The 72089-nt window shown below is 43.1% G+C and overlaps 1 pseudogene across 1 annotated transcript; it reads left to right on the top strand.

The window, feature by feature from the left end:
* Positions 1-24216: 24216 nt before the first annotated feature.
* Positions 24217-68792, top strand: LOC143804045 (serine/threonine-protein kinase SBK1-like; annotated as a pseudogene). Its single transcript, XR_013220968.1, has 7 exons — positions 24217-24230; positions 25630-25799; positions 27412-27614; positions 27885-28719; positions 59432-59530; positions 60168-60319; positions 68679-68792. The product of XR_013220968.1 is annotated as a serine/threonine-protein kinase SBK1-like (transcript).
* The last annotated feature ends 3297 nt before the right edge of the window (positions 68793-72089 follow it).

The raw sequence follows: 72089 nt of genomic DNA, 5'->3' as shown, positions 1-72089 counted from the left end.
TTCATCCTGGGTAGGTGCTTGTAGACATCTATGGGCTATGGGGGTTTGAGGATTGAAGAATTCCTATGCGCGCTTGAGCAGTTATATTAGTTTATATGATATTTCCCCCCATTTACTCCAACATATACTGAAATCATGATACTATATCTATACAGATTATTTGATTGTTGCGGACACTGCTGCCACATGTCTACCTGATTCTAAAGCTTGGTGTTATTTATGAATATTACCGATTGATGTAATTTTGTTTTATGTCATATCTAATAAATTTATACTTTTTACTGATTTACGTGTTTTGGACATTGTACTCCATTTTTTCTGTGTTATTCCTCTGCGGCTGGGGAAGAATGGGAGACCGCAGAGGACATGGTTTGACATTCCCCCTGTGCAGCGGCGGGAACTCAACACCTAACCCCAAAAGACAAAAATAGAAATCAATATATAATATGGTACAATATTTATTGAAGAGAAAATGGGGAAGCAAAGGATAATAACACGGTGTTAACACAACATGTGCACCTGCCCATTATACAAATGACCATAAAGAAAACCGTGAAAAACTGACATCAATTAAAACATGACCCAACTGTAAAGATGATAGGTGCACTCAAAAGATGTATACAGGTAGATGTATACACGTACACTTGTGTACTTGCAGATTATAATAGCATATATAAATAAATATAATCATGAAATCGCTCTCATAATAATGTATGTATGTATGTATGTATGTATGTATGTATGTATGTATGTATATATATCATGCAAAGAATAAAGAGAGAGCACCAGACAAATTACAAAAAGATACATGTGGGTTTAAAGGTAAATATAATAGAACGCCAGCATGACATATACTGTACCTGGTTATAATGAACAGGCAAAAAAAAAAAAAATCAATAAGACTCCAAAAGTGCAGTGGCATCAGGTACAAAATAGCAATAAAGCGCATGTGCAATGGACATGTCAACTTATAAGACCGCGATGGGTAATTTAATCATAGTAACAGTTATTAAGGTTGAAGGAAGACTGTAAGTCCATCTAGTTCAACCCATAGCCTAACCTAACATGCCCTAACATGTTGATCCAGAGGAAGGCAAAAAAAAACCATGTGGCAAAGAGTAAGCTCCATCATGGGGAAAAAAATTCCTCCCCGACCCCACATACGGCAATCAGACTAGTTCCCTGGATCAACGCCTTATCAAGGAATCTAGTGTATATACCCTGTAACATTATACTTTTCCAGAAAGGTATCCAGTCCCCTCTTAAATTTAAGTAATGAATCACTCATTACACATCATACGGCAGAGAGTTCCATAGTCTCACTGCTCTTACAGTAAAGAATCCGCGTCTGTTATTATGCTTAAGCCTTCTTTCCTCCAGACGTAGAGGATGCCCCCTTGTCCCTGTCAGCGGTCTATGATTAAAAAGATCATCAGAAAGGTCTTTGTACTGTCCCCTCATATATTTATACATTAACATAAGATCACCCCTTAGTCTTCGTTTTCCAAACTAAACAGCCCAAATTGTAATAACCTATCTTGGTATTGCAGACCCCCCAGTCCTCTAATAACCTTGGTCGCTCTTCTCTGCACCCGCTCTAGTTCAGCTATGTCTTTCTTATACACCGGAGACCAGAACTGTGCACAGTATTCTAAGTGTGGTCGCACTAGTGACTTGTATAGAGGTAAAATTATGTTCTCCTCATGAGCATCTATGCCTCTTTTAATGCATCCCATTATTTTATTTGCCTTTGTAGCAGCAGCCTGACACTGGCCACTGAATATGAGTTTGTCATCCACCTATACTCCCAGGTCTTTTTCATTGATGGTTTTGCCCAGAGTTTTAGAATTAAGCACATAGTTATACATCTTATTACTTCTACCCAAGTGCATGACCTTACATTTATCCCCTTTAAAGCTCATTTGCCATTTATCAGCCCAAGCTTCTAGTTAACATAAATCTTCCTCTAATATAAAATTGTCCAACCATGTATTGATTACCCTGCAGAGTTTAGTGTCATCTGCAAATATTGAAATTCTACTCTGAATGCCCCCTACAAGGTCATTAATAAATATGTTAAAAAGAAGAGGGCCAAATACTGACCCCTGTGGACCCCACTGCTAAATGTGACCCAGTCCGAGTGTGCTCCATTAATAACCACCCTTTGTTTCCTATCCCTGAGCCAGCTCTTAACCCACTTACACATATTTTCCCCTATCCCCATTATTCTCATTTTATATATTAACCTTTTGTGTGGCACCGTATCAAAAGCTTTTGAAAAGTCAATATACACTATGTCCATCATGATGAAAAAGATACATATGTCCTTTTTCATTCAATATAGGGTAGATATTTCTATATAATCATCGTGATCTATTGATACTTCAGACTGTACTGTGTAGAGAATGTAAAGGAAGATTTAGGATTTTTATTTTTAGAATGATGAGATAATAGACTGTGTCGGTATTGTGCACTATTTTATTAACGCTATTAACCCCTTAGTGCCAGAGCCAATTTTTACAATTCTGACCACTGTCACTTTATCAGGTTATAGCTTTGGAATGCTTCAATGTATCCCACTGATTCCGAGTCTGTTTTTTCAAGACATACTGTATTGTACTTCATGTTAGTGGTAAAATTTCTTCGTTATGACTTGCGTTTATTTATGAAAAAAATGGAAATTTGGCTAAAATTTTGTAAATTTAGCAATTTTCAAACTTAATTTTTGTACCCTTAAATCAGAGAGTGGTGTCACACAATAGTTAATAAATAACATTTCCCACATGTCAACTTTACGCCAGTACAATTTTGGAAAAGTTGACCAGCGATTTCTCATTTTTCCAACAAAAATTTACAAAACCACTTTTTTTAGGGACCGCCTCACATTGGAAGTGAGTTTGGGGGGTCAATATAACAGAAATTACCCAAAAGTGACATGATTCTAAACTGCACCCCTCAAGGTGCTCAAAACCACATTCAAGAAGTTTATTAACCCTTAAGGTGCTTTATGAGAACTAAAGCAATGTGGAAGGAAAAAAATGAACATTTTACTTTTTCATAAAAAATTTACTTTTTTTTATTTTCACAAGAGTATCAGGAGAAAATGGACCACAAAATTTGATCTGGAATTTCTCCTAAGTATGCCAATACCCCGTAAGAGGGGGAAATCCACTGTTTGGGTGCATGGCAGGGCTCAGAAGGGAGGGAGCACTGTGTGACTTTTTGAATGCAAAATTGGCTGGAATAAATGGTGGCACAATGTCGCATTTGGAGACTCCCTGATATACCTAAACAGTGGAACCCCCAATTCTAACTCCAACCCTAACCCCAACACACCCCTAACCCGAACCCTAACCATAACCCTAACCACAAACCAAATCCTAACACACCCCTAACCCTAATCCCAACCCTAGCCATAGTCCCAACCAAAGCCACGACTCTAAACCTAGCCCAACCCTAACTTTAGCCCAACCCTAATGGAAATAAATATATTTAAATTTTAATATTGTTCACATTTTCAAAAATTAGTCGCAGACACCACAAAAGTGTCAATTTCATCACCGTATAGACAGTATAATAGGGACCGACAGGTCTTCCACTACACCCAATCCAACAAATGGACACCCAACCAGGAGTGTTCACATTTCCAAAAATTACTGGCAGACACCACAAAACTGGCATCAATTTCACCACAGTAGAAATAGTATAATAGGGACCGATAGGTCTTCCACTACACCCAATCCAGCAGATGGACACCCTACCAGGAGTGTTCACATTTAAACAAATGAGGGCCTTAAACCACAGAAGTATCATCAATTTCATGAGCATAGAAATAGTGTAATAGGGACCGGTAGGTCTTCCACTAAACCCAATCCAATAGATGGACACCCAACCAAGGTACTTGCTCTATTTGTGAAAAACAGACTTGTGATTGATGTCTATGGGGCTGTTCACATGAGTTTTTCATGTAGAACAACTTGAAAAAAATGTGACGTCTCCATTTTTAATCTGTTTTGCAGATCAAGATTTGCCCATGAAAGAGAAGGGTCTAGAAAAAAAAAAACAGTGTTCAGATGGCATCCATGTGTTATCCAAATGTTGTCCATTTTTACCATTTTATAATTAGGAAAAGCTTTGATTTTTTTTTCCTTTTTGCATAAAAGAAAACCAGAGAAGGATTAAAAATTAGATCAAGCGCTCGGATCAAAAATAGCCTGCTTGATTTTTATTTAAAAAAACATTAACCCCTTAACCCCCAAGGGTGGTTTGCACGTTAATCACCGGGCCAATTTTTACAATTCTGACCACTGTTCCTTTATGAGGTTTTAACTCTGAAACGGATCCTGATGATTCTGAGATTTTCTCGTGACATATTGTACTTCATCATAGTGGTAAAACTTCTTTGATATTATCTATGTTTACTCGTGAAAATAAATGGAAATTTAGGTGAAAATTTTGAAAATTTGGCAATTTTTCCAACTTTGAATTTTTATGCCCTTAAATAACATATATGTCACACAAAACACTTAATAAGTAACATTTCCCACATGTTTACTTTACATCAGCACAATTTTGGAACCCAAATTTTGTTTTGTTAGGAGTTATAAGGGTTGAAATTTGACCAGCAATTTCTCATTTTTACAACACCATTTTTTTTTTTTAGGGACTACATCACATTTGAAGTCACTTTGAGGGGTCTATATGATAGAAAATACCCAAGTGTGACACCATTATAAAAACTGCACCCCTCAAGGTGCTCAAAACCACATTCAAGAAGTTTATTAACCCTTCAGGTGTTTCACAGGAATTTTTGGAATGTTTAAAAAAATGAACATTAACTTATTCACAAAAAATTTACCTCAGCTCCAATTTGTTTTATTTTTACCAAGGGTAACAGAAGAAAATGGACCCCAAAATTTGTTGTACAATTTGTTCTGAGTACGCTGATACCCCATATGTGAGGGTAAACCACTGTTTAGGCACATGGCAGAGCTCAGAAGGGAAGGAGCGCCATTTCACTTTTCAATGCAAAATTGACTGGAATTGAGATAGGACGCCATGTCGCGTTTGGAGAGCTCCTGATGTGCCTAAACATTGAACACCCCACAACTGACACCATTTTGGAAAGTAGACCCCCTACGGAACTTATCTAGATGTGTTGTGAGAACTTTGAACCCCCTAAGTGTTTCACTACAGTTTATAACACTGAGCAGTGAAAATAAAAATTATTTTTCCCCCCACAAAAATGATTTTTTTAGCCCCCCAATTTTTATTTTCTCAAGGGTAACAGAAGAAATTAGACCCAAATAGTTGCTGTCGAATTTTTGAGTACGATGATACCCCATATGTTGGGGTAAACCCCTGTATTGGCGCATGGGAGAGCTCTGAAGGAAAGGAGCACTGTTTTACTTTTTCAACGCAGAATTGGCTGGAATTGAGATTGGACGCCATGTCGCGTTTGGAGAGCCCCTGATGTGCCTTAACAGTGGAAACCCCCAATTAACTGAAACCCTAACCCAAACACACCCCTAACCCTAATCCAACCCCTAACCATAACCTTAACCACACCCCTAACCCGAATATGCCCCTAACCCTAATCCCAACACCCCTAAACCCAACACACCCTTAACCCTAATCCCAACCATAACCCTAACCACATCCCTAACCCTGACACACCCCTAACCCTATTCCCAACCCTAATCCCAAACGTAAATGTAATCCAAACCCTAACCCTAACTTTAGCCCCAACCCTAACCCTAACTGTAGCCCCAACCCTAACCCTAACTGTAGCCCCAACCCTAACCCTAACTGTAGCCCCAACCCTAACTCTAGCCCCAACCCTAACTGTAGCCCCAACCCTAACTGTAGCCCCAACCCCTACTGTAGCCCCAACCCCTACTGTAGCCCCAACCCCTAACTGTAGCCCCAACCCCTAACTGTAGCCCCAACCCCTACTGTAGCCCCAACCCCTAACTGTAGCCCCAACCCCTAACTGTAGCCCCAACCCCTAATGGGAAAATGGAAATAAATACATTTTTTTAAATTTTATTATTTTTCCCTAACTAAGGGGGTGATGAAGGGGGGCTTGATTTACTTTTATAGCAGGTTTTTTCACAGATTTTTATCATTGGCAGCTGTCACACACTAAAAGACGCTTTTTATTGCAAAAAATAGTTTTTGCGTCTCCACATTTTGAGAGCTATAATTTTCCATATTTTGGTCCACAGAGTCATGTGAGGCCTGATTTTTTGCGGGACGAGTTGACATTTTTATTAGTACCATTTTTGGGCACATGACATTTTTTGATTGCTTTTTATTCTGATTTTTGTGAGGTAGAATGATCAAAAACCAGCTATTCATGAATTTCTTTTTTGGGGCGGGCGTTTATACCCTTCCACATTTCATAAAATTGATAAAGCAGTTTTATTCTTCGGGTCAGTACAGTTACAGCGATACATCATTTTCTTAATGTTTTGGCGCTTTTATGCGATAAACTATTTTAAATAAAAAATTATTATTTTTGCATCACTTTATTCTGAGGCCTATCACTTATTTTTTCACTGATGATGCTGTATGGCAGCTCATTTTTTGCAGGACAAGATGACGTTTTTAGCGGTACCATGGTTATTTATTTCCGTCTTTTTGATCGCGTGTTATTCCACTTTTTGTTCGGTGGTATGATAAAGCGTTGTTTTTTGCCTCGTGGTTTTTTTTTTTACGGTGTTCACTGAAGGGGTTAACTAATGGGACAGTTTTATAGGTCAGGTCATTACGGACGCGGCGATACTAAGTATGTGTACTTTTATTTTATTTTTTTATTTAGATAAAGAAATGTATTTATTGGAACAATATATATATTTTTTTTTTTAAACACATTTTTTTTAAACTTTTTTTCTTTGTCCCAGTGTGGGACATCACAGTATAGTGTCAGATCGCTGATCTGACACTTTGCAAAGCACTGTGTCAGATCGGTGATCTGACAGGCAGTGCTCCAGGCTTGCCGGCGTCTGCTCTGAGCAGGTGCTTGCAAGCCACTTCTGTGCAGGACCCAGAAGGCCATTTTGGATCTGGGGCCTGAAGGGAGGAGGACGTAGGAGACCCTCTGAACAATGCGATCACATCGCGTTGTTCCGAGGGTCTCAGGGAGGCACGCAGGGAACCCCCTCCCTGCACGATGCTTCCCTATGCCGCCGGAACGCTGCGATCATGTTTGATCGCAGTGTTCTGGGGGTTAATGTGCCAGGAGTGGTCCATGACTGCTCCTGGCACATAGTGCAGGATGTCAGCTGTAATAATCAGCTGACACCCGGCGGCGATCGGCCAGGCTCCCCCCTTGAGCGCTGCAGATCGCCTATGATGTATTATCCCGTCTCTGGGAATTAAGTTAAAGGTCACCTAGACAGGATAGTACGTCATATGGGATTTAGGGGTTAAAAACCTTGCCTATCTGAACGAGACTTTCCTGGAAATATTTTGTTTCTGCAGGTAATGTCCTCAATGTATTACTGTAGCAGATAATAGGGAGACATTTTACAAATCTCAAACAGATGCCCCCTAAATACTCAGTGCAGAATCTGAGATGGAGTCTGGATTTTTAGATCAATTCTAACACATTAATTTGTTGAAATAAGCAAGAAATAATCTCAAATCAAATTTGAAAAAAATATTTTCCTTGCAAAATTTTGCATGGTTTTTAAGTGAAGTATTTCTTTGGCTCCTTCATTATCCGCACAATTTGGCACAGATTTAATTTACCAATTTCCCAGCAGAATGTTCTTAGATTTGCAGAAAAATTTACAAATCTGCCAATTCTGAGCTGTGTGGACTTCTGAAGCCCCTACACATTAGATTTGTCTAGAATGAAATGTCTGATCTCAGCCATAATGAGAATCCGTTGTGTGTGGTGGAAACGAGCGATTGTTCATATCGACCAATGAACGTTTATAATTGTTCAAAACACAGGTCCAGCGAGTTGGATTTTCTAGGCAGATAATTAGATCTAATGTCAGGAAAAAAAAACATTGGCGGATATATTCTGTGTTGTGTTTTGGGCAATCTCTGAACGATCGTTCGTTGCCCCATTTTCATCTAATGTGTGTGGGGCCTTTCCCCTTAGTTGTATTAGCAGCTTCACAATAGGACAAATAGACAATTCTGTTATTTTCATGTAATAATAATGTCAGTTGGGACAAGACAATCCTACAAGATATGTTGGGGCAGTTTATGGCCATAAACACTGGATACAAGAACCTGTATGACAAATGTATATTTATATAAAAACATGGGACCAGTTTCTCTTTTGGTGAAAGCAGCAGGCGGTCAGGAAGGTGAGATGTGACTGTGGGGGGCAGAATAAATTCAGAACTGATTACATTGGCATTTATCAATAACACAAACAATACTAAGGTGGGGCCTCCCTGGTACCAATGTGGCACAACCAGCTCCTTTGTCTATTGACTACTTAAATATCAATGAGATCTACTTGAATGTCCATCTTCTAGAAGACGCCTTAGTCAGTAATTCAATGGAGATTTTTTCAATAAAAAAATACAAACGCGAAATAGGGTCTTATCTGAATAGTAAAGAGGAATCAAAGGTAAATGATGCATAAATCCCAGCTGCCACAGCTTCCAAAGGACACCTATGCGGAATATGTCAAGGAAGATGGAAGTATCCTGCGCTGCTGATTGAATGACAAGCCAAGATGGAAGGAAGGAATGCTGGTTTAATGTCCACGAGTTTCAGAGTCACTCGCCTCCTTCAGGACAAACAAATAAAAACAACATATAGCATGTGGATGAAAAAATGAAAAATTCAAAAAGGGCGCCAAGGAAAAAAGGAAAGGTTACACAATAATATGTGGTAGAGGATAAAGTTCATATATCAAAAGCGAATATTACAAAAAACACAAGTATCATTTCATCATTAAATAAAGTCGGTAAAAAAATAAGTATTCATAAAGAAAAAGAAAATTGTGTCCGGGTGAATTTCTTTAAACTGTATCGTATTAGGTTCGGTCTCAATAAATTGTTTGGACGAGATCTCAGATGGATCTGTGTAGAGCGTGAGATTATCACTCAATATTGATTACATCTGTGGCAAGTTTCTGATTGACAGAAAAAAAAATGTGCAAAAAAACCAGAAATGTGACAAAAAAAAACAAACATGTAAGCATTGTTCACGTAATGTATATATATATATATATATATTATATATATATATATATATATATATATATATATATATATATATATATATATATATATATATATATATATATATATATATATCTGAATGTGTGTGTCTGTCCGGGATTGGCATCTGCACCGTCGCAGCTACAGCCACAAAATTTTGCACAGTCACATGTCTGGACCCTGAGAGCGTCATAGGCTATGTTGTGAGGTGATATTTTAACCCCGCAAGTTCCAATTCACCAAACAATTTTGCCCCTATCTACATAATGGGGGAAAAGTGAAAGGAAAAGTGTTGGAGGCAAATTGACGGCTGCCAGATGTGAACAAGGGGGACTTAAAGAGTGAGAGCGATGGCGCCAAAGAGTATATACTGTACAGTTACTAAGGTGGGGCCCCGACATGGGATACTCACCACACACAGGGATATGAACACACACACACAAAATGTGCCACACACTACCACGTGCTTGAACACATATCACCCTCAGCACACATTTCACCACACATACACCAACCTCGCCACATAAAAGTCGCCGCTCAAAACTCGCCATGCGCAAAATTCGCCACATGCAAAACTAGGCTCACGCAAAACTCGCCACACGTGCAAAACTCACCTCATGGAAAACTCGCCATACACAAAACTTGAACACGCGGAAAAATTGCCACATGCACAAAAGTTGCAACACATGCAAAAGTTGCCTCACACAAAACTTGCACATACTCAAAACGCACCACACATAAAACTTGCCATGCGCAAAACTTGCCATGCGCAAAACTTGCTGCACACAACTTGCTACACTAAGCGGTCACATGCTACTCGACACACAAAAAGTTGCTACAAGTATGTCGCCACACAAAGCTCATCTCACAAAAGTCGCTACATGCATGTCGCCACACGCAACTCAACACACAAAACTTGACACATGAAACTCACCCTAAGACACGCAAGTCTGGTATCCTTCAAAAATAAAAATCTGATTAATAAGCGGACAAGCTACAAGTGCAACAAATGTACCATATAGGAAACATGGCAGCTGTCAGTCACATGACCAGTCTATTATGTGTATGTGTGAGCTAATATATACTGCCAGGGGGAGGACTTCCTGTTGGTTGGGGATTTATCAGGCTGCCAATAGCAACCAATCACAGCTGAGCTTCTATTTTGCTATAGTTAATTAATCTTAGCTCTGATTGGTTAATATAGGCAACAAAGGACATTCTCAGTATAACAAAGCTTGTGTGAAGTAATAGCATGTCAGTTAGGGTGTGTTGGTGGAAAGGCTAATGTCAGTCACATTACCTCTACGTGAGATGATATAGAAACTGCCAGTTACAGACTATTTTTACCACAATAATGCCTCATAAGAAAAGGAATTCCATGGCACGAATGTCAGCTGATGCGAAAAGAAACGCTGCATTACGGGCCAATGAAAAATGTGAAGACCGAGAAACAAGGCTGATAGATGAGAACAGCAGCTGCTTCCTCAAGAGCCAATGAACTTAGTTTTTCCTCTTAAAAATTACATTTCTTTCTATTTGTTTTGTGGTTTTTGTGTGTAGAATAAATTTTTGTTTGTTTATTTTTGTTAATATATTCTATTTTGCTAACAGCAGTTATTAACCCGGGTAGTACATATATGTATGTATGTATGTATGTATGTATGTATGTATGTATGTATGTATGTATGTATGTATGTATATATATATATACACAGTTAGGTCCATATATATTTGGACAGAGACAACAATTTTCTAGTTTTGGTTATAGACAATACCACAATGAATTTTAAACAAAACAATTCAGATGCAGTTGAAGTTCAGACTTTCAGCTTTCATTTGAGGGTATCCACATTAAAATCGGATGAAGGGTTTAAGAGTTTCAGCTCCTTAACATGTGCCACCCTGTTTTTAAAAGGACCAAAAGTAATTGGACAGATTCAATAATTTTAAATAAAATGTTCATTTTTAGTACTTGGTTGAAAACCCTTGGCTGGCAATGACTGCCTGAAGTCTTGAACTCATGGACATCACCAGACGCTGTGTTTCCTCCTTTTTGATGCTCTGTCAGGCCTTCACTGTGGTGCTTTTCAGTTGCTGTTTGTTTGTGGGCCTTTCTGTCTGAAGTTTAGTCTTTAACAAGTGAAATGCATGCTCAGTTTGGTTGAGATCAGGTGACTGACTTGGCCATTCAAGAATATTCCACTTCTTTGATTTAATTAACTCCTGGGTTGCTTTGGCTTCATGTTTTGGGTCATTGTCTATCTGTAGGATGAAACGACGACCAATCAGTTTGGCTGCATTTGGCTGGATCTGAGCACACAGTATGTCTCTGAATACCTCAGAATTCATTCGGCTGCTTCTGTCCTGTGTCACATCATCAATAAACACTAGTGACCCAGTGCCACTGGCAGCCATGCATGCCCAAGCCATCACACTGCCTCCGCCGTGTTCTACAGATGATGCGGTATGCTTTGGATCATTAGCTGTACCACGCCTTCGCCATACATTTCTCTTTCCATCATTCTGGTAGAGGTTGATCATGGTTTCATCTGTCCAAAGAATGTTCTTCCAGAACTGTGCTGGCTTTTTTTGATGTTTTATAGCAAAGTCAAGTCTAGCCTTTTTATTCTTGATTCTTATGAGTGGCTTGCACCGTGCAGTGAACCCTCTGTATTTACTTTCATGCAGTCTTCTCTTTATGGTAGATTTGGATATTGATACGCCGACCTCCTGGAGAGTGTTGTTCACTTGGTTGGCTGTTGTGAAGGGGTTTCTCTTCACCATGGAGATTATTCTTCTATCCTCCACCACTGTTGTCTTCCGTGGGCGCCCAGGTCTTTTTGCATTGATGAGTTCACCAGTGCTTTCTTTCTTTCTCAGGATGTACCAAACTGTAGATTTTGCCACTCCAAATATTGTAGCAATTTCTCGGATGGTTTTTTTCTGTTTTCGCAGCTTAAGGATGGCTTGTTTCACCTGCATGGAGAGCTCCTTTGACCGCATGTTTACTTCACAGCAAAACCTTCCAAATGCCAAATTACCACACCTCAAATCAACTCCAGGCCTTTTATCTGCTTAATTGAGAATGACATAACGAAGGGATTGCCCACACCTGTTCATGAAATAGCCTTGGAGTCAATTGTCCAATTACTTTTGGTCCCTTTAAAAACAGGGTCGCACATGTTAAGGAGCTGAAACTCCTAAACCCTTCATCCAATTTTATTGTGGATACCCTCAAATGAAAGCTGAAAGTCTGAACTTCAACTGCATCTGAATTGTTTTGTTCAAAATTCATTGTGGTAATGTCTATAACCAAAATTAGAAAAATGTTGTCTCTGTCCAAATATATATGGACCTAACACTATATATGTATGTGTGTATATATATATATATATATATATATATATATATATATATATATATATGTGTATATATATATATATATATATATATATATATATATATATATATATATATATATATATATATATATATATATATATATATACACACACACACACACACCAAATAGAGGAGACATCTGTAGTAGGGGGCGAGGTCAAATACCATGAAGCCCCCACGCACACATTAGATTGTAGTCAGCTGAACGATCCGAGATACATGTGAGATAACACAGGGATAAAGAGGAGAAAAGTGAAATGTAGGTGTTTGTGGCTGTATTCTGTCAGCAATCTGAAAACCAAATGACTTGTAGTATCAGGGTAATGCTGACATGAGCATCTTAAGAAAACGTCCAAGCATTACAGCTGTGGATGGAGCTTGTGTGGATTTTATGTTGTAAATCTGCAACAATTTACAGATGAAAATACATAAAGAATTCATAAACATCATCCCCATATGGCTGAAAATTCAGAGCTGGCAGCAGGGTTTCCCTCTATACATTAATTGATGAACCCCCAAAGTTACTGCCTTATTCATAATGATCATATTAATATTGGCCGGACTCTTCACTGTTCCCCAACAGCAGATTTATGTAAAATGGAGGTTAAACAGGTGGTCGGAAGAGAAGGCTGCTGGTCCAGAGAGACATGCAGGGGGAGAGGAGTGTGTTATGGTCTGGTGATTAAGGAGCGACATGCGACTAGCTCTGAGCAGGTGGTAACTATACCGACCGCGTTCCTGATCTTAACACAGACACTAGCAGTAGCCGTGGGATGTTCCTGTCACTCCCTAGACACCTCGTCACAGCCGGAGATCTAGCTACCCCTAAAGGTAGAAACAGGAAAGCTATCTTGCCTCAGAGAAAATCCCCAAAGGATAGGACAGCCCCCCACAAATAATGACTGTGAGAGAAGGAAATGACATACGTAGTATGAAACAAGATTTAGCAAAGGAGGCCACTACTAGCTAGACAGAATTAGTACAGAACAGAAAACTGTGTGGTCAGTAACACTAGAAAAAGTCCACCGCAGAGAAATGCAAAAATCTCCACACCTGACTAAAGGTGTGGAGGGCAAAATCTGCTGCCCAGAGCCTCCAGCTTAGCTGACTAGATACATACTGATAAGCTGGACAAATGAGCAAAACATAGAAAGTGCTAAACAACAAAGTCCACAACAAATTGAACTGCAAAAAGACAAGCAAGGACTTAGCTTTGCTGAAATGGTCAGAGTGACAGGGAAATCCTCAGAGAGCCATGACTCCAAGCTCAACAATTGACAACTGGCATTGAATTAGGAATAAGGCCAGACTAATATAGCCGAGCCAGAAAGACGATCAGTGAGAACAGCTGCTGATGCTAAATCCAAGAAGCAGCCATACCACTCAAAACCACAGGAGGGAGCCCAAGAGCAGAATTCACAAAAATGCTACTTATAACCACCGGAGGGAGCCCAAGAGCGGAATTCACAACAGGAGTGCATAGGAGAGAGAGCGACCCATGGGGAGAGAGACATGCAAGGGGGAGAAGAGAGCATAGGAGGGAGAGCAACCCATGTAGAGAGAAACATGCAAGGGGGAGAGGAGTGCATAGGAGAGAGACCCATGGGGGGAGAGACATGCAGGGGGAGAAGAGTGTATAGGAGAGGATTAGATACAAAGCTCAGCATACAGTATCACAAAGATACATGGCTCAGCAGACAGTTTCACACAGGAGAGGATTAGATACAAGGCTCAACAGTACAGTATCCAGCTGAGCAGCCAGGGATTGTACATAGAGCGCTGTCTTTTATACACATGGATGGACAGTCTGCTTGTCTGCTCCACAGAAATCCAGGAAACATTTCTGCTGATTGATGGCCTGTTCTGATCCAGACTTTGCATGCAAAGACCCCATTCCCCTCCTCAGATCCGGTCTTCTCCATCCTGTCCTGGCGAGGTGTGAGAGCGAGGCGACAGGCATAGTCCAGGGTGACGGTGGGAAGCAGGCTGGGGGAATGTAGCCATATAGTGATGATACAAATAAGTCCCCTCTCTTCAGCTGCTCACCATCCCTCCCCTGACTGCACCTAACTGGAGGTTATGCTGACCCCTTTATTACCCCAGACCTGTGTGCAGGTGCTCAGCGAGAATCACCCTAGAATGGGTCCCCTTTCTAAAGATAATACTGCCATATTGTTCTCACATAATACCGCCATATAGATCACACATACTGTCATATAGATCATATAGATCACACATAATTCTGTCATAATTCTCACATTATACCGCCATATAGATCACACACAATGCCACCATATAGATCTCACAAAATACCGTCATAGTTCTCACATAATATAGCCATATAGGTAAAACAATGCTGCCATATAGTTCTCACATAATACCGTCATATAGATCACACATAATAACGCCATAGAGTTCTCACATAATGCCACCATAGTGTTCACATAATACTGCCATATACTTTTCACATAATGATACCATGTAGATCACACATAATAGCGCCATATAGCTCACACATAATAAATCGCCATATACTTAATACATAATACCACCATATAATTCTCACATACTACTGCCACTGAGATCACAAAATCTCACAATACAGTTCTCATATAATACCGTCATATCGTTTTTATATTATTCCATACTGTTCAAACATAATACCACCATACAGATCACATATAATACTGTCATACAGATCACACATAATGCCATAATACTTATCACACATAATACTTGGCAGCATCAAGTGTGGTCTGTATGGCAGTGCTATGCAATAAATATATATGGCTGTATGATGTGTGATCCATATGGCAGTGTGCTGGTCTATGGGGGTTCACAGAGATATATGGTGGAATAAGCAGGGTGACAGCAGCACAGAGTATTTCAGGAGAGTAGTGTATTGGTCTATGGGGGGAATGTGCTGACGCTCACACACTGATACTCACATGCTGACACAACTGTATACTTAGCCTTTACTGGCTATTAAAATGGGGGACCCCCCAAAAAAATGATGTGAGGTCCCCCTATACTTAATAACTAGCAAAGGCTATGCAGACAGCTGCAGGCTGATATTAGCAGCCTAGGAAGGGGCCATGGATATTGCCCCCCCAGGCTAAAAACATCAGCTCTCAGCCACCCCAGAAATGGAGCCTCTATTAGATGTGCCTTTTCTGGCGCTTTTCCCGGCGATTCCCATTGTATTGTCCGGTGACATTAAGCCCACGGCTTAGTAATGGAGAGACATCTATTAAGGTACCGTCACACTCAGCGATGCTGCGGCGATATAGACAACGAGCCGACCTAAACTAGATCGCTGGAGTGTCGCTATTTAGGTCGCTGTAGAGACGTCAAACACAGCAGCTCCAGAACGATGCAGGAGCGATCCAGTGACGTAACGGCGACTCACTTCTCGTTCTCGCTGGTTGTTAGCGCCATGTCAAACAGCCGGAGTGTACCGACTGGCTAGAAGGAGACGCTGTGATGCCCCCTATGCTCGTTGCTGGCGTGGTTGCTTTTGATGTCAAACATGACGATACACGCCGAACTGGCGACGAAATAAAGTTCTGGACTTCTAGCTCCGACCAGCGATGGCACAGCGGGATCCAGATCGCTGCTGCGTGTCAAACACAACGAGATCGCTATCCAGGACGCTGCAACGTCACGGATCGTTGTCGTTCTCTTTGCAAAGTTGCTGAGTGTGACGGCACCTTAAGACGCTTGTCCGTTACTAATCCTATAGTTGTAGTGTAAATAAAGTCACAGCCAGAATAAAGTCCTTTCTTAATCTTAATTAAAACATAACCCCCAACTCTCTTGTCTCCTGCAACAAAAATAAAATAAACCACAAATATTCCTCAGAATATTATAGAAGATAATCCATAATGTCCCATGACGATCCTGATCACTTTGAGAGCAGTCACACCAGTGATATGACTGCTCTCAAAGACAGCCGGCGATACACTGCAGGGGGCGATCACCTCCTGTCAGTGTATCACTGCCCCGCCATGAGAATTTTTTATTTTTATGGGAATGTGTATATAATGTATTTTTTTAATACTGTGAGCACAGGGTCCGCAGATGATACTACTCTACCATCAAACATAGCCCAAAGGGAGCAATAGTCTCATCCGTCCTCGCCTGTTTTTTTAATGCAGGTCACAGTCAGATGCGGAATCACGTTGACATCTGCCAGCATGATCCCACAGCACTGTGACCGACAGTACCGGTGGCAGCGTTACTGCAGATGACAGTCACAGCTGTGTGGTGACTGACATGTGACAGAATGACCCCCGCAGCTCCTGTTATCACACGCACTGAGCTGTGTGTGCAGGAAGGAAATGAGTGCATAGGAGGGAGAGCAACCCAGGGGGAGAAAGACATGCAGGGGGGAGAGGAGGGTATAGGAGGGAGAGTGACCCATGGGGGGGGGGGGGAGACATGTAGGGGGCAGAGGAGGGTATAGGAGGGAGAGCGACCCATGGGGAGAGAGACATGCAGGGGAGAGGGTATAGGAGGGAGAGCGACCCATGGGGAGAGAGACATGCAGGGGAGAGAGGAGGGTATAGGAGGTAGAGCGACCCATGGGGGGGGGGGGGGAGACATGCAGGGGGAGAGGAGTGCATTGGAGAGGATTAGATACAAGGCTCAGCAGTCAGTATCACACAGGATAGGATTAGATACACGGCTCAGAGTCAGTGTCACACAGGAAAGGATTACTGTCACAGAAGGAAGAAGACGACCGGGTTTTTCAATGTATCTGCGCTGACCACACAACGATGGAAAGGTTCTTAAAAGCTTTATTGTGCCGACGCGTTTCGTGGCAATCTGCCACTTCCTCAGGGCCAAAAATTTACAGTATCTGTTTACAGCAGTGGTTTTATACAAAACCTTCATGGCATCACAATTACAAACCGACATCACTTCCTGTGAAAACGCCTCCTCCAATGTCAGAATGTCACACGACAGTTACAATGACTTTATTTCACAATCTAAACTCTAATGAAACTCATTATCCACCTAAACAATCATTCCTTAATTCAAAAGAAAATATATATATATATATATATATATATATATATATATATATATATATATATATATATATATATATATAATGATCACTACATGGTAAACATTTTGAAAAAGTTAGCTAGAATCAAATTCACAAGTTTTGAGCAAGCCAGAACACTTAGGGCTTCCCATTACCATCATTCTATCTCTCCACTTGTTGGGAATAGTCGAGGCTTTATACAAAACCTTCATGACATCACAAGCAAACAAACATCTCTTCCTGCGAAAACGCCCCCTCCAATGTCAAGATGTCACACGACAGTTACAATATCTTTATATCAAGATATAACCTCTGATAAAACACATTAAACCTCTAAACAGTCAATCTTTAATTTAAAACAGTGTATAAAACCTATAATCAACATATGAAGATTTTATTTAAAAAAATGGCTGGACTCCAACCCATAGGTTTTAGGCAACGCAGAACACCAAAGACTTCCCATTACCAATATACTAAATCTCCATTTCTGGGGAACGCAAGTGTGATTAGGAAATCCGTTGGGCCACTAGGGGCAAGACACTATAAAGGATGGCTTATCAAAAAAGATCTACCAACTCATTAAGACCTTTTGGATGAATAGTATCTAATTTGTATATCCAGACAATACAGAAGCATTGGAAGATTCTACTAAATGACCCGGTCTGTCAGAAACTATTACCAACTAGACCAGTGGTTACTTTTAGGAGGGAGCCATCCCTTAAAAATATTTTAGCCCCCAGTAGAATTAGGGATGGGGAGATACTCAAATGATGATAGTGATAGAGTAGATGACATTAATGTTAAGTTAACATGCCAATACAGTTTTGTGATTTATCTAATTGCTTGTTGCTGTGGGAAACAATATGTGGGACGCACTACACAGCCTCAACATTTAAGGATGAACTCACATAGACACAATATTTCTAAGGGGTATCTAAAACATGGCTTATCTTTACATTGCTTTGACAAACATGGGAATAAAGCCCCAATATGAGTTACACCGATAGATCATGTACCAGCAGATACCCCAAATAGAATACAGTGTCTAAATAAGAGAGAAGTGTATTGGATATACAAATTAGATACTATTCATCCAAATGGTCTTAATGAGTTGGTAGATCTTTTTTGATAAGCCATCCTTTATGTTTTCTTGCCCCTAGTGGTCCGACGGATTTCCTAATTACACATCTATTCCCCACAAATGGAGATTTAGTATATTGGTAGTGGGAAGGCTTTGGTGTTGTGCCTTGCCTAAAACCTATGGGTTTGAGTCCAGCCATCTTATTTTTAAAAAATCTTAATATATATTGATTATAGGTTTTATACATGGTTTTAAAATTAAAGATTAACTGTTTAGAGGTTTAATGTGTTTTATCAGAGGTTATATCTTGTTATGAAGACATTGTGACTGTCCTGTGACATCTTGACATTGGAGGGGGTGTTTTCGCAGGAAGTGATGTTTGTTTGCTTGTGATGTCATGAAGGTTTTGTAGAAAACCTCAACTATTCCCAACAAGTGGAGAGATGGTATGATGGTAATGGGAATACTTAAGCGTTCTGGCACACCCAAAACTTGTGAGTTTGATTCTAGCTAACCATTTTAAAAAAAATTTTTTAATAAGTAGTGATGATTTTTTTATATATATATAATTTCTTTCGAATTAAAGACTGATTGTTTAGGTGGATAATGTATTTCATTAGTGTTTAGATTGTGAAATAAAATCATTGTAACTGTCGTATGACATTCTGACATTGGAGGGGGCGTTTCTACAGGAAATGATGTCTGTTTGTAATTGTTTACAGCAGTGGTTTTATACAAAACCTTCATGGCATCACAGATACTGTAAATTTTTGGCCCTGAGGAAGTGGCAGATTGCCACAAAACACGTCGGCACAATAAAGCTTTTAAGAACATTTCCATCATTGTGTGGTCAGCACGGATTCATTGAAAAACACGGTCTTCTTACTTTTTTGTGACGTTGGTATCCACGGGAGTCTGCAGCAACCACTGTTTCCTCTCATGTGCTGCAGGGGGTTGTGACCTTTCACAACCTTTAACCCCTTCCCGACCTGTGACGCCACATAGGCGTCATGAAAGTCGGTGCCAATCTGACCTGTGACGCCCATGTGGCGTCATGGAGGGATCGCGTCCCTGCAGATCGGGTGAAAGGGTTAACTCAAATTTCACCCAATCTGCAGGGACAGGGGGAGTGGTACTTCATCCCGGGGGGGTGGCTTCACCCCCCCGTGGCTACGATCGCTCTGATTGGCTGTTTCACTTTCAACAGCCAATCAGAGCGATTTGTAATATTTCACTATAAAAACTGGTGAAATATTACAATCCAGCCATGGCCGATGCTGCAATATCATCGGCCATGGCTGGAAACACTGGTCTGCACCCCCCCACCGCCACCGATCTCCTCCCCAGTCATCCATCCTGTGTTCCGCTCCCCTCCGTCGTCCTGTTCGCTCCCCCATGCTCCGATCCCACTCCGCCTGCTCCGATTACCCCCCTCATACTTACAGAGCTTCCCGGTGTCTGTCCGTCTTCTCCACGGGCGCCACCATCTTCCAAAATGGCGGGTGCATGCGCAGTGTGCCTGCCGAATCTGCCGGCCGGCAGATTCGTTCCAGCTACATTTTGATCACTGTGATAAAACCTATAACAGTGATCAAAATAAAAAAAAAGTAAATCCCCCCCTTTATCACCCCCATACGTAGGGACAATAATAAAATAAAACATATTTTTTTCCACTAGGCATAGAACTAGGGTTGGCTGCGGATCCGCAGATTGGCCGCTGCGGATCCGCAGCCAAATCCGCGGATTGGCCACTGCGGATTCGTAGCAGTGTTCCATCAGGTTTACAGTACCATCCCCTGTGCCCATGGTGCGAAAAATACCACGCGGAAATGCTGCGTTGTATTTTCCGCAGCATGTTAATTCTTTGTGCTGATTCCGCAGCGTTTTATACCTGTTCCTCAATAGGAATCCGCAGGTGAAATCCGCATAAAAAACACTGGAAATCCGTGGTAAATCCGCAGGTAAAACGCAGTGCCTTTTACCTGCGGATTTTTAAAAAATGGTGCGGAAAAATCTCACATGAATCCACAACGTGGGCACATAGTGCAGCGCCCCAGAGTCCTGGTCGTTGCAGTACTGATGCTCCACCGCTAAGGGGGGCTATGGTACATCTGATGGCACTGAAGGAGTTCACCTGACCAGGTATCACAGACACCAATACACTTCACAGTCTGGCCTCCAGGGGGAGCTAAGGGTGCTATGTATTAGGCCACTCCTCACAATCTGGTAAAACTGGGGGTTAGATAGGAAGTTGGTCAGAAGCTGACTGGGTTGGAACCAGGCAACATCCTGTGGCAGAGGGTGTTGCAGGGGAAGATTCAGGGGGGTCCCTGTCAGGGGTGGGATCCTGACAGAGGCCTAGCGAACAGAAAGAACGTTACGGGACCGCGCCTGCACTTCATCGCGGCGGTACCCCAAGAAAGGACAAGAAGCGAGGTTTATTGTGCTGAGTGAGAAACGAGATCAATGCAACAAGGAGAAACACCAGTAGGAGTCGTGCTGTAAGACGAGGCAACATCCTACTGAGGCGCATAGCCGGAACGCCGAGGAAGTATTGAGCTCCAGGCCTTACTTCAAACCTACGGCAGGACAGTCAGTTCTAGGCGGGCTGTCTCACCCAAAATCACCAAAGCAGACACAGGGGGCAACATCTGGAGAGGGGAGACTCTAGGGTACTGGAAGACCTCCGAGCCTACCCGTCATACGGGTGCATCCTAGCCATATCATCTGGGGGACGAAACAGAACATCATAATCGAGTTGTGAGGGAACTTCAGAAAGACAACAGTTGTGAGGACTATCCCGTAAGCACAGCAGGGAAGGACTACAACACACAAGCGCTAGAAGGTAGGCACAGATTTCCACCTGCAAAGGGAACTCTGGAGGTGCTATCGGACCGGCTGGACTCACACAGCCCGGTTAACCATATTTCAGACTGAGGATCCGGAAGCCTTCAGTAAAGAGGTAAAGAGACTGCAACCTGGTGTCCTCGTTATTCACCGCGACCTGCACCGCACCATAACATCATTACTCTCCACCTTCATTGGACGCCCCTCAGCAGGGTCACGGGCCGGGTCTAGCCACCGTGACAACCCCAGAACTGAGACAGAGAGGCCCGTTACTGGGTACCCCTCGGCCCTGCGGCAGTGGGGGCGCTCCAATAGCCTTAGGGTTGGAATTAGGGCTAGGGTTGGAAATAAGGTTAAGAATAGGCTTGTGGTTAGGGTTATGGGTGTGTTGGGGTTAAAGTTGTGGTTAGGGTTGGGGTTAGGGTTAGGGTTGGGAATAGGGTTAGGATTATGGTTAGGGTTGTGGTTAGGAGTGTGTTGGGGTTAGGGTTGGGATTAGTGTTGGAGTTAGAATTGAGGGATTTCCACTGTTTAGGCAATTCAGGGGTCTCCAAACGCAACATGGCGCCACCATTGATTCCAGCCAATCTTGAGTTCAAAAAGTCAAATGGTACTCCCTCCCTTCCGAGCCCTGACGTGCGCCCAAACAGTAGTTTACCCCCACATATGGGGTATCAGCGTACTCAGGAAAAACTGGACAACAACACTTGGGATCCAATTTCTCCTGTTACCCTTGCGAAAATAAAAAATTGCTTGCTAATACATAATTTTTGAGGAAAGAAAAATGATTTTTTATTTTCACGGCTCTGTGTTATAAACTTCTGTGAAGCACTTGGGGGTTCAAAGTGCTCACCACACATCTAGATAAGTTCCTTGGGGGGTCTAGTTTCCAAAATGGGGTCACTTGTGGGGGGTTTCTACTGTTTAGGCACATCAGGGGCTCCGCAAACGCAACATGGCGCCCGCAGGCCATTCCATCAAAGTCTGCATTTCAAAAACGTCACTACTTCCTTCCCGAGCCCCGACGTGTGCCTAAGCAGTGGTTTACCCCCACATATGGGGTATCAGTGTACTCAGGACAAACTGGACAACAATTTTTGGGGTCCAATTTCTCCTGTTACCCTTGGGAAAATAAAAAAATTGTGGGCTAAAAAATCATTTTTGAGAAAATAAATTTTTTATTTTCATGGCTCTGCGTTATAAACTTCTGTGAAGCACTTGGGGGTTCAAAATGCTCACCACACCTAGATTAGTTCCTTGGGAGGTCTAGTTTCCAAAATGTGGTCACTTGTGGGGGAGCTCCAATGTTTAGGCACACAGGGGCTCTCCAAACATGACATGGTGTCCGCTAATGATTGGAGCTAATTTTCCATTCAAAAAGCCAAATGGCGTGCCTTCCCTTCCGAGCCCTGCCGTGCTCCCAAATAGTGGTTTACCCCCACATATGGGGTATCATCGTACTCAAGACAAACTGGACAACAACATTTGGGTCCAATTTCTTCCTGTTACCCTTGGAATAAAAAAAAAATTCCGAGCTAAAAATAATTTTTGAGGAAAGAAAAAATATTTTTTATTTTCACGGCTCTGCGTTATAAACTTCTGTGAAGCACCTGGGGGTTTAAAGTGCTCACTATGCATCTACATAAGTTCCTTGGGGGGTCTAGTTTCCAAAATGGGGTCACTTGTGGGGGAGCTCCAATGTTTAGGCACACGAGGGCTCTCCAAACGCGACATGGTGTCCGCTAAAGATTGGAGCCAATTTGTCATTTAAAAAGTCAAATGGCGTGCCTTCCCTTCCGAGCCCTGCCGTGCACCCAAACAGTGGTTTACCCCTACATATGAGGTATCAGCGTACTCAGGACAAATTGGACAACAATGTTCGTGGTCCAGTTTCTCCTTTTACCCTTGGGAAAATAAAAAAATTGTTGCTAAAAGATCATTTTTGTGACTAAAAAGTTAAATGTTCATTTTTTACTTCCATGTTGCTTCTGCTGCTGTGAAACACCTGAAGGGTTGATAAACTTCTTGAATGTGGTTTTGAGCACCTTGAGGGGTGCAGTTTTTAGAATGGTGTCACTTTTGGGTATTTTCAGCCATATAGACCCCTCAAACTGACTTCAAATGTGAGGTGGTCCCTAAAAAAAATGGTTTTGTAAATTTTGTTGTAAAAATGAGAAATCACTGGTCAAATTTTAACCCTTGTAACTTCCTAGCAAAAAAAAAATTTGTTTCCAAAATTGTGCTGATGTAAAGTAGACATGTGGGAAATGTTATTTATTTACTATTTTGTGTCACATAACTCTCTGGTTTAACAGAATAAAAATTCAAAATTTTCGCCAAATTTCCATTTTTTTCACAAATAAACTCAGAAATTAGTGACCTAAGTTTACCACTAACATGAAGCCCAATATGTCACGAAAAAACAGTCTCAGAAACGCTAGGATCCATCGAAGCATTCCTGAGTTATTACCTCAAAGTGACACTGGTCAGAATTGCAAAAAACGGCCAGGTCATTAAGGTCAAAATAGGCTGGGTCATGAAGGGGTTAAAAGGTGAGTGCACCTACCGCATATTGTCATCCAAATTATCACTTTTATCGCCCTGTGTGTGCTCTTTCCTTAATTACAGAAAAGGATTAGATGCACAGTTCAGAGTAAGTATCACACAGGATAGGGTTAGATACCCCACCCCCGGATACTTACCTCACCACTCCGCTGCCCGCACAGCTCCTTTCTCCCTGAAAATAATGCAAAATAAATAAAAAAATATATTACAGTTAAAAAAAAAATTTTGTATTAAAAATAATTGTTTAAATAAACAATCATTTTTAATACAAAAAAAATTGCGGCAACAATCACAAGTCTGTTTTTCATTGATAGTGCCCATTACAGACTATGGGGCTGTCCATGTGTCCTTTTTTACTCTGGAACAGGACAAAAAAAGGTTGTGATATCTCAATTTTTGATGCGTTTTGTAAGACAAAAGGTCCATAAAATTAAACAGTGCTCGGATGGCGTCCATGTTTTTTGTCCAGGTATTGTCCATTTTTACTATTTAATGGGTGGGGTAAGCTTGGATATTTTTTGCCCAAGGGAAAAACAGAAACCCCTCTGACATGACAAATGTATATTCATATAGAAACGTGGGTCCAGTTTCTCTTTCATAGAAAGCAGCAGGTCGGGAAGGAGAGATGTGACTTTAGGGGGCAGAATAAATTCAGTACTGAAAATATTAACAATTTAATAGAAACAAACAATACTAAGGTAGGCACCACCCTGACACCACTGTGGCACAACCAACTTTTCAGTGTGTCTATTCACAGCTAATTCAATGACAGTTGAGTCTCCTGAATGTCCATGTTCTAGGTGACACATTCATCTGTAATTCAATGGAGGGTTTTGACATCCGATTGGCCAATGAGGAGGATGGACATCAATGCCAGGTAGCTGCCTACCTATAAAAGCCAGAAGTTCATGAGTCTTGTGGACTTATTCCTGAGAACTTCTCTGTGGAGATAGGACCTCTCTGACTGAACCATAAGAAACCGACATCATTCAACTTTTTGTAGCAGAAACCAACTTATAAACTTCACCAAAAACTCGACCCAGGTAAGATCACTCTTCAATAGTATATCCATTGGTGTTATTTATTATGAGTTTGGGGGTCTTCTTTCCAAATAACCATACAACAATTGTTCCTATTTGTAGTAACATTACATTGGTTACATATTCTATTTTTCTTGCTTTTCCTAATCCTCAAAAATATATAAAGTAGTCTCTAGATACAAACACTTCTGTATTATCATAGAACTATTTCGCTTTATTCTAATTTTGACCTTTTCTGTAATTATAATGGCTTTATGGAAAAGTTGCTGACAACCAATATGCTAATTAAGATATTTTTTTTTACCAGCGTTGTCAACCATCCTTTCCCTGACTGGCACATCTTTCTGTTCATGATTGGTTTCTAAATTATTATAGCTGACCAAAGAACTGAGGATTGTGATCACCACATGATGTTGTATTAATTGTATTCCTTATATTTTCCTGTAGAGTCGTACTGAGCTTCTATTGGAAAGCACAAAGAATCACCAACTTTCAAGCAGCAATGGCCGCCTTCCAAATCTTGGAACTTCTGGAGATTTCTGAATGCTACAATGTCATCAAGGAGCTGGGCCAAGGGTCATATGGAAAAGTTCTACTGGCACAGACCAAACTTACAGGTAAGTGAACAAGGCAAAAACAAAGATGGTCATTTATGAACATTAATGGCATAAGTGGTAATTTATATACATGTATAGTAATTTAATAATCTCTAATTGACAATGGAGATGAGATATTTATATGTAGGTCCGCATGATTTTAGTAACATCAGCTGGAAAAATCCCCATACACATAGGAGCAAAATCATCCAAACCTGCCAAATTTGACAAATTTTAATCAATATCGAATGTGTCTAGTTGGTTTAAATGGGGATCATATGACAATAGGGAGGTCAGGAGAAATAGGTGTTGGCCAAATGTTACCTTCATAACTGCCAGTATGTGGGGCTTTATTTCTTCTGTGTATCAGTATCTGATTGTCATCAGTTTTCATCACATTCAGCTGGATCTGCCAATGGCCTGGAGACAGATATCCATGTGTATGGCCAACTTTACTCTCATGTCATCTAAATGTCAATAGGCTGCACCATCCATTGTGTAAATGACAGAAGACATTGAGAGACAAAAGGATTAAGAAGTTGGAGTTCAGTCTCTGTCCTTTTTTTCTCACTGGAGATAGATGGCTGAAAGATGAATCAGACAGTGGCCCTTTCATAGAGAACCCAAAAATGCTTTTGAGAGTTTAATGTTAGACAGGGGCTGCCAAAAATATCTCCAAGGAGGAAAAAAAATATCATGAGATCTAACTCCAACTGCTCAATCTTATTCCCACAGCTGAGCCTAACGTGTCTATGTACTGGTGAGTTTGGAGAGGTGACTGCCAGCAAATTGATAGATCTTGTGTGTATTCATCAAGATAGTGACATTTAGGTTAAAAAAAAAAAACAAAACTGTATTCAGTTTCTATCTTTCTGTTCCCTGATATCTGTCTGAGAGTTGGAAGGACCCGAAGCACATCAGATATTCAGCCTGATCTGCCAAAATTGGCTGGTTCGGTCAACTTTGTTCTAATGTTCATGGCAGCCTTTAGGTACCGTCACACTCAGCAACTTTGCAAAGAGAACGACAACAATCCGTGATGTTGCAGCGTCCTGGATAGCGATCTCGTTGTGTTTGACACGCAGCAGCGATCTGGATCCCGCTGTGCCATCGCTGGTCAGAGCTAGAAGTCCAGAACTTTATTTCGTCGCCAGGTCGGCATGTATCGTCACGTTTAACATCAAAAGCAACGACGCCAGCAACGAGCATAGGTGGCTTCACAGCGTCTCCTTCTAGCCAGTCGGTACACTCCGGCTGTTTGACATGGAGCTAACAACCAGCGAGAATGAGAAGTGAGTCGCCGTTACGTCACTGGATCGCTCCTGCATCGTTCTGGAGTTGCTGTGTTTGACATCTCTACAGCGACCTAAACAGCGACGCTCCAGCGATCTAGTTTAGGTCGGCTCGTTGTCTATATTGCCGCAGCGTCGCTGAGTGTGACGGTACCTTTAGTCTGTGACTCCCGGACTTTCTTCTAAAGTAATTGTTTTGTTTTATCAAATTTGTATGTAAATTTGAAATAAAAAGGGGATAAGTAGACGTCAAACACATGTGGCATTATTTTTATAGTAGTAAACTTGGGATTGAACTCGTGTTATAAATTTTTTTCTTTATTTGTGTATTATTTTTCTAGGACAACCACTGGCCATGAAATTGGTGAGGAAGGACAGAACTCAACTGCAAACTTTTCTGATGGAGCTGTCATTGTCAATCACCCTCTCTGACCACCCGAACATTATTGACAAATATCCCATCTTTATTGGCACGATGGACCACTATGTGCTGACTCAGGAGTTGGCAATGGCGGGAACCTTGGATGATATTATCCAAAGTGAGGTAAGAAAGACCAACTCCAGATGTTCTCTTACAATACATCCATACTTTCTATATACCCCCATAAATAATAGCCAGTTAGCTAACTAATGTGTGTGGGGGTCTTTGGGAATACAATAAGCCTTTCAAACGGTGGAATAGGCATTTATTAGAATACACTTTTTGATGCAACATGACCATCACAGCATCAGTTTTACCTACTGCAGCATCCACTGTCTGAACAACAGCTAAGGGACTACATAAGCAAATGTCATACTGATTTGTTTTCTGCAGGTTGGAATTCCCGAGGAGGCAGTCAAGAGGTGCGCATTGCAGATATCTTGGGCTCTTGACTATTTGCATGCTAGAGGGTTGGTGCACAGGGACCTGAAGCCGGACAATGTGTTGCTGATGGACAAGGACTGTTATCAAATCAAGCTGAGTGACTTTGGCTTGACCCAACCAGTGGGAACCTATGTGTCGTCCATGTCACATATTATTCCGTACATGGCTCCAGAGTTGTGTGAATTGAAAGAAGGAGAATATTTAATCTTGAGCCCTGCTATAGATACTTGGGCTTTTGGGGTTCTTTTTGTTATTTCAACTGGATATTTCCCCTGGCTGGAAGCAATTGAGACGGACACAATGTACCAAGTGTACATCAACTGGAAGAAAAGTCCAGACCGGGCTCCTCCACCTGCTCATTGGGAGAGGTTTACAAGAGAAGCCATAACAATGTTTGGCAATCTCCTTGGACAATGTCCATCTTCTCTTCATCCAATTCTGTCTTCGATTACCTCAATTTTCCCTGGAAAATAAACATCTTGGAGTATGGCACCAACTTGGAGGTTCAGGAGGAAGATTTGGTAATATAAGTTGTGGAGGACAGCCAATAGCTTCAGTTTATGATGAAACAGAACCAAGAAAACAGCACATTGGATTGTAAACCTGCTCCAAGACAATCATATTGATCCATGCTGAAAGCATCACACTGACTCTTAGATCCAAAGTGGATAGTTCAAAAGGCTTCATGGAAGGACATCACAGGGCGATCATTCTAACCTGATGCTTGTGGCCGAAACTCCGGAGGGGACCACAATTATGAGAAGCAAAAGAAGCTTTGCAAAGTGTGAGTATTGCATGATACACTTGTAATTTTTAATATAATGGGTGATTATCATAGAATTTAAAATATTTCACAGAAAACTCATCCTACTGAAGTCTGTTCGCAAATTTATACAAATATTGTAGAATGCAAGATGGCTATGGATTACGACTTGGGTTTCCATTAAATTACGAAGAATAAAAATCATCAGTAAACTTTAAAGGCTATTTCCCTTATCACTTCACAACCTACATTTTAGGGTGGGTTTACTTGTCCAGTATTCATCCATTTGAAACATATCTGTATTTTTTCACGCATCTGCTGCAAATGGAAGAAAAAAATATTAAAGGACCCTTTTTTTAAAGGATCCTGTTTAGCTATGAGCAAGTATACTCGTTGCTCGGGTTTTCCGAGCACGCTCGGGTGGTCACTGAGTATGTGTGACTGCTCAGAGATTTAGGTTTTTTTAATGCAGCTGCATGATTTACAGCTGCTAGCCAGCCTGAGTACATGTGGTGGTTGCCTGTTTGCTAGGGAATCCCCCACATGTAATCAAGCTGTCTAGTAGCCGCAAATCACACAGCTGCGGTGATGAAAACTCACAACTATTCCGAGACCACCCAAGTGTGCTCAGGAAAATCTGAGCAACAGGTATACTCGCTCATCTAATCCGGTTTCATTTTAATCAATTTTTAGAATAAATAATTTGATTATTCTTGTTTTTCCTTCTTAATTTACTGTTTAAGCGACAATTTTATCTTCAATTTTTTAACCTTATATATTTTTTTTTATTAATCCATTTATTATATATAAAGTAGGATGTGGGAAACTACATTTGTGAGGCAGCATTTGGGGTGGATAACACTCTTATAAAGCTCTGGCAAAAATTAAGAGTCCACATCATCAAAACCCTGTCAGGCCTGTTTCACATGTCAGTGGCTCCGGTACTTGTGGTGACAGTTCTCACGTACCGGAGACACTGACTCACGTAGACACATTAAAATAAATGTGTCTCTGCACATGTCAGCGTGGTTTCACGGACCGTGTGTCCGTTTGAAAAACACAGAGACATGTCAGTGTTCGTGGGAGCGCACGTATCACACGGACCCATTAAAGTCAATGGGTCCATGTAAACACGTACCGACACGGATGCTGTCCGTGTGCCGACTGAGTACCACACGGACTGTGCAGGAGACAGCGCTACAGTAAGCGCTGTCCCCTGCTTTGGGTGCTGAAGCCAGAATTCATTCCTTCTTCCCAGCAGCATTCGCTGGAGAGAAGGAATGGAAAATCATTGTTTTTTTTATTTTTTTTGTGGTTAAAATAAAGTTCCCGGCAACCTCCCCCCTCCCACCCCGTGTGCGCCTGCCCGCTGGCATTAAAATTCTCACCCAGCTCCCTCGATGCTTCCTCTCAGCGCCGCAGCTTGTCCTGTATGAGTGGTCATGTGCTGCCGCTCATTACAGTGATGAATATGCGGCTCCACCTCCCAGACTCCGGAATTATGTTTTATTGGTCGCCGCTAGGGTTGAGCGAAACGGGTCGATCATTTTCAAAAGTCGCCGACTTTTGGCTAAGTCGGCGTCTCATGAAACCCGATCCGACCCCTGTGCTTGTCGGCCATGCGGTACGCGACTTTCGCGCCAAGGTCGCGTTTCAATGACGCGAAAAGCGCCATTTCTCAGCCAATGAAGGTGAACGCAGAGTGTGGGCAGCGTGATGACATAGATCCTGGTCCCCACCATCTTAGAGAAGGGCATTGCAGTGATTGGCTTGCTGTCTGCGGCGTCACAGGGGCTATAAAGGGGCGTTCCCGCCGACCGCCATCTTACTGCTGCTGATCTGAGCTTAGGGACAGGTTGCTGCCGCTTCGTCAGAAGCAGGGAGAGCGTTAGGCAGGGTCCACTAACCACCAAACCGCTTGTGCTGCAGCGATTTCCACTGTCCAACACCACCTTCGGTGTGCAGGAACAGTGGAAGCTATTTTTTTTTTTTTTCCCCCTCAGCGCTGTAGCTCATTGGGCTGCCCTAGAAGGCTCCGTGATAGCTGTATTGCTGTGTGTACGCCACTGTGGAAACCAACTGCTTTTTTCAAAGCACATATCCTCTTGTTCCTTCCTTTCTGCACAGCTATCTTTTTTGTTTGTCCACACTTTTTATTTAATTTGTGCATCAGTCCACTCCTATTGCTGCCTGCCATACCTGGCTTACATTACTGCAGGGAGATAGTAATTGTAGGACAGTCCCTGTTTTTTTTTTGTTTTTTTTGTGGGAGATTAAGATTGGCATTTCTGCTACAGTGCCATCCCTGTGTGTGCCATCTCTCACTGAGTGGGCCATAGAAAGCCTATTTATTTTTTCCGTGATTTGTGTTCTAAATTCTACCTCAACACAAAAACACTACATCAATCAGTGGGAGAAAAATATTGGCCTCAGTCAGGGCTTGTGTGCCACTGCTATGTGTGCTATCTTTCATTCAGTGGGCTATAGAAAGCCTATTTATTTTATTTTTTTTTTTAATATTATTTGGTTTCTAAAGTCTCCCTGAAAAAAAAAAAAATACCTAAAAAAACAGTGGGAGAGTAATATTGCCCTTTCAGCTTGTGTGCCAGTCTTGACTCCTGGGTGTGCCACCTCTCTCCCTCTCATTCAGTGGGCCATAGAAAGCCTATTTATTTTTTTTTTTAAATATTATTGGGTTTCTAAAGTCTCCCTTAAAAAACAAAAAATACATAAAAAAACAGTGGGAGAGTAATATTGCCCTTTCAGCTTGTGTGCCAGTCTTGAATCCTGGGTGTGCCACCTCTCTCTCTCTCATTCAGTGGGCCATAGAAAGGCTATTTTTTTTTTTGGTTTTTTTAATATTATTTGGTTTCTAAAGTCTCCCTGAAATAAAAAAAAAACTTAAAAAAACAGTGGGAGAGTAATATTGCCCTTTCAGCTTGTGCGCCAGTCTTGACTCCTGGGTGTGCCACCTCTCTCTCTCTAATTGTGGGCCATAGAAAGCCTTTTTTTTTTTTTTTTTTAATATTATTTGGTTTCTAAAGTCTCCCTGAGAAAAAAAAATAAATAAATTAGGTGGGAGATTAATATTGACATTAGTGCTTGAGTGACAGTCCTGCGTGTGTGTCATCTCTGTGATTTTGTGCCACAGAAAACAGAGTGTGTAACATTGTGCCTGATTTTCCTTGTGGTCTCACCAACCTGTTAAGGGATATTGAAATCATACTGAAGTTATAGCTCACCGTGTAAGTTGTTTGACAGCAACAAATAAAGTTACTTTGGTTAAGATTTTAAAACAATGAGGAAGTCTGGTGCAAGAGGTCGTCGTGGGCGTTCATTGTCAGCTGGTAATGATGGTAGTGGTAGTGGAGCATCAGGTGGTCGTGGGGATAAAAATATTCCACCTAAGTCTGGAGCTGTGGAGCCAGTTTCGTCGTCAGGCTACACAAGGCCTCGAACGCTCTCTTTTCTGGGAGTAGGAAAACCGCTTTTAAAGGCGGAGCAGCAACAGCAAGTTTTGGCTTACATTGCAGACTCAGCCTCTAGCTCTTTTGCCTCCTCTTCCGAAACTGGTAAATGTAAAAGCAGCGCGTCGCTTGTGGATGTTCACGGTCAGGGACAAGTCGCTTCCTTGTCCTCCTCAGCAAAAACTACAACAAGAGAGAAGGATGCAGCAGGCGACACAACGGGTCACTCCATGGAGCTCTTTACACATACCGTCCCTGGCTTAGAAAGTGAAACATTTAACAGGCCATGCCCATTACAAGTATATTCTGACATGGAGTGCACTGATGCACAGCCACAGCCAGAGTACTATGCTGCTCCTTTGACTCAGACCACCACATTGCCCTCTCAGGGTACAGATCCACAATCAGACCCTGATGAGACTATGTTGCCCCGCCACGAACGCTATACCACCGACCGACACAGTGACACAGACGAAGTTGCACACGAGCTTGAAGAGGAGGTAATAGATGACCCAGTTATTGACCCCGATTGGCAGCCATTGGGGGAACAGGGTGCAGGCGGCAGTAGTTCAGAAGCGGAGGTGGAGGAGGGGCCGCAGCAGGCATCAACATCGCAACAGGTTCCATCTGCCGGGCCCGTATCTGGCCCAAAACGCGTGTCAAAGCCAAAACCTGTTGGAGCACAGCGTTGCCATCCGGTTAAAGCTCAGTCTGCAATCCCTGAAAAGGGATCCGAGTCTAGGAAGAGTGCAGTCTGGCATTTTTTTAAACAACATCCAACTGATCAGCGCAAAGTCATCTGTCAAAAATGTTCAACTAGCTTAAGCAGAGGTCAGAATCTGAAAAGTCTAAATACTAGTTGCATGCATAGACACTTAACCACCATGCATTTTCAAGCCTGGACTAACTACCAAACGTCCCTCAAGGTTGTAGCACCCTCGGCCAATGAAGCTAGTCAGCAACGCAACATCCCTTCCGTCACTGTAAGGCCACCATTTTCCGCACCACCGGCAGTATCTGTGCAGGTTTCTTTGCCAGCCAAAAGCAGTCAGGGTCAGGGAATCACCAGTTTTGTAGGAGGAAATATTGCATCTAGGGCACCGGCGGAAACAATACCGTCTCCAACCGTCTCTCAGTCTGCCATGTACACCGGCACACCCGAAAGTTCCACGATCTCCAGCTCTCCAGTCCAGCTCACCCTACATGAGACTCTGGTTAGAAAAAGGAAGTACTTATCCTCGCATCCGCGTACACAGTGTTTTAACGCCCACATAGCTAGACTAATCTCGTTAGAGATGATGCCCTACCGGTTAGTTGAAAGCGAAGCTTTCAAAGCCCTGATGGAGTACGCTGAACCACGATACGAGCTACCCAGTCGACACTTTTTTTCCAGAAAAGCCATCCCAGCCCTGCACCAGCATGTTAAACAGCGCATCGTCCATGCACTCAGGCAATCTGTGAGTACAAAGGTGCACCTGACTACAGATGCATGGACCAGTAGGCATGGCCAGGGACGTTATGTGTCCATCACGGCACACTGGGTGAATGTGGTGGATGCAGGGTCCACAGGCGACATCAATTTAGGGACAGTTGTGCCTAGCCCACGGTCTAGGAAACAGTTGGCTGTAGGCGTTCGCACCCCCTCCTCCTCCTCCTCCTCCTGCAGAAGCTACAGCTCTTCCACAGAACGCAGTCTGCCAACCACTCCATCGGCAGATGACACTGTTGCACACCAGTTGTCCCATTATGGGCCAGCTACTGCCAAGCGTCAGCAGGCTGTATTGGCTATGAAGTGCTTGGGCGACAACAGACACACCGCGGAAGTTCTGTCCGAGTTCTTGCAACAAGAAACGCAGTCGTGGCTGGGCACAGTAGATCTTGAGGCAGGCAAGGTAGTGAGTGATAACGGAAGGAATTTCATGGCTGCCATCTCCCTTTCCCAACTGAAACACATTCCTTGCCTGGCTCACACCTTAAACCTGGTGGTGCAGTGCTTATTGAAAACTTATCCTGGGTTCTCCGACCTGCTCCTCAAAGTGCGTGCACTTTGCTCACATATCCGACGTTCGCCTGTACACGCCAGCCGTATGCAGACCTATCAGCGGTCTTTGAACCTTCCCCAGCATCGCCTAATCATAGACGTTGCAACAAGGTGGAACTCAACACTGCACATGCTTCAGAGACTGTGCGAACAGAGGCGTGCTGTTATTTATTTGTGGGAGGATACACGGGCAGGCAGTAGGATGGCAGACATGGAGTTGTCAGGTGTGCAGTGGTCTAAGATACAAGACATGTGTCAAGTCCTTCAGTGTTTTGAGGAATGCACACGGCTGGTTAGTGCAGACAACGCCGTAATAAGCATGAGCATCCCCCTAATGCGTCTGCTGATGCAAAGTTTGATGCACATAAAGGAGCAGGCGTCTGCACCAGAGGAAGAGGAAAGCCTTGATGACAGTCAGCCATTGTCTGGTCAGGGCAGTGTACAGGACGAGGTAGCGGGCGAAGAGGAGGTGGAGGACGAGGAGGATGATGGGGATGAGTATATTTTTAATGCCGAACCTTTCCCGGGGGCACAGGAAATTGGTTGCGTGTCACGGCCGGGTTCTGGTTTTTTGAGGGACACAAGTGACGTAGATTTGCCTGCAACTGCCCCTCAACCAATCACAACCGGAGATTTGACAACTGGAACTTTGGCCCACATGGCGGATTATGCCTTACGTATCCTAAAAAGGGACACACGCATTACGAAAATGATGAACGATGACGATTACTGGTTGGCCTGCCTCCTTGATCCACGCTATAAAGGCAAATTGCAAAATATTATGCCACATGAGAACTTGGAACTAATATTAGCAACCAAACAATCAACTCTTGTTGACCGTTTGCTTCAGGCATTCCCAGCACACAGCGCACGTGATCGTTCTCACACGAGCTCCAGGGGGCAGCAGACTAGGAGTGTTAGGGGTGCACACATCAGAAGTGGCGTTGGACAGAGGGGTTTTCTGACCAGGTTGTGGAGTGACTTTGCTATGACCGCAGACAGGACAGGTACTGCTGCATCAATTGAAAGTGACAGGAGACAACATTTGTCCAGTATGGTTACTAACTATTTTTCATCCCTTATCGATGTTCTCCCTCAACCGTCATTCCCATTTGATTACTGGGCCTCCAAATTAGACACCTGGCCAGAATTGGCAGAATATGCATTGCAGGAGCTTGCTTGCCCGGCAGCAAGTGTCCTATCAGAAAGAGTATTCAGTGCTGCAGGTTCAATATTAACCAAAAAAAGGACTCGTCTGGCTACCCAAAATGTTGACGATCTAACATTCATTAAAATGAACCACAACTGGATTTCGAAATCTTTTGCCCCACCTTGCCCGGCCGACACCTAGCTTTCCTATGAAAGGCTCTTGCCTGTGAATTACTTTTCTAATGTCTAATTTGCTGCAGCTGATTGTACAGCATACGACATGTTTACACCTCCCTAAATGGCCAAACTCCCCACACGGGGCCGTGGTATCGCGACTTGGCGCAAGCACCCGTGAGACTGCTGTTTGTCTGAAGAGGTGGGTGTGCTCGCTTTTGGTTGACGGCATTGCTACTGGGTCCCTCATAGTACAATGTAGTGTCTCTGGCGGTGGTGGTGCGCACCCAACGTCAGACACACCGTTGTAACATGAGGGGCCCTGGGGCGGTCCCGCCGGCCTCTAGAGAGTTCCCCCCGTACCCCAGCTCAAAATGTGCTCTACCACATGCAAAATTATGTCGCACAGCTCCACCAATCTTTAGTCTATTCGCTGACATCATTCAATGTCTGGCACTGACAATACAAATTTGTAGACATCTATGATGCAACTTAAAGTAGTCTGTGTCTGTGTCCTATATTGGCACCATTAAATAGTTACTGCCAAATTACTATGTCAGAAACTCAGCAGATGAGCCCACCCCTGTACCTAAGTATGCCACCTTTTTTTTTGTTTTGGTTGTTTTGCGAGACATTAACATCTATTTATATTTTGGGAGTACTGGGACAGACACTCCTTGCACTACTCCTCCACTCACCACCAAGCTGCCCGTGTATCCATGTAACCGCTGTAAAACTGCCATGAGCCTATTGTTTGTTATTTTAGGCCTTTGAAGCCTGTCTGCGGTCCCTCCTTCCACTAGTCCTCCACTGGCCAGACCACTGCTGCCCGTGTACCCCTGGAACCAATTATAAAGTGCCTACAGCCAGCCCATTTTTTTATGTTAGGCCTTTGAAGCCTGTCTGCGGTCCCTCCTTCCACTAGTCCTCCACTGGCCAGACCACTGCTGCCCGTGTACCCCTGGAACCAATTATAAAGTGCCTACAGCCAGCCCATTTTTTTATGTTAGGCCTTTGAAGCCTGTCTGCGGTCCCTCCTTCCACTAGTCCTCCACTGACCAGACTACTGCTGCCCGTGTACCCCTGGAACCAATTATAAAGTGCCTACAGCCAGCCCATTTTTTTATGTTAGGCCTTTGAAGCCTGTCTGCGGTCCCTCCTTCCACTAGTCCTCCACTGGCCAGACCACTGCTGCCCGTGTACCCCTGGAACCAATTATAAAGTGCCTACAGCCAGCCCATTTTTTTATGTTAGGCCTTTGAAGCCTGTCTGCGGTCCCTCCTTCCACTAGTCCTCCACTGGCCAGACCACTGCTGCCCGTGTACCCCTGGAACCAATTATAAAGTGCCTACAGCCAGCCCATTTTTTTATGTTAGGCCTTTGAAGCCTGTCTGCGGTCCCTCCTTCCACTAGTCCTCCACTGGCCAGACCACTGCTGCCCGTGTACCCCTGGAACCAATTATAAAGTGCCTACAGCCAGCCCATTTTTTTATGTTAGGCCTTTGAAGCCTGTCTGCGGTCCCTCCTTCCACTAGTCCTCCACTGGCCAGACCACTGCTGCCCGTGTACCCCTGGAACCAATTATAAAGTGCCTACAGCCAGCCCATTTTTTTATTTTAGGCCTTTGAAGCCTGTCTGCGGTCCCTCCTTCCACTAGTCCTCCACTGACCAGACCACTGCTGCCCGTGTACCCCTGGAACCAATTATAAAGTGCCTACAGCCAGCCCATTTTTTTATGTTAGGCCTTTGAAGCCTGTCTGCGGTCCCTCCTTCCACTAGTCCTCCACTGGCCAGACCACTGCTGCCAGTGTACCCCTGGAACCAATTATAAAGTGCCTACAGCCAGCCCATTTTTTTATGTTAGGCCTTTGAAGCCTGTCTGCGGTCCCTCCTTCCACTAGTCCTCCACTGGCCAGACCACTGCTGCCCGTGTACCCCTGGAACCAATTATAAAGTGCCTACAGCCAGCCCATTTTTTTATGTTAGGCCTTTGAAGCCTGTCTGCGGTCCCTCCTTCCACTAGTCCTCCACTGACCAGACCACTGCTGCCCGTGTACCCCTGGAACCAATTATAAAGTGCCTACAGCCAGCCCATTTTTTTATGTTAGGCCTTTGAAGCCTGTCTGCGGTCCCTCCTTCCACTAGTCCTCCACTGGCCAGACCACTGCTGCCCGTGTACCCCTGGAACCAATTATAAAGTGCCTACAGCCAGCCCATTTTTTTATGTTAGGCCTTTGAAGCCTGTCTGCGGTCCCTCCTTCCACTAGTCCTCCACTGGCCAGACCACTGCTGCCCATGTACCCCTGGAACCAATTATAAAGTGCCTACAGCCAGCCCATTTTTTTATGTTAGGCCTTTGAAGCCTGTCTGCGGTCCCTCCTTCCACTAGTCCTCCACTGGCCAGACCACTGCTGCCCGTGTACCCCTGGAACCAATTATAAAGTGCCTACAGCCAGCCCATTTTTTTATGTTAGGCCTTTGAAGCCTGTCTGCGGTCCCTCCTTCCACTAGTCCTCCACTGACCAGACCACTGCTGCCCGTGTACCACTGGAACCAATTATAAAGTGCCTACAGCCAGCCCATTTTTTTATGTTAGGCCTTTGAAGCCTGTCTGCGGTCCCTCCTTCCACTAGTCCTCCACTGGCCAGACCACTGCTGCCCGTGTACCCCTGGAACCAATTATAAAGTGCCTACAGCCAGCCCATTTTTTTATGTTAGGCCTTTGAAGCCTGTCTGCGGTCCCTCCTTCCACTAGTCCTCCACTGACCAGACCACTGCTGCCCGTGTACCACTGGAACCAATTATAAAGTGCCTACAGCCAGCCCATTTTTTTATGTTAGGCCTTTGAAGCCTGTCTGCGGTCCCTCCTTCCACTAGTCCTCCACTGGCCAGACCACTGCTGCCCGTGTACCCCTGGAACCAATTATAAAGTGCCTACAGCCAGCCCATTTTTTTATGTTAGGCCTTTGAAGCCTGTCTGTGGTCCCTCCTTCCACTAGTCCTCCACTGGCCAGACCACTGCTGCCCGTGTACCCCTGGAACCAATTATAAAGTGCCTACAGCCAGCCCATTTTCTTATGTTAGGCCTTTGAAGCCTGTCTGCGGTCCCTACTTTAAATACTCCTCCACTCACCACCAAGCTGCCTGCCCGTGTATCCATGTAACCGCTGTAAAACTGCCATGAGCCTATTGTTTGTTATGTTAGGCCTTTGAAGCCTGTCTGCGGTCCCTACTTTAAATACTCCTCCACTCACCACCAAGCTGCCTGCCCGTCTATCCATGTAACCGCTGTAAAACTGCCATGAGCCTATTGTTTGTTATGTTAGGCCTTTGATAGCCTGTCTGCGGTCCTTAATTTAAATACTCCTCCACTCACCACCTAGCTGCCTGTGTATCCATGTAACCGATGTAAAACTGCCATGACTGCCTACTGTTTGTTATTTTAGGCCTTTGATAGCCTGTCTGCGGCCCCTACTTGCAATACTCCTCCACTGACCACAATGCTGCCTGGAGTGCCTGCCTGTGTATCCATGTAACCGATGTAAAACTGCCATGACTGCCTACTGTTTGTTATTTTAGGCCTTTGATAGCCTGTCTGCGGCCCCTACTTGCAATACTCCTCCACTGACCACAATGCTGCCTGGAGTGCCTGCCTGTGTATCCATGTAACCGATGTAAAACTGCCATGACTGCCTACTGTTTGTTATTTTAGGCCTTTGATAGCCTGTCTGCGGCCCCTACTTGCAATACTCCTCCACTGACCACAATGCTGCCTGGAGTGCCTGCCTGTGTATCCATGTAACCGATGTAAAACTGCCATGACTGCCTACTGTTTGGTATTTTAGGCCTTTGATAGACTGTCTGCAGCCCCTACTTGCAATACTCCTCCACTGACCACACCAATGCTGCCCGTGTACCCCTGGAACCTATTTAAAAGTTCATAGAGCCTAGTTATACATTTTATTTACTATTAATAAGGCCATGATGGACTACGCTGTACCACGCTACAAGCTAACCAGTCGACACTTCTTTTGCGAGAAAAGCCATCCCAACCCTCCACCAGCATGTAGAAGACCGCATTGTCCATGCACTCTGGCAATCTGTGAGTACAAAGGTGCACCTGACAACAGACGCATGGACCTGTAGGCATGGCCACTGAAGATTACGTGTCCATTACGGCGCAATGGGTTAATGTGGTGGATGCATGGTCCACAGGGGACAGCCTACTAAGTCTGTCTGCAGTCCCTAATTCAAATTGTCCTCCACTGTCTAAAATGGAGCTTCCACCTTCTGGCTTTCGGCCTATAGTATCAGAAATTAAACTGCATTTGGCCTTCAACTTTGGTTAGGGCCTACTAACGGCTTCTGCCCCTCCCTGGTGTTGCCCTCAACTAAATAAAGCTGAGCTTCAACCTTCTGCTCCAAATTACCATTTTAAAAAATGCAATAGGCTTTTCCGGCCTACTAAAGGTGTCTGTCTGTGTGCCCCTGCCTGGTGTTGTCCTCAACTAAATAAAGCTGAGCTTCAACCTTCCGGCTCTCATTAAGTGGTTTTAAAAAAAAAAAATGGTGGTTAGGGCCTACTAACGGCTTCTGCCCCTCCCTGGTGTTGCCCTCAACTAAATAAAGCTGAGCTTCAACCTTCTGCTCCAAATTACCATTTTAAAAAATGCAATAGGCTTTTCCGGCCTACTAAAGGTGTCTGTCTGTGTGCCCCTGCCTGGTGTTGTCCTCAACTAAATAAAGCTGAGCTTCAACCTTCCGGCTCTCATTAAGTGGTTTTAAAAAAAAAAAATGGTGGTTAGGGCCTACTAACGGCTTCTGCCCCTCCCTGGTGTTGCCCTCAACTAAATAAAGCTGAGCTTCAACCTTCTGCTCCAAATTACCATTTTAAAAAATGCAATAGGCTTTTCCGGCCTACTAAAGGTGTCTGTCTGTGTGCCCCTGCCTGGTGTTGCCCTCAACTAAATAAAGCTGAGCTTCAACCTTCTGCTCCAAATTACCATTTTAAAAAATGCAATAGGCTTTTCCGGCCTACTAAAGGTGTCTGTCTGTGTGCCCCTGCCTGGTGTTGTCCTCAACTAAATAAAGCTGAGCTTCAACCTTCTCCAAATTACCATTTTAAAAAATGCAATAGGCTTTTCCGGCCTACTAAAGGTGTCTGTCTGTGTGCCCCTGCCTGGTGTTGCCCTCAACTAAATAAAGCTGAGCTTCAACCTTCTGCTCCAAATTACCATTTTAAAAAATGCAATAGGCTTTTCCGGCCTACTAAAGGTGTCTGTCTGTGTGCCCCTGCCTGGTGTTGTCCTCAACTAAATAAAGCTGAGCTTCAACCTTCTCCAAATTACCATTTTAAAAAATGCAATAGGCTTTTCCGGCCTACTAAAGGTGTCTGTGTGCCCCTGCCTGGTGTTGCCCTCAACTAAATAAAGCTGAGCTTCAACCTTCTGCTCCAAATTACCATTTTAAAAAATGCAATAGGCTTTTCCGGCCTACTAAAGGTGTCTGTCTGTGTGCCCCTGCCTGGTGTAGTCTTTATTATGATGTCCGAGACACTACATACATGTGCATCGATTTCCGTAGCAAAAGCAATTGTTCAAAGTGTTTTGCAGACGACTTTGGTTTATAATCTGTGTTTTTAGAATTATAGCAGAATATTATGTTTCGTATCATTTCTCAAAAACCGTACGTGATAGGTAAAATCTGCAGTCATTTCTGAAATCAGCATGAAAAAAATCTATCAGGAACTCTCAAAATTGTCCAAGGGACAAAACTTTTGTAACACAGTGTTATTGTTCATGTGGGAACGGGCCCAAGGCTTCCTCTGTGCTCTGCAGCCACGGAGGACTCCTTACTTGGTAAAATAGAGAGATGTCCACATCACCTCACCAGACGCAACTGCATGAGCTAGAAAATCACCTCACACACAATACCTTAGGGTACCGTCACACAGTGCCATTTTCATCGCTACGACGGTACGATTCGTGACGTTCTAGCGATATCGTTACGATATCGCAGTGTCTGACACGCAGCAGCGATCAGGGATCCTGCTGAGAATCGTACGTCGTAGCAGATTGTATGGAACTTTCTTTCGTTGCTTGATCACCCGCTGACATCGCTGGATCGTTGTGTGTGACACCGATCCAGCGATGTGTTCGCTTGTAACCAGGGTAAACATCGGGTAACTAAGCGCAGGGCCGCGCATAGTAACCCGATGTTTACCCTGGTTACCAGCGTAAACGTAAAAAAAACCAAACAGTACATACTTACATTCCGGTGTCTGTCCTCCGGCGTCTCAGCTTCTCTGCACTGTGAGCGCCGGCCAGCCGGAAAGCGAGCACAGCGGTGACGTCTGACGTCACCACTCTGCTTTCCGGCTATGGTGCTTACACAGTGCAGAAAAGCAGAACGCCGGGGGACAGACACCGGAATGTGAGTATGTACTGTTTGTTTTTTTTACGTTTACGCTGGTAACCAGGGTAAACATCGGGTTACTAAGCGCGGCCCTGCGCTTAGTAACCCGATGTTTACCCTGGTTACCCGGGGACTTCGGCATCGCTCCAGCGCCGTGATTGCAAAGTGTGACCGCAGTCTACGACGCTGGAGCGATAATCATACGATCGCTGCGACGTCACGGATCGTGCCATCGTAGCGATGAAAATGGTACTGTGTGACGGTACCCTTACACTTTGAATTGGAAAGTAGTGAAACCCTCTTATGTATCACCCGCAGCTGTAGGGTATGAATACAATGGAGCGTCCATGTGGAGTTTACACCTCATTACCCCATGAGGGCTGGATGTTGTGGCAGCTCACATTACATTTGGGATGTGTTGCTGTTATGTTAATCTCTTCTAACATCACTTATACAATTAGCACTAACTAATCCTTCCTTACTTTGCATAATGATTTACACACACTGTCTGCATGGGGCTGTGACTGAGGGTCTATAGGTACCTTCACACGAAACGACATCGCTAGCGATCCGTGACGTTGCAGCGTCCTGGCTAGCGATATCATTTCGTTTGACACGCAGCAGCGATCAGGATCCTGCTGTGATGTCGCTAGTCGCTGAATAAAGTCCAGAACTTTATTTGGTCGTCCGATCGCTGTGTATCGTTGTGTTTGAAAGCAAAAGCAACGATACCAGCGATGTTTTACACTGGTAACCAGGGTAAACATCGGGTTACCAAGCGCAGGGCCGCGCTTAGTAACCCGATGTTTACCCTGGTTACCAGCGTAAAAGTAAAAAAAACAAACAGCACATACTTACATGCGTCCCCCAGCGTCTGCTTCCTGACACTTACTGAGCGCCGGCCCTAAAAGTGAAAGTGAAAGCACAGCGGTGACGTCACCGCTCTGCTGTTAGGGCCGGAGCTCAGTCAGTGTCAGGAAGCAGACGCCGGGGGACGCATGTAAGTATGTAGTGTTTGTTTTTTTTACTTTTACGCTGGTAACCAGGATAAACATCGGGTTACTAAGCACGGCCCTGCGCTTAGTAACCCGATGTTTACCCTGGTTACCCGGGGACCTCGGCATCGTTGGTCGCTGGAGAGCAGTCTGTGTGACAGCTCTCCAGCGATCAAACAGCGACGCTGCAGCAATCGGCATCGTTGTCGCTATCGCTGCAGCGTCGCTTCGTGTGAAGGTACCTTATGTCTGGTGGAGACCACCGCTCGTTAGTCAGTAACTGTTCACTATTAGTGGATTATGTAATAGTTAATTACAAATTACTCCTAAAACATGCCATAAGTATTTGACGGGCGAAAACCTCAAGTATCAAGTGACAGCAAAACTCAGAAACGTAGAATAAAAAAGGCGGAGAGTAGCATCAGCGATTATTGAGCAAAAAAAAAAATTGGAAATCAATGTTTTTTAGTTGGAATATTTTACTTCAGGATTCTCTACATCTGTCTTGTTGGATTAAAAAATGTATTGCTCACTGTTATCAATCACTTCTGGTCAGTTGAGACACGTTGAGGTGGTTCTAGTGGCTCCCGTCCTACAGCCATGGATTACTGTTGTGGCCCATGGACCCGGTCATGTGAATAGATTCCTACTAAGTCTAGTTATGAGTCAAACAAAAAAAAACACATTTTTTAAAAGAGCCCCCTACTCGCCGCCATATCAAGCTTTTCTTTTGATTAGTTGGTCTGTCGTTATTTCATGGTTGCAGCGTGATATACACACATCACGCCAGGCCAGATAATCAAAGACAGGAACTGTCAGGAAGGAGGCCGCTCTCAGGGCTACAGTCCAGTGGCCATTGAATAAATTCACAGGAAACTGGTCCAGAGGCCAGTAATATCTCATTTCTTTTAAAGACAGAACCTGGCAGGATGGAGGCCACTCAAGCTCCAGTCCAGTGGCCAGTGAATAAATTCACAGGAAACTGGTCCAGAAGCCAGTAATACCTCATTTCTTTTACAAAAAAAAGTAAAAAAAACGCTTTAGTCAGTTGATTATCGTATATACACATTTATATTCAGGAAGTATAAGGGTATGTTGCAACAGTCGGTAAATGCTGCGGAATCCGTAGCGGCCAGGTGTTACAGCATAGTGGATGGGATTTTATGAAATCCCATCTCCACTATGCGTGCAGAGACGCCTCTGGCTTCCCTGCATAACCAGACATGCGGCGCGTCTTTCCAGACCGCAGCATGTCAATTTATCTTGCAGAGACGCTCCATCTCCACAAGATAAATATCACAGTCCAATGTATAGGATGCGGTGATTTCGCATGGTTCAATGAACACATGCGGAATCACCGCGTGTACAAATGCCGGCAGAGCTTTGGACGGAGCGGACATGTTCTGCGTCCAAAGCACTGCTAATACTGAACATGGAAACAGCCTCACCCTCTAAAGTCACAGGATAAAGTGGCAAAGTTGTAAAGACTCCATGACACATTATGTAGTTACAGAGATTTGTGTTATCTAATTTCTGTGTCCTACAAGGAAAGAATCCGCAGGTCATTGCAACCACATGCTCTCCCGGATACATAGATAACACCAACCAGGTGCCTATTCTTAATAGATGCACTTGAATTGTCCAAATGATAATGACATTAGTAGACACTCCATCCATTCTCCATTATGGTTTTCCATGTTAGTCAGTCATCCGTGAGCAGCTCAATTAGTTCAGGCCAAAGTGTCAAAGTATCGGGTGTCCGTGGCAGGAGACTAACAAATATTTTGTAGTATTCAGACAATCCTTCCACATTATATATGGCAGAAACTTATTAAACTAAAAGGCTAATTGTAGTGTTCACCATTAGACTGGCTAGCAGGAAATTCAAGATATTTCCCCCCCCCTAGATCATTACTTAATGTGTATGATGCGAATTAGTGATGGGATCGTTCTCTCTTCAGGGGTCATGCAACATCATTTATAATTTATGTAATTAAATGTCAAAATCCACAAAAAGCATTTAACTGCCCACTAGATAAATGTAGTAGCAGCTTGGACAAAGGCGGAAGGCATTCTAGGGCATGTCCTACCACCACCGAGGAATGCTGGACGTTTCTCTGCCCAGGTTGCCTCTTACTCCACTTCCTCCACCTTCTCCTCATCCGGTCACAGTAAGACCTGCACTACCAATTTTAGCACAGCCAGGGGGGGGGAACAACAGCAGCCTATTCTGAAACTGATCTGTTTGGGTTAAAAATACCACACTGTGCAGGAGCTGACAGCAGACAGACGAGTGGTTGGTTCCGGTGAAACTCAAGCCTGGCCTTGTTGTGTGCGATAACAGGTAAAATCTCATAGCAGCTTTGGACCTAGCCTGTTTGACGCACATCCCTTGCTCATGTACTTAATTTGGTGGCGTAATGGAGTTTCAACTGCAGTAGACATGGGTGATTCACTCTGCGAAACACCACTTCACACCAATGAGCTGGCCTCCATGTGGGAGGTCTCTGCCATGTTGCACTGCTCTGAGTACTCCAACATGGCCAGCACTGATGACGCCATCATGAGCATTACTATACCACTTCTAAGCCTTCAAAAAACACTTCATGCAATGATGGATGAGGTGGTGGACCAGGATGGACAAGGCCAATTCACACAGTTATCAAGCTTCTTGTCCACACATGGCTCAGAGGGTGCATTTATGTACCAACAGTGGCCAAATACACAACTGTCCAGCCAGGGGACAGTTTTGGAGGATAAGGAGGCGGAACCATGCTAACAGCAGAGTGGTTTGCAAAGCAGCTCACTAGCATCACTGGAGCGTGGCTGGGGGATACAGAAGACCCAGCCTTTGGACAGCCTGGCACACATGAGCCAACACATGCTGCTGTGCCTGCTCAATGACCGCTGAGTTGTCTGGATTGTTACCACTGCTGAATGCTTGGTGGTCACCCTGCTGGATCACTGCTGCAAGAACAACTTGCCATCATTACTTCCTTAACTGGAGCAATATTGCAAAATTAGTGAATATGAGAACACACTGGTAGAGGCCCTACAGACTGCAATCCCACCTGAAAGCAGGGGCTCAGTTGAAGATCAAGGCAGAGTAGGAGGAATTCACCAACATAGCTGGGGCATCGCCACCACCTCAGAAGGCAGGGTTAACATGGCTGAAATGTGGCAGAACTTTCTCAGCATGCCACAACACCTGACATCAATATTTGATATGGTCCGTATTAGCAACATGTCCACATGTCTCTACGTACTAACTAATAGGTCTGGCCCATTTAACTTCTGGTCTTCAATTTGGACACATGGCCTGAGTTTGCCAGTAATCATTTGAAGGTGCTGGCCTGCCCTGCAGCAAGTGTACTGTCAGAACGTGTGTTTAGCACAACAGGGGGTGTGATTGCAGACAGGTGCATCCACCTGTCCACTGCCAATGTGGAGAAGCTCACATTCATTAAAATGAACCAGGTGCAAGTCCCACAGGACTTGTCTGTACCTTTGGCTGACTAGACAACTATGCCAGTCACACTCAGCCATTGTTATACTTTACTTGCTCTTCATTTAATTTTGGGACCTTCTCAAATTAAAAAACAAAACAAGAAAATAGAATTATTCTTACCGTTAATTCGGTTTCTAGGAACCTTCCACGACGGCATATGGAGGTTGTCTCTTTGCCCTAATGGGGAACAGGAAACACAGAGGTTAAAAGGACCTCCCACCTCCCACTTGCCAGTGACTTACAACTGAGACCATTGCACTGGTTTACCTTTAAAATCCCAGAACTAATCCAGGAATATATATCGGGTGGGAAATTAGTGCCGTCGTGGAAGGTTCCTAGAAACCGAATTAACGGTAAGAATAATTCTATTTTCTCTAGTCACCTTCCACGACGGCATATGGAGGAATACCAACTAATTTTGGCACTAGGGAGGGACAACGGCCTGGAGTACTTTGCGGCCGAAGGCTAAGTCCTTATTGGACAATACATCTAATCTGTAATGCTTAGAGAAGGTATGGAGTGAAGACTACGTAGCTGCCCTGCAAATCTGCTCCGGAGATGCGCCTGCTCTTTCTGCCCAAGAAACCGATGTGGATCTTGTTGAATGGGCTTTGATACCTACTGGAGGTAACTTGTTTTGAGCGAGATAGGCTTCCGTAATAGCCTTCTTGATCCATGTAGCGATGGTACTTTTGGCTACTTTTTTCCCTTTGTTTTGTCCTGAGAGATGGACAAACAGGTTATGATCAATTCGGAATGTACTGGTGTGGTCCAAGTATTGTAAAAGAATACGTTGAACATCCAAGGTGTTGAATCTTCTTTCTTCCGAGTTTGTTGGATTGTGGCAAAAGGTTGGTAGAAAAATCTCTTGAGAACGGTGGAAGTCAGAGATAACCTTCGGAAGAAAGGACGGATCAAGACGAAGCACAATTGAATCATCTCTTACCAGGAGATAAGGTTCTCGTGTAGACAAGGCCTGTAATTCGCCAATCCTTCTGGCTGAAGTAATGGCAACCAAGAACACGGCTTTATAGGCTAGGTTTTGTGGAGAACAAGATGATAGTGGTTCAAAGGGTGGACCTGTCAGACCCTGGAGAACTATATTGAGATCCCATGGGGGAACTATGACCTGTTTTCTAGGATTCATTCTAGTAGCCGATGTCATGAACCTTTTAATCCAGCGATGACTCGCTAAATCTTGATCAAAGACCGAGCTAAGTGCAGAGACCTGGACCTTGAGGGTACTGGGCCTGAGACCTATTTCCAAGCCTTTTTGCAAAAAGTCCAATATGATGGGTATATTAGGCTTGAGGGGGTCTGGAAGGTTAGGCAGACAGAATGAAGAAAACTTTTTCCAGATCTTGTTGTAGATGGCGTTGGTCACCGGTTTTCTCGATTTTTGTAGGGTAGCTATGACAGGAATTGATAGTCCTTTAGCTCTTAAAACCTGGGTTTCAGCAACCACGCGGCCAAGCTCCACTTCTGAGGGTCTGGGTGGAGAATGGGACCCTGAGAAAGAAGATCGTGTTTTATCGGCAACATTACTGGTCCATCCACTTGTAGTTGGGTAATTAGGTTGAACCAACTCCTTTTGGGCCACAATGGAGCTATCAGGATAGTTGGAGTCCTTTCTAGGCGTATCTTCCGTAGAACCTTGGCAAGGATGGGGATTGGCGGAAAAGCATAAGCTAGATGAAACGGCCAATCTTGGGTTAAAGCATCCAACCCCCTGGGATTGCCTCTCGGGTTCAGGGAAAAAAAGGTTTCGACCTTTGCGTTCTGGTGAGAGGCAAAGAGGTCGACGTCTGGATGACCCCATCTGTGAACCAGCATGCTGAATGTTTGGGGATCCAGGCTCCACTCGCCAGGATGGATTTCCTGGCGGCTTAGGTAGTCTGCCTGAATATTTGTAGTTCCCTTGAGGTGGATTGCCGTCAGGGATAGTAAGTGCTTTTCGGCCCAAGAAAAGATTCGAGCGGAAATTTTTATTAGACTGAGGGTTCTTGTACTGCCCTGGTGCCTGATATGGGCCACCGTGGTCATGTTGTCCGAGTATATCTGTACATGTTGACCCGAAATCTGATGACTTGCCGCTAGTAGAGTCTCTTCCACAGCCTTGAGCTCCCTGAAATTTGATGATTTCTCGGAAATTGATTGGCTCCACTGGCCCTGATAGGGGACATGGTTCACTATAGCTCCCCAGCCTCTCTTGCTGGCATCTGTTTTGATGGTGGTTAGAGGAGACTGAATCCAGCATACTCCTTTCAGAAGGTTCCTGGGCTTCATCCACCATGTTAAAGAGGCTTTCACTCTGCCCGGAGTGTGGATCCTCTTGGCAAGAGTGCCAGGTCGACCATCCCAATTGTGTAGAATGTGGGCTTGTAGAGTCCTTGAGTGAGCTTGAGCCCAAGCCACCGACTGTATGCAGGCTGTCATGGAACCCAACAGCGACATTCCCTCTCGCAGAGTAGGGGGATCTCATTTCTTTGAATTTCCTGATTTTTGTTAGTAGGGGAAGCCTGTGATCGTCCGGGAGGAAGGACATTTGTCTTGCTGAGTCCAGCATTACTCCCAGAAATCTCCTGGTTTTTGCAGGTTGAAGCTGAGATTTTTGTAGGTTCGGAATCCAACCTAGGGATCTCAGAATGTCTAGGGTGGTAGAGACATGTGCTATCAGGGTTATCTCGGTGGAAGCTACTATCAGAAGATCGTCCAGATAGGGCACTATACAGACACCTTGCTTTCGGATAAATGACACTACTTCGGCCATCACCTTGGAGAACACCCTCGGTGCTGATGAAATGCCGAAGGGAAGGACTCCAAACTGATAGTGCTCCACCCCATGATTCCCCTGTATCGCAAACCTGAGATATTTTCTGTGTCTCGGGTGAATAGGGATGTGGAAATACGCATCCTTGAGATCGATGGTAGCCATAAAAGAGTGATGTTCTATCAGAGGAATCGCAGATCTTACGGACTCCATCTTGAACTTGCGATATTTCACGTGCTGGTTCAGACCCTTTAAGTTTATAATAATCCGGACGTCTCCTGAAGGTTTGGGAACCAGGAAGAGTCGGGAGTAGTGTCCTTTTCCCCATTCTGATTGTGGGACTGGGGAAATTACATTTGATCTGATAAGGTCTTTGAGACCTAAGGACAATAGACTGCGATCCCTTGATGATGGAAGGGAAGTGACTTTTAGACCCTGAGGTGGGGGAGAAATTAACTCTATTAACAGGCCGTCTCTGATGACATTGAGAACCCAGTGGGAGCTGGTAATATCCTCCCACTGAACCACATATTTCGAGAGTCTTCCCCCCACCGGGTCGGAGTCATTGTTTGTCCTGCTGGGATTGTTGCTGCTGCTGCTGTTGCGGGACAAAGATATTCTTTCCCCTACCCTTTGCGTAGCTCCACCTGCCGGTTTTTCCTTTGCCTCTTGCTTGAGAGGACTGAGGTTGTGGGCCACGAAAAAAACGTTTCCTAGGCTGTTTTTGCTCAGGGAGCGCCTTCTTTTTGTCGGTGGCTTTATCGAGAATATCGTCTAGGGCAGGACCAAAGACGTAGTCTCCTTTGAAGGGTATGGTGCAGAGCTTAGACTTAGAGGTGATATCCCCACTCCAGAGCTTAAGCCAGAGGGCTCTTCTGGCAGAGTTGGAAAGTACGAGGGATCTGGCGGCGACTCTTACAGATTCCAGAGAAGCGTCCGCCAAATACCCTGTAGCTTTATGCAAAATGGGTAGGGAATCCAATATCTCGCCTCTTGAGGTACCTTGAGATATGTGATTCTCTAATTTTTCAAGCCAGCAGGAGAGAGCTCTTGCCACACAGGTGGAGGCGACGTTAGCCTTAAGGACAGCTGCAGAAGTTTCCCATGATTTTCTGAGGAGACTTTCGATCTTCCTATCCATGGGATCCTTCAATTGAGAAGAATCCTCAAAGGGGAGTGCAGTTCTCTTGGCGACTCTAGCCACTTGCACATCGACCTTGGGAATATCTAATTTAAGGTCATCCTCAAGCAGAAATCTGTGCTTCATTTCTGAAGGGGTACTGAGACGCCTCTCAGGTAGTTCCCATTCCTGATTAATCATACTGATGATATTGGCATGAACTGGGAAGCCCACTCTCTTCTCCGATGAAAGACCACCGAACATCTGATCCTGTATGGACTGCGGTACAGGTTCCTCTTCTAGTCCCATGGTATTACGGACAGCAGAGACTAGATCCTCAATATAGTCTGAGGAAAAGAGGTATTTCCTGACCTCAGCTTTAGGAGATACTGGATCCTCCCAGCCAACGGATGAGGCATGAGAGAGGTCCGAATCAGAGTCAGATTCCACAACCTGAATTTTCCTCTTCTTAGACGGGGAATGAGGTTGTGGCTGCGGAGATGGAGGTGGGGGTGGAAGTGTAAAGGCTGCCAGAGAAGATTGTACCTCCTGTTTTACTAATGAGCGAATCTCATCCAATAGTGATGGCTGCTCAGCTCTTATTATCTTGTCCGTACATGACTGACAGAGTTTCTTGTCCCAGTTAGGAGGACATTTAGAGGAACAGATAGGGCACTTCTTTCTATAGGCACCTTTAGGGGCAGGTTTTTCTCCCTGAAATATATAAAGGGAGAGAGAGGTAAGGACCTCTAACCCCTGCTACACTCCTCCCGGATCCCATCCCTGCGAACACTTACAGAGGCAGGGGTGGTGCTGGGCTCCGCAGATACGGGGCATGAAGAACCTTCCATACTGAAGGAGATAGCCTTACCTCAGTGGTGGTTCAGCAGGCTTTTATGGACGCCGTCCAAGCACCTGCTCCAGCGATTAATCCCCCTCCCCCTCCAGAATCCAGGTGAGGGAGCTGTGCGGTCCGACACGCCGGCCGGCGAAACCCGGAAGTACCAGCTTCTGAATGCATGAAGAAACCGGAAGTGACGCGCGAGAGCCGCTGACGTCACTTCCGGAACGCCGAGCCGACATGGAGGAGGAGGACGCCGGGCAGCTCCAGGAGGAGCCCGGTCAGGGAACCCCGGCCTGCTTTGCCCTCGTGGGGGCACGGGAAGGCCGGGAGGGGGTCCCGAGGACCTGCAAGCAGGACGACCGGAGCAGCATGAGGAGGAGGCCAGAGGCGACCATCTGCTGCCCGGCTAAACAGGCAGCGCCTGTAAGGTACCGTAGCCACCGGCCACTACAGCACATGAGGAAACCTCTCCCTGTCCCATGGGGAACAGGAAAGACACTGGCAAGTGGGAGGTCCTTTTAACCTCTGTGTTTCCTGTTCCCCATTAGGGCAAAGAGACAACCTCCATATGCCGTCGTGGAAGGTGACTAGAGAAATCAGTGTTGGCTGCCTCCTCCTCTGTCACCTACTCCACGTCCTCATCCACCTGGACCTCAGCCTCCTAGATTTAGATTGTTATTTTTATTTTAAATTCAATGTTCTTTTAAGTCAGTTCTCTAAAAAAAACAAAAAAACAAAAACAAACCACATACAAAAAGAATGTTGTATACCTCCTCCCCTGCCTCTTACACCTACACATCCACCTACGGGTTCAATATTATTTTTTGTTTATTCTGTTATTTTAAATTATTTCCCTATTGTTATTTGTTTGCAAGGCAATTGTCCTACTCAACCCCATTTTGCTTCCTTTCACAGCCCTCTAGCACTTAATATCACCTTTTTTACAGCTATTTTAAAGCATTGAAGTTCGGGTCCCCATTGAGTTCTACAGGGTTCGGGGTCAAGTTCGGATGTCGAACCAAACTTTGAACTACAGGACGTATGAACCCAAGCATCCACAGGTCCACTCATTCCTAATCACTAAGGCTAGGTTCACATTTTGTTTTAGTGTGAGCGCTAACGGACAGCGTTGCACGGCGAAATTAACGCCGTGCAACGCGTCCGTTAGCGCTCCCATTGCCAGCAATGTTAAAGCACCTTGCTAGCGCGTGCCATTTTCGGCACGCGCTAGCGATGTTCCGTTCTTTTGTGGCGTGCCTCCGACGCTGCTTGCAGCGTCCGCGGCGCGCCTGAGGTCCGTTCCCCGCTCTGGCAGATCGGGGATCTGCGCTAGCGGGGACGTTTAACGCGACCCCTAAAAAGACATTGCGTTAGCGCAATCCGCTAGCTCTTAGCGCTAAACGGATTGCCCTAATGCAATCTGAACCTAGCCTTACACTTTGAGAAAAAACATGGTAGAGCAATGTCCCAAAAAGTCTTATGAAGAATGACCCCACTACCATAGACACAGGGAAAATGATGGTTAGGAGCCACCTCTCGTGATGACTTATGAAGATGGAAGCTAAATCCTGGATGTAGACTAGTGTTGAGCATTCCGATACCGCAAGTATCGGGTATCAGCCGATATTTGCTGTATCGGAATTCCGATACCGAGTTCCGATATTTTTGTGATATCGGAAATCGGAAGTTCCCAGTGTATAGTTCCCAGGGTCTGGAGGAGAGGAGACTCTCCTACAGGCCCTGGGATCCATATTCATGTAAAAAATAAAGAATTACAATAAAAAATATGGATATACTCACCCCTCCGGCGGCCCCTGGACCTTAGCGATGTAACCGGCAGCCTCCGTTCCTAAGAATGCAGTGAGTTTAGGACCTGTGATGACGTCGCGGCTTGTGATTGGTCGCGTGAGCGGTCAGGCGACCAATCACAAGCCACGACATCATCGAAGGTCCTTCACTCCTCATTCTTAGGAACGGAGGCTGCCGGTTACATCGCTAAGGTCCAGGGGCCGCCGGAGGGGTGAGTATATCCATATTTTTTATTTTAATTCTTTATTTTTTACATGAATATGGATCCCAGGGCCTGAAGGAGAGTTTCCTCTCCTTCAGACCCTGGGAACCATCCAGGATAGCTTCCGATACTTGTGTCCCATTGACTTGCATTGGTATCGGGTATCGGTATCGGCGATATCCGATATTTTTTGGATATCGATCCAATCCGATACCATTGAGTATCAGAAGGTATCGCTCAACACTAATGTAGACACATTGTATTCAGACTTGATACATCAGCTGCTGCACCTCACTCTCTGGTAGTTTGCTACAATGTCTCAGTATGGGCTCCAGGCTATAAACTCAAAGAAAACATTATCTAGACTAGTGGTCTCCAGCCTTTCTGGTCTTGAGTCACATACAGCTGCACAAAGTGACTTGTGACCAGCCTTGAAAGGGATCTTAGAACCCCCACTGTTTGCCGATTTAACCCTTTCATGACTGGGGTATTTTCCTTTTCTTTCTTTCATTTTTTCCTCCAGTCTACCAAGAGCCATAACTTTTAAATTGTTTTATCTACATAGCCATATGAGGGCTTATTTTTCACAGAACGAGTTGTACATTTGAATGACACCATTGATTTTATCATGTGATGAACTGGAAAGTGGGAAAAAAAATTCCAAGGGCGTTAAAATTGCAAAAAAAAAAGTGCAATTCCATAATTGTTTTTTGGGTGGTTTATTTACCATGTTCACTATGTGGTAACCTGACCTGCCGTATGATTCTCCAGGTCAATACCATTACACAGATATAGGTTTTGAAGTGATGAAACAAATTTCAGAAATTCTTAAAAAAAACAACAACTTTTCTTATGTCGCCACTTTCTGAGACCTGTAAGGGTATGTGCACACGTTACGAATTTGACTGTGAATACGCATTGGATTGGCCACTGTGGATTCGCAGCAGTTTTCCATGCAGTGTACAGTACTATGTAAACCTATGGAAAACCAAATCCGCAGTGCACATGGTGCGTAAAATACCGCGTGGAAGCGCAGCATAGTATTTTCTGCAGCATGTCAATTCTTTGTGCGGATTCTGCAGCGTTTTACTCCTGCTCCTCAATAGGAATCCGCAGGGGTAAAACCGCAGGTGAAATCCGCACAAAAAAAGGCAGTGCGTTTTACCTGCAGATTTTTAAAAAACGGTGCGGAAAAATCAGCAACGTGGGCACATAGCCTTACTCTTTTTAATTTTTGGGACATGGAGCTGTGTGAGGGCTTGTTTTTTGCGCCCTGAGCTGAATTGACATGCTGCAGAAAATACTATGCTGCGTTTCCGCGCGGTATTTTACGCACCATGTGCACTGCGGATTTGGTTTTCCATAGGTTTACATAGTACTGTACACTGCATGGAATATAAATTGATGCTACGTTGGGGTAGATACGATGCTGTGATCACCTCTTATTGCATTTTTTTGCCATGTTGCGGCAGTTCATATTTTCAATTTTTTTCTGTGTTAACCAATCAGATTTATTTATTTTATATTTTGATAAATCAGAATTTCATTAAATCAGTGATACCAAATATGTATTTTTTATTCTTTTATTTAAAGTAGGAGAAAATGAGGTGATTTGAACTTGTGTTTTTAAGTTTTTAATATTTTTTATTTTTATTTCACTATTTACTGTAATTGTTAATCCCTTTTGACACTTGAGGCTGCGATCATCCGATCACATGTGCTATACATAGAAGTTCATCAGCAGTGCTATGTAGAGTGAAAATCGCTGTCTCCTATGAACACCAGCTGCAGGTTGGCTTTCCTAGTAGGATCTATATGTAGAGGACAGAGGTCATCAGCAGACCCCCAACTGTCATGGCAACCCATCGGCACCCCGCAATCATTTCATGGGTGTGTAGAATGACACCCCCAGTACCGACATGTGTTTACAGGGTATATGTACATAATATGTCGTGGAGGAGCTAATCCAACAACTAACTGTGACCCTTGACCTAGACTATCGATCAGGCCGGGGACACACAACGTATAAAAAAACGGTCCGTTTTTCAAAGACGAGAATCGCACAGATGTTTCAAAAACAGTGATCCGTGTGCAGTGCGAGGATGCGATTTCCTCGCATCAAATGATCCTTTTGACATCCGTGTGACATCCGCATGACATCCGTATGCCGAGATTTTCTCGCAGGCTTGCAAAACCGACATCTAATGGATTTATGTGCTCAAATGTTCATTAAAACATATATACAGTAATATTAATATAAATATATATATATATATATATATATATATATATATATATATATATATATATATATATATATACACATACACACATACACACACACACAGTATATGTAATATATATTTATTATATATACTGTGTGTGTATATACATCAATCATTGAGACACACACATACATATATTCTGTATTTATATTTAATTCAGCGCGAGATATGTGAAAAGCCGGTAATTCAATTGCCAGCTTTTCATTTCTCCTTCACAAACCCGACAGGATATGAGACATGGTTTACATACAGTAAACCATCTCATATCCCTTTTTTTTGCATATTCCACACTACTAATGTTAGTAGTGTGTATGTGCAAAATTTGGGCGCTGTAGCTTGTAAAATAAAGGGTTAAATCGCAGAAAAAATTTCCGTGGGCTCCCGCGCAAGTTTCTCCGCCAGAGTGGTAAAGCCAGTGACTGAGGGCAGATATTAATAGCCTAGAGAGGGTCCATGGTTATTGGCCCCCCTGGCTACAAACATCTGCCCCCAGCCACCCCAGAAAAGGCACATCTGGAAGATGCTCATATTCTGGCACTTGGCCACGCTCTTCCCACTCCCGTGTAGCGGTGGGATATGGGGTAATGAAGGGTTAATGTCACCTTGCTATTGTAAGGTGACATTAAGCCAGATTAATAATGGAGAGGCGTCAATTATGACTAGTGTTGAGCATTCCGATACCGCAAGTATCGGGTATCGGCCGATACTTGCGGGTATTGGAATTCCGATACCGAGATCCGATACTTTTGTGGTATCGGGAATCGGTATCGGGATTAATATCAATGTGTAAAAGAAAGAATTAAAATAAAAAATAGGGATATACTCACCTCTCCGATGCAGCCTGGACTTTACCGCCATAACCGGGAGCCGTTGTACCTAAAAATGCTATGCGACCAATCACAAAGAAGTGACGTCACCTAAGGTCTTTCAAGCGCTTTAAAGACCTTAGGTGACGTCACTGCTTTGTGATTGGTCACGTAGCGGTCACGCGACCGCTACGCGACCAATCAGAAGCTGCGGATGTCTTTTAAGGTATTTCAAGTGCTTGAAAGACCTTAGGTGACGTCACTGCTTTGTGATTGGTCGCTACGGACCAATCAGAGCGCCGTAACGTCATCTAAGGGCCTTCAAGCGCGCATTTTTAGGTACAACGGCTCCCGGTTACGGCGGTAAAGTCCAGGCTGCGTCGGAGAGGTGAGTATATCCCTATTTTTTATTTTAATTCTTTCTTTTACACATTGATATGGATCCCAGGGCCTGAAGGAGAGTTTCCTCTCCTTCAGACCCTGGGAACCATACAGGATACCGTCCGATACTTGGTGTCCCATTGACTTGTATTGGTATCGGGTATCGGTATCGGATTAGATCCGATACTTTGCCGGTATCGGGCGATACTTTCCGATACCGATACTTTCAAGTATCGGACGGTATCGCTCAACACTAATTATGACACCTATCCATTATTAATCCAATAGTACGAAATGGTTAATAAAACACACACACACACACATTATTACAAAGTCCTTTAATGAAATAAAGACACAGGTTGTTGTAATATTTTATTATTCTCTTAATCCAGCTGAAGACCCTCGTTCTGTAACAAAGTAAAAATAAAAAATCAACAATATCTCATACCTTCGATGATCAGTCACGTCCCACGAAGTAAATCCATCTGAAGGGGTTAAATCATTTTACAGCCAGGAGCTGTTCTAAAGCACTGCTCCTGGTTGTAAAACCCCCGGGAAATAATGGAGTGCAGGGTGACCTGTAGTTACCTTGAGTTGCGGTGAGGCGCCCTCTGCTGGATGTCCTCATGAACTGGAGCCTGGTAAAAGTTCCCACGCTCGAGTTCATTTGAGGACATCCAGCAGAGGGCGTCTCACCGCAACTCAAGGTAACTACAGGTCACCCTGCACTCCATTCATTCCCGGCGGTTTTACAACCACGAGCAGTGCTTTAGCACAGCTCCTGGCTGTAAAATGATTTAACCCCTTCAGATGGATTTACTTCGTGGGACGTGACTGATCATCGGAAGGTAAGATATTGTTGATTTTTTTATTTTTACTTTGTAACAGAACGAGGGTCTTCAGCTGGATTAACAGAATAATAAAATATTACAACAACCTGTGTCTTTATTTCATTAAAGGACTTTGTAATAATGTGTGTGTTTTATTAACCATTTCGTACTATTGGATTAATAATGGATAGTGTCATAATTGATGCCTCTCCATTATTAATCTGGCTTAATGTCACCTTACAATAGCAAGGTGACATTAACCCTTCATTACCCCATATCCCACCGCTACACGGGAGTGGGAAGAGAGTGGCCAAGTGCCAGAATATGCGCATCTTCCAGATGTGCCTTTTCTGGGGTGGCTGGGGGCAGATGTTTGTAGCCGGGGGGGGCAATAACCATGGACCCTCTCTAGGCTATTAATATCTGCCCTCAGTCACTGGCTTTACCACTCTGGCGGAGAAACTTGCGCGGGAGCCCACGCCAATTTTTTCTGCGATTTAACCCTTTATTTTACAAGCTACAGCGCCCACATTTTGCACATACACACTACTAACATTAGTAGTGTGGAATATGCAAAAAAAAAGGGGATATGAGATGGTTTACTGTATGTAAACCATGTCTCATATCCTGTCGGGTTTGTGAAGGAGAAATGAAAAGCCGGCAATTGAATTACCGGCTTTTCTCTAACACCGGTGCGTATTTCTCGCAATGCACACGCATGGTCCGTGTGTAATCCGATTTTTTCTCGAACCCATAGGCTTGCATTGGCGAGTCTCGGCCGAGATACGCTGACAATCGTAGCATGCTGCAATTTCACTCGGATCCTGAATACGGCGGAGAAAATATCGGATGATGGGAGCTGCCCCATAGATTAACATTGGGCCGAGTGCTATGCGATTTTTTATCGCATAGCACTTGTCCGTATTATGGTCTAGTGTGACCCCGGCCTCATACTCATTCCTTAGCTGAGAGCAGAACCAGCTATGTACATGGGTGCAGCATGTGAACAGTGCTTCAGTCACTGACAGCAAAAATCTTCATCCAATAAGAACCGGATATATTTTACCTTTCAAGATCCATAACTTTTTTTTTTTGTTGATTGCATTTTTGATTAAGCAATAATTTTCTTATCTCGAGGGATAGTAAAAAAAATAAAGTTAATATTTAGCTGCGAATACAAATTTAAACAGTTAAAAAAAAACACTTTTCTAAATTAAAAAGAAAAAAAAAAAAAAAAGTGTTTTCTGAGAGCTATGCCTATTTTTCTATTGGTTGAGATGTGTCGTGGTTTGGTTTTAGTAGGAACAGTTATAATTTTTCCAAAAATTCAATGAAAATATTATTATTCTGCCTTACAAACACATTAATGAAAGGATTTTATTGTGGTTTCAGTTACACTATAAAGGAGACTAGTGTCATTTATATATATGTAATATATACTGTATAGTGAATTGAAAAAGTATTTATACCCCGTGAACTCTTCCTCATTTTTTCCGTTACACCCACAATCTTAAATGTATTTTATTGGGATTTTTTGTGGTATAAAACAGAATGTAGCTAGGATTTATGAAGTGTTAAGGAAATTACACAAGGGTTTTCTTAATTATTTAAAAAATATAATTCTGAACATTGTGAGGTGCATTTGTATTCAGACCCCTGTAGTGTCATACCCCTAAATAAAATCCATAGTGACCAATTGCCCTCAGAAGTCACATAATCAGTAAATAGAGTCCATTTGTGTGTAATTAACTCTCAGTATAACTACAGCTGTTCTGTGGAGGCCTCAGAGGTTTGTGTGAGAACATTAGCGATTAACCAGCATCATAAGAACCCTCAATCTCTTGGCCATGGTGGTTTTTTATAACATGCTGTTGGATCATTGAAGTTATTTGTGATGTGGATTTTTACTACATTGTTTTCTGTGCACTCAATTCATAGAGGGAGGACTTCACTAAATGAGACTGCAGCTCTTATGATCCATTGGATCAAGATGTCCTGGAAGTAACCCAACTCCATTGCATGTTCGTCAACATCCAGGTATGTCTCACTGTATGTGAATATACAAATACTAGATTGTGGCCCGATTCTAACGCATCGGGTATTCTAGAATATGCATGTCCCCGTAGTATATGGACAATGATGATTCCAGAATTCGCGACAGACTGTGCCCGTCGCTGATTGGTCGAGGCAACCTTTATGACATCATCGTCGCCATGGCAACCATTATGACATCTACGTCGATACTGTGCCCGTCGCTGATTGGTCAAGGCCTGGCGGCTTCGACCAATCAGAGACGCGGGATTTCCATTATGACATCATCGTATATATAGACTAGATGAACATAGTAACCCACAGATTTTGTGACCATGCAATCAATATGGGGGTTTCTGGCAGATCAGGATGAAGGGTTGGGCATATTGGTTCTCTGTAAGTCTCCTCTTATTCTGGAAACAAGCAGCTGAAAATGGTGGTTAACAGAAGCTTAGTCCCCTCTCCCCATTGCCTACTATCTAAGGTGCATGGCCATCTTCATAGTGTAATGTTTCCCACCCTCAGTCGGTTGGCAGTGTTTTTCTATAGTAAATGTAAAATGATCTTGTAGTTCTACATTTTTGTAGGCTACGTCTAACTTCATGGTCATACATTTCCTGTATTTTATTTATTTATCTTTTAGAGCCAATTTATCATGAAAAGGAGAATGCTGCACTACAATGGAAGCAGTTCATACATTAGGCCTCATTCAGACTAGTGAGAAGGATTACAAATTGCTGAAGACTATGGGCATTGGAATCTACGGTTGAGTTGTCATGGCTACAGAGAAGATCAGTAAGGCCAAACCTTGCAAGTGTGAATTAGTCACTTTACAGGTTAACCCATAAAATGTTTCAGATCATTTTTTGTTTTTCTTTCTTTTGTTTGGGGAGAAGAGGGGATAGTTTTTAACTTTAGATATCTTAGACGTGTGAGGACATCTCATTAGTGATGTCTATGACCTATAGACTATTTTGGCTACACCACGGTATAAGGGTTTTCTGTTTAATCTTTTATACAGTAGTGTGTGTGTGTGTGTGTGTCCGCTTTACCTCTGAGGGTGGTTTGCATGTGAATTGCTGGTTTTTGTTCATTTTGCCTAACAAATCGGAATAAAAATTGATGAAAAAAATGTCATGTGCCCCAAAATGGTACCAATAAAAACATCAACTCGTCCTGCAAAAAAACAAGACCTCACTTGACTCTCTGGACCAAAATATGGAAAAATTATAGTTCTCAGAATGTGGTATTTATTTCCATTTTCCCATTAGGGTTAGGGTTGGGGTTAGGGTTTGGATTACATTTACGGTTGGATTAGGGGTGTGTTGGGATAAGGGTTAGGGGTGTGTTGGGGTTAGGGTTGGAGTTAGAATTGGGAGGTTTCCACTGTTTAGGTACATCAGGGGCTCTGAAAACACAACATGACGTCCAATCTCAATACATACAATTCTGCATTGAAAAAGTAAAAAACTGTACTCCTTCCCTTCCGAGCTCTGCCGTGAGCCCAAACAGTGGTTCACTCCCACATATGGGGTAGCGGCGTACTCGGGACAAATTGGACAATATCTTTTGGGGTCCAATTTCTCCAGATACTCTTGGGAAAATACAAAATTGCGGGCTTAAAGATCATTTTTGAGGAAATAATGTTTTTCATTTTCACGGCTCTTCATTATACACTTCTGGAAAGCACTTGGGGGTTCAAAGTGCTCACCGCACATCTAGATAAGTTCCTTAGGGGGTCTACTTTCCAAAATGGGGTCACTTTTGGGGGGGTTTCCACTGTTTAGGCACATCAGGGCCTCTCCTAACGCAACATGGTGTCCCATCTCATATCTAGCCAATTTTGCATTGAAAAGTCAAACGGGGCTCCTTCCCTTCCAAGGTGCCTTTTACCTGCAGATTTTTCAAAAATGGTGCGGAAAAATCCTCACACGAATCCACAATGTGGGCACATAGCCTTAGGGTTAGAATTAGAGTTGGAATTAGGGTTAAGATTGGGGTTAGGCTTGTGGTTAGGGTTGTGGTTAGGGGTATGTTGTCTGGTTAGAGTTGGGATTAGGATCAGGGGTGTGTTGTGGTTAGTGTTGGAGTTAGGGTACCGTCACACTCTGCAACTTTCCAACGATCACGACCAGCGATACGACCTGGCCGTGATCGTTGGAAAGTCGTTGTGTGGTCGCTAGAGAGCTGTCACACAGACCGCTCTCCAGCGACCAACGATGCCGAGGTCCCGGGTAACCAGGGTAAACATCAGGTTACTAAGCGCAGGGCCACGCTTAGTAACCCGATGTTTACCGTTTTTACCAGCGTAAAAGTAAAAAAAAAAAAAACACCGTACATACTCACATTCCGGTGTCCTTCAGGTCCCTTGCCGTCTGCTTCCCGCTCTGACTGAGTGCCGCCGTAAAGTGAAAGCAGATCACAGCGGTGACGTCGCCGCTGTGATCTGCTCTCACTTTCCGGCCGACAGTCAGTCAGAGCGGGAAGCAGATGGCAAGGGACCTGAAGGACACCGGAATGTGAGTATGTACGGTTTGTTTTTTTTACTTTTACGCTGGTAACCACGGTAAACATCGGGTTACTAAGCGCGGCCCTGCGCTTAGTAACCCGATGTTTACCCTGGTTACAAGCGAACGCATCGTTGGATCGGTGTCACACACACCGATCCAACGATGACAGCGGGAGATCCAGTGACGAAAGAAAGTTCCAAACGATCTGCTACGACGTACGATTCTCAGCAGGGTCCCTGATCGCTGCTGAGTGTCAGACACAGCAATATCGTATGGATATCGCTGGAACATCACGGATCGTACCGTTGTAGCGACAAAAGTGCCACTGTGAGACGGTACCCTTAGAATTGAGGGGTTTCCACTGTTTAGGCACATCAGGGGTGTCCAAACGCGACATGGTGCCACCATTGACTACAGCCAATCTTGCGTTCAAAGAGTCAAATGGTGCTCCCTCCCTTCCGAGACCCGACGTGCGCCCAAACAGTGGTTTACCCAAACATATGGGGCATAAGCGTACTCAGGAAAAATTGCACAACAACTTTGGGGGTCTCCTGGTACCCTTAAGAAAATTAAAAAATGGGGGCTAAATTATTTTTGTGAGAAAAAATGATTTTTTTATTTTCACGGCTCTGTGTTATAAACTTCTGTGAAGCACTTGGGGTTCAAAGTGCTCATCACACATCTAGATAAGTTCCTTGGGGGTCTAGTTTCCAAAATGGGGTCATTTGTGGGGGGTTTTCTACTGTTTTAGGCACATCAGGGGCTCTGCAAACGTAACATGATGCCCGCAGACCATTCCATCAAAGTCTGGATTCCAAAACATCACTACTTCCCTTCCGAGCCCCGACGTGTCCCCAAACAGTGGTTCCTCCCCACATATGGGGTATCAGCGTACTCAGGAGAAACTGGACAACAACTTTAGCAGTCCAATTTCTCCTGTTACTCTTGTGAAAGTAAAAAATTATGGGCTAAAAAATAATTTGAGGAAAGAAAAATGATTTTTTATTTTCACAGCTCTGCGTTATAAACTTCTGTGAACCACTTGGGGGTTTAAAGTGGTCACCGCACATCTAGATTAGTTCCTTTGGAGGTCTATTTTCCAAAACGTGGTCACTTGTGGGGGAGCTCCAATGTTTAGGCACACAGAGGCTCTCCAAACACGACATGGTGTCCGCTAAAGAGTGGAGCCAATTTTTCATTCTAAAAGTCAAAAGGCGCTCCTTCCCTTCTGAGCCCTGTCATGTGCCCAAACAGTGGTTCCCCCCACATATGGGGTATTGTACAAATTGTACAATAACTATCGGGGTCCAGTTTCTCCTTTTACCCTTGGGAAAATAAAAATAATTGTTGCTAAAATCATTTGTGGCTAAAAAGTTAAATATTCATTTTTTTCCTTCCATGTTGCTTCTGCTGCTGTGAAGCACCTGAAGGGTTAATAAACTTCTTGAATGTGGTTTTGAGCACCTTGAGGGGTGCAGTTTTTAGAATGGTGTCACTTTTGGGTATTTTCAGCCATATAGGCCCCTCAAACTGACTTCAAATGTGAGGTGGTCCCTAAAAGAAAAAAAATGGTTTTGTGAATTTTGTTGTAAAAATTAGAAATCGCTGGTCAAATTTTAACCCTTATAACTTCCTAGCAATTGTTTCCAAAATTGTGCTGATGTAAAGTAGACACGTGGGTAATGTTATTTATTAACTATTTTGTGTCACATAACTCTCTGGTTTAACAGAATAAAAATTCAAAATTTGAAATTTGCACAATTTTCGCCAAATTTCCATTTTTTTCACAAATGCAAAAATTATCAACCTAAATTTACCACTAATATGTAGCCCAATATGTCACGAAAGAAAACAATCTCAGAACCGCTAGGATCCGTTGAAGCGTTCCCGAGTTATTACCTCAAAGGGACTGGTCAGAATTGCAAACAAATGGCCAGGTCATTAAGGTCAAAATAGGCTGGGTCATGAATGGGTTAAATGTCCATTTTTTTTAACATTCTAAAAATTCATGTGAAACACCTGAAGGGTTAATAAACTTCATATAGACCCCTCAAAGCGACTTGAAATGTGATGTGATCCCTAAAAAATAAAAAAAATAAAAGTGTTCATAAAAATGAGAGATTACTGGTCAACTTTTAACCCTTATAACTCCCTAACAAAAAAATGTTGGTTCCAAAATTGTGCTGGTGTAAATTAGACATGTGGGAAATATTACTTAATAAGTATATGTGTGACATCTCTATGATTTAAGGGCATGAAAATTCAAATTTAGAAAATTGTGACATTTTAACATTTTTTGACATTTTTATTTTTTCACAAATAAATGCAAGTAATGTCAAGGAAATTTTACCACTAACATGAAGTACAATACGTCATGAGAAAATGTCAAAATCACTAGGATCCGGTGAAGCGTTCCAGAGTTATAACCTCATAAACGGACAGTGGTCAGAATTGTAAAAATTGGACCGATCATTAACGTGCAAACCACCCCTGGGTGTAAAGGGGTTAAAGCATGTCTATGTGAAATAGAAGAAGTGGGAATAGCAAAATGGCTTTTGAAACTTAGGGAAAATACACAAGACGCTTAGCACAAAATTTGGCCAAATAGTGTGAGCCCATCAACCATCTTCAAGGTAATCTCATGAATCGGATGGGTCCCTGACTTAACTACCCAGTGTGAACACTTACCTATGGCTAATATCTGAATGCGTGGGTGAATATAAACACTTCTCTTGGTAAAGCCTACATTTACGGGATGGTCGGAACCTGATTGGATTAGATTTAGTTAATCACCACATGGTGAAGGGCGGAGTGCCCAGTCAGAAAGCTTATCATATAAATCAAAGAAACTGACTGACACATCATGACCTAGTCTGAACAGGTGCATACCAAAAAAAAGCAACTGAAGCACTGTAAATGGATAACATTCAACACCAAATTATGTTTTTTCGGTTGCCGCAATTCCACTAAACAGGCTGTAACAATCGATCAAAAAGTCACATCTATCCCAAAATGCTTGTAATAAAAACATTGCATCGCCCTGCAAAAATAAGAAATTACACAGCTCCATTAGCTGAAAAATAAAAATATTAGTGATCTCGGAATATAGCAACTTAATCCCAAAAACATATTGTGTAAACTTATATATTTTTTTCACCACCAAAAACCAAAACTGGGCATGTTTGGTACCGCCCTAATTGATGAGGAAAACCATATCGCATGGTCACTTCTATCACAAAGTGTACACCGCAAAAACAATTCCCAAAAAGCAACGTTAGAATTGTGTTTTTCCACAATTTCACTGCACTTGGAATTTGTTTTCCAGTACACTGTGGTGAAATGAATGGCGTCATTCAAAAGTACAACTCAAAAAACAAGCCCTCATACATCTATGCGAACAGAAAAATAAGAGTTATGGCTCTGAGAAGAAGGGAGGAAAAAACCGAAATGCAAAACCAGAGATTGGCTGCAGCATGAAGGGGTTTATCAATATAAGGTTATGTGTATTTGAGACATTGGGTCACTGTTTTTTTTTCTGGCATTTATGAATTATATACAGTGCAGTCTTCAGTATTACTCACATGTTCAATTTGACAGCCATTTTGTTTTACCTGTTAGATGATAATATAAGAGACATCAGTCTGTCAATTACGGATCTCCATTCCTTTGTCCAGGTGAAGCCACTAATTAGCAATGAGAGAATTTCTGCCATTTATCAAAAACAGCTAGACACGAGCGAGCACTAAAATGCTCAGGTGCTCGTTGCTCTAAGAGAATTTCCTAATACTCGAATGCTCATTTCAAATAACTAATATAATGGGAGTCAGTGGGAAAGCCAAGCTTTTTTTCTGGCAGACCCTACAAAGAGGTCTGTGAAAATTTTCAAATGGAGGGAAAAATGCTGAATGGAACGAAAACGTCATGGGAAAGACCTGTAACCATCTGACTCCGAGATTGCTGCTGAGAACAATGGTGTCACACTTTTACTCCACTTTGAAAGGAACCTGTCACCAGGAATAACAATGTTAACCTGCAGATATGCGGTTACTCTTCAGGTTAGCAGTGTTATTATGCTATCCTGTGCCTGCTCACAGCAGAATGCAGCGGGGAGAAAATGATCTTTATTCCCCCCCAGCCGCATTCAGTATTCAGTCACGCGGTGTCGCCACTGCTCTGAGAATACAGATCGGCGCTGTACCCGCTCCCCTGACCCTGACTCACACTGGCTCTACATTGTGGCCGGCGGTCAGTGCCGTGGGTGCGGTTACAGCGGCCGCTCTGTATACTCAGAGCGATGACTGACCTGGCGCCTCCCCTCCCCCTATGACTGAACACCGAATGCTGCTGGGGAGAACATACAATTATCTTCACTGTCCCCAGTGGGGCTCACAATCTAAATTTCCTATCTTAGGCTATGTTCACACGATGCAGTTTTCGCTGCGGATCCGCAGCGGAATTGCAGCTGCGGATCCGCAGACGTTTTCCATGCAGGGTACAGTACAATGTTACCTTATGGAAAACGAAATCCGCTGTGCCCACGATCCTTTTTTCGGCTTGAAAATCAGCGCGGATTTTCAGCGGAAAAAAAGTAGTACCATGTTAATTCTGTCTGCGGATTCCGCAGCGGGTTTCCACCTGCACCAATAGGAAAATGCAGCTGGAAACCCACAGTGGAATCCGCAGTAGAAAAAGGACTGAAAACCGCAGTGAAAACCACCGCAGGTTTTGCACTGCGGTTTTCACAAATCAGGACCTGAAAAATCCGCAGCGAAAAAAGGATCGTGTGAACAAGCCCTTAATGTCTTTGGAAAACGGGAGAACTCAGAGGAAACCCACACAAACATGAATATACAAAGTCCTTGCAGGTGTTGTCCTTGGTGGGATTGAACCCAGGACCTCAGCATTAAAGGCATTTGCAATTGAATTTACAGGGAAAAAAAAGAAAAAAAGTTAAACAATTTTTTCCCTGTATAAATGACTTTTATATAAGGCAAGATTTAAAAGGATTAAAGTTATAATTTAAGTACGCCAAAATAGTTTTTTTAATAAAAAAATAGGCAATTTCAGTGTAATTTGTGAAGGAAGCAAGAGCTGCCAAAAATTAGGGACTTTTATACACCGTGTAATAGACATAAAGGAGGCCTCATACACATTGTTCAAATTGTCATGTATTGGTACTCCTAGACTCATACAGGTTCTGCACTTTTGAGGGTTATATACTATCAAAATGTACTGCAGACAGTTTTTTGAGGCTTTTATACCATCAAAATCTACACAAGAATATGTAAAAGTCTATGGATGAGCAGTATAATACCTATACATTTTAAACAAGTTTTTTGAGGCTTATATGCCACTGAAACGTACTCTAGACCACGGAGTAGTCAACGGATGATCAATATAATGCCGATTAAAATTTAGAACTAACTTTTTTAGGCTTATATAGCTACAAAATGTACCCAGGAAAATGAAATACCCCATGGATGAACAATATAATACCAATACATTTTAAAACAAGTTTTTGGAGGGTTACATAGCATCAAAATAGACCCAAGGACATGAAATGGTGTGTGGGTGAGCAATATAATAAATATAAATTTGAAAAATGTTTGAGGGTTTTATACCAAAGAAATCTACCCAAAAACATGTAATACTCTATGGGTGAGCAATATAATACTGTATGGATGGGCAACATAACAAAAAAATCATGGTGGAAAAATGTATCCATTGTAATTTTACACAATCTGAACAAATAGCCAATGAAAATATTGTCATAAAAATATCAGACAAATGGATCCATCATGATATTTGACAGAGGACTATATGAAATGGAAATCCTTAGCATGTTACAGGATAGAACAGTTTACTGCAAAATATTTAATGACCCTGCCAAACAATTCGAAGATAAATAATCACCACTTCTACAACATGGAATGGACACAAATGTCATAAATAAACAAATGGAATATCTCTACCCAGAATATCCAAGAACTCCACTTTTCCACACTGTTCCCAAGGCACATATATAGAAGTTTCCTCCACCATTTAGACCCATAGTGTTGGGAATTGTTGGGGATTTCAGAGAATCTCTGTAAATGATTAGACGATAGTCTATCACCAATAATTCAAATTTCTAGTTATATAAAAAAGACAGTAAATATGTCCTCAACAAGATGGATTAAATTACATGGGATAAAGATTTTTTATGGATCACCTGCGATGTCAAGGCACTATATATGGCCACACCGCACAATCTAGCAATGTATGATCAACTCCACAAATATACAAATTACTCAAACGAGCTCATAGAATTTATGTTGGAAGTGTTGGAATGTTTATTGACACAATAATTTTTCCTTCATAGATGTATTTTATATCCAATGCCAAGGATGCTCTATGGGCGCTAAGTTTTTACAATCCTTAGTGAATATTTTCTTGAATTGGTGGGAAGAGAAATATATATACACAATGTGTAACTGATATCCATCATCCATAGTTTCATACGGATGTTATATTGATGTCAATTATATGGAGGGGAGGTGAACTTTTCCTAATTTCATTTTATTTATAAATAATTAAGTTAACATCAGATTCACCTACAATTACGATCCAGTAAAAATTCCCTTTCTTGGTATTTTATTATGTAGAGATCCATCCAAAAATGACGTAAATTATGAACAGTACAGGAAAACCACGAAAGGCAACTCACCATTATAAGCCACCAGCTGTCATCCCAGACATGTCCTACACGACTTACCCACAGGTGAATATATTAGAGCCAAACATTGTTGCACCTTAGACAGCAAATGTATCACTGAATGCTCTGTCATTGATGCACGCTTCCAAAAACATCGCTATTTGAAACGTGACAAAAAAATGCCAACTCTAAAGGTACCTTCACACTAAACGACTTTGCAACGATAACGATAGCGATCCGTGACGTTGCAGCGTCCTGGATAGCGATATCGTTGTGTTTGACACGCAGCAGCGATCTGGATCCCGCTGTGATATCGCTGGTCGTTGCTGAAAGTCCAGAACTTTATTTGGTCATCAGATCGGCGTGTATCGTCGTGTTTGACAGCAAAAGCAACGATGCCAGCAATGTTTTACAATGGTAAACGGGGTAAATATCGGGGTACTAAGCGCAGGGCCGCGCTTAGTAACCCGATATTTACCCTGGTTACCATTGTAAAAGTAAAAAAAAACCAGTACATACTCACGTTCTGATGTCTGTCACGTCCCCCGGCGTCCGCGCTGCTGCTCAGAGCTTCCTGCACTGAATGTGTCAGTGCCGGCCGTAAAGCAAAGCACAGCGGTGACGTCACCGCTGTGCTTTAGGGCCGGCGCTTACACAGTGCAGGGAAGCTGAAGGCGAGGGACGCGACAGACACGGCAATGTAAGTATGTAGTGTTTGGGTTTTTTTACATTTACACTGGTAACCAGGGTAAACATCGGGTTACTAAGCGCGGCCCTGTGCTTAGTAACCCGATGTTTACCCTGGTTACCCGGGGACTTCGGCATCGTTGGTCGCTGGAGAGCGGTCTGTGTGACAGATCTCCAGCGACCACACAGCGACGCTGCAGCGATTGGCATCATTGTTGATATCGCTGCAGCGTCGCTTAATGTGACGGTACCTTAAGAATAGAATAGAATATTTGAAATGATCTAAACCCCCCAAAAAGCACTGCAATTCAATAAACAACCAGTAGTGTGTTTTTTTTTTACAAATTAAAGGACTAATTATATCAAGTGAGAAATATCATTAAAAAAAAAAAATACCGATTTTATACACAGATGATGCTCTAAAAAATATTTTGAGCAATGGATGTAACTTTGCGTCAAAACATGGCTTTACAAGTGGCAATCAAGGTTCACTTGGTTATCAACTGTCGGCTTCTTCAGATGTGGACAACACTGTGGACTGTGTCCATATCTGTACAATTAACAAGAAATGCAAATCAGACAGATGACATGGAATATAAAATGGATGACTTCATAAACTGTGGTACAAATCAATTTATGTCATAACATGCAAAAAGGCATGAGTATACGAACAGATCTAATGTATATAGGCTGATTTTATAAAAACACAACGCAAGATATATTTCTGTATTATAATGAAGTCATTTTTCCAATGATGACATATCCTGTGCTGTCGCTCTATAAAACATCTCTTGTGATAGTAGGTATCTTGCTACACTATGAATAAGAACTTATTGTTCAGTGCCATTGTACCTAGGTGTACATATGCAACTTTTTTAACCATGTGATTTTTTTTAGAAAATTTTTCATTCAAATATTGTTTTTATAACAATTTTTTCATCTGAAATTGTTGTTGGATGTTTTTTTTTTAATCAAATTATTTTTACCTGGATACTAAACCAAGCCTTACATCCCTGCACCAATGGTGGATCTGAATCTCTTTATTGATGAGCTGGATATTTGTCTTTTTTTCTCATTCCAGTGACAACCGAGTATCCCCGAGCACGTTCTCTCATCCCTAATCACAACACAAAGAGCAAAGAGACAATGTCTTACATAAATTGTACAATTGCACAGTAATTACAGACTATAATATTGTATTTAACTATGCACTTATCTGACTCCTCGCACTTCAATGCAGCCAAGGCGTCACTCAGAAAGCAAGGCTTGGAGTCTCTGAACCTCGTTGTGCGCTACATGATGTGCTGAAAGCCACTGATGAAGTGTTTGTCATTAACACATTCTCATCTAGTGTGAATGGGACCTTTACCCTTAGTTGTATTAGCAGCTTCACAAAAGGACAAATATGCAATTCTGCTATTTCCATGTAATAATAATAATGTCACTTGGCACAAGACTATTCTACAAGATATGTTTAGTGAATTTTCTGCCACAAACACTGGACACAAGAACCTGCATGACAAATGAATATTTCTATAAAAACAAAGGTCCAGATTCTCTTTTGGTGAAAGCAGCAGGAGGTCGGGAAGGTGAGATGTGACTGTAAAGGATAAAATAAACTTCAGAACTGATCACAGTTACAAGCAAAACAAACAATAAGGTGGGCGCCTCCCTGATACCATTGTGGAGCAACCAGCTCCTTGGCCAGTCTGTTGACATCTAATTAAATGACAACAGAGTGGACTTGAATGTCCATCTTCTAGGTGACACATTCATCAGTAATTCAATGGAAATTCTTGACATCCAATTGGAAAAGGAGTAGGATTGACTTCAATGCCAGGTAGCTGCTTCAGTATAAAAAAAATCTAGAAGTTCATGAGTCTTGTACATCCTGAGAACATCTCTGTGGAGAAAGGACCTCTCAGACCGAACCATAAGAAAGCGACATCACTCAGCTTAATGGAGCAGAACCCAAATTATCAACTTCACCAAAAATCCAATCCAGGTAAGACCAGACCACTCTTCAATAATATATCCAATGGTGTCATTTATTATGTGTTTGGGGTCTTCTCAGTATATGACCATTAAGCAATGATTCCGCTTTCTAGTAACATTACACCAGGCATAGATTTTAAATTTCTTATTTGTCTTCAGCAGCAAATTATAAAAAATATTTATATACAAACACTTCTCTGTTATAGAACTATTTAGAATTATCTTATATTGGATCTTATCTTTGATGACAATTTTGTTGAGGGGTTCATTTAAAAAATGTGGGGTACGTCAGGGGTGAGGCTTAACAGGGAGCCCAATTTCAAAATGTAATATGGAATCATTCATTGTCTGCAGACCATTTACACAATACAAGGGACAAATAGCGATATTTATGGCTGACGTGCTATAATTTACATCTCATATTTAAGGTTAGTCCTGGAAACTAATATAACAACTATAATGGGCATGGTTTGATTTCATTTAAGGTATCCTTACTTTGGCATATACCCTAATGTAAACTAAACAGACTCCATTATAAAGTGATCTATCTAATGGTTTTTGCTTCTGGCATGCAACAAATACAGCTTGCAACAAAACTGATGGTTGTTCTAGTGCTGGTGATGTATTCCTGTAATGATGGCGACTGTTGATGTAGTTATGAGGATTCTAGAGATGAAGT

Source organism: Ranitomeya variabilis, chromosome 2, assembly GCF_051348905.1.
Source record: "Ranitomeya variabilis isolate aRanVar5 chromosome 2, aRanVar5.hap1, whole genome shotgun sequence".
NCBI classification, from domain to species: Eukaryota; Metazoa; Chordata; class Amphibia; order Anura; family Dendrobatidae; genus Ranitomeya; species Ranitomeya variabilis.
This window is presented reverse-complemented; position numbering and strand designations above follow the sequence as displayed.